We start from the raw sequence: 71276 nt of genomic DNA, 5'->3' as shown, positions 1-71276 counted from the left end.
TTTTAGACCTCCTTTCAAATCCCCCCTCCCATTCCACCTACCCAAAAAGGGAAAATTTTTCACCGTATTTTTCACCTCCCAATGGCTGCCCAAAAAAGCAGAACCGCTCACACATGGTACCGCGTGGCGAAAGTCGCCCAGTAAGTTTTTAGCATGCAGGTCGCTTCCTTTGTGCCTGTGTGGTGTGTGGAAGTGGGTCGATGGGGGTGGTGGCAGGAAAAAGAAAAGTTAGCTCAATTTCATTTCCTCGGGCGGAAGCCACAGGACTTGGTTCATTTCCCGGGGGCGTCGGGTTGTTTCGGAATGCGGGCACCGCAGAGTTTACGCCAGCGCGTCGGAAAATGCCACCCTGCGTGCCACAGCGTCCCACGCGCGTACCCAGCAGGTGAGGAAAAGCGAGAGGAATTTTTCCACCCACCGCACGAAGGGCACTTTGATCTTGATCCGTACGCACAACTTGCCACGGTTGGCGTTGGTCGGCAAACGCGAGCAAACGCACCGGCCAGTGTGCGCGCATGAGCAGCCTGCGTACATTTTCCGAATGAATGTAATTACACGTGTCGAGGTGGCAGAAGCATCGATTGCACGCACGCATGCACGCACGTGGCCACGGGTCGGGTGTACGGTTCGGATGACAATCTCGTTTGGCCGCCGGGCGAATGCTTCCGGATGATGCGGTGGTCGTGATTTGGAATTATCCTTGGCACTCAGGGCCGGGCTCAGGTGACGCTCGGGTTGGGATTCTTTGGCATTATCGCGGCCATGTGCATGATCAAGCGACTCTATAATGAAGTCTCGGGGAGGCGCTTCTGATGGGATTTCTAACTGGCTGAACAATGGTGCGACACGGTGACTTATGTGATTAGGCCGACGACTGATTATGGTTGGGTTAGATGGGGTTAGAGAGGTGGCTAGAAATGATTTGAAGATGGTGATGGCCTCGATACGGGAAATGCGCTCTTTGGTTGAATAACAAGCGCATCCAAGGTGACTGGTTAATTAACATGGAGTAAATTACGGTGCATTTGGGAGATGCATTTGTGTCAGTTTCTTTGGAAAAATATACGTGATTTTTGCTCTCCTAATGCTATCGAATTCATGTATCTTTGCTATATAGTAAAGGGTTTTTATAAACAGAGTTTCAATCAAACGCTATTTTAAATTCTGAAGATCCTTCATTACATATTTCATCATCATTCACATGTTCAGATTACGAATTATAATGGCGTAATTACCATGGCTGCTTTGAAAAGAATCCGGCCACCTTTTGGTGAAATCTTTCCATTTCCATCGCCATGTACTGAACTTTAAAACTTGTCCTATTGTTCGGGCCAAAATTTTGTGTGCTTAAAACTCTTCAAATACTGATCCTAAACGCCATTCATGCATCACCATCTAGTACCCATCGTCAGCTGTCAATGCAATTCTCCATACCGAGCTGTCAACTATTTGTTTCGAGTGATTATTTTTCATGATTTCCCTACGCAACAAACCCCGGAAAAGGAGACGCACACAAGCCCGCTTTGCGTTGAGAAAAACAACCGAAAAAGTAATTAAAAAACTCCGTACCAAAGGCGTGTAATCAAGCCAAGACACTGTTTGCCTTTCAGCGCTTTAAATTCTGCCGCTTAATAAATGTGTTCTTCAACCCCCGCTCGGCTAACCTCCCTCGGCGCCTCCCAATTCGCGCCCCTCTTTGGCTGCCGTTCATGAATCTCTTATGCTAATCACATCTCGCGTATGAGAAGTCATGGGAAAGAGTTTGCCTCGGAAAACCGGCCCCACGAGGCTGTGATGTGTCAGCTACACGCGCCCCCGTGCAATCTCGGCTCATCCCCCCCGGTGGGGGTGGTTGTTTTCCGAGGGGGTGGATAATGGCGCACCACCCTAGTGCCCCTGTGGGCATACTCCCTCTCCTCTCCTGAAAAACAGTGGTACATCACGGAGCCACAGAGTTTCGTGTGTCCTTTTTCCGGGTGCGTGCGTGCGTGCGTGGGTGTGGTACTCGAAACTGGAGCAAAAGGGCTGGGAAAAATCACAGAAAACCTCCTCGTGGTAAAGGATGGTGGGCCACAAAGGTGGTAGCAGGAGGAAAACGGACGCGCGGCCGGCTTCCGGAGCTGTTCGAGGAGCTGTTTTGTTTTCGAGCGGCACAGCTTCACGGTTCAGTCTTATTGCTTCAAACGCGGCGGAACATCAAATAAATGTCACAGGTGAGTGGCATCTCGTGTTACGGCCGTAGCGAGCCGGATGCTCGATGGTTTTAAAAAGGAATTTTATTCACGAAAAGCGCCTGCCCTGGGGGAGGCACCGGTTTTTTTTTCGGGAATCGTTTGACAGCAAAGAGTTTGCTCACGTTTCGGGCGCCCGTGGAAGCGCTCTTCAAACGCCACGGAAACGGGTCGCATGACGAGTGAAGGAGAACGAGGGAATAGCGCTAAAGAAAATGAACGCCGAGGCACGTTTTCTTGGGATGTCGAAAGAAATCGGTGAGCATTCCAAGGGCCAGATAGGCTTGTGAAGGAGTGGCCGCTATCGAGCCGAAACGTGTCACGCGCTGTTCGCTCGGCCGGTTCCACGATCGGCACCATTATCTGACTAGGTGGGAAGGCCAAAAATAGAACCGTAAAAGCCCGACCAGAAGGGCTTCCGAATTTGTTGAAAATTATGTGCCAGATTTACGGCACAGCACGGGTTAAGGCGAACTCCGGGTTTCGGGAGATACGAATCATCAATAAATAAACACTGCATTGCCGATACGAAGAATTACTTCCTGGCTCTCGGTGAAATAAATTCGCCCGCTTCCGCGTACGAAACCTAATGAGATCGGCGATGAACCAGTCGTGGTTCCTGGGAAATTAGAACAAACAGGCTCGAAAACGCGCCGCTTTCAACATTGAATGGAAAATTTCACTGGAACTTTGATGGATAAAAATGATATCGGTTTGGTACGGTACTGTGACTTGCATAACAGCCTTTTTTTTTTTGCTGTTGATTTCTGCCGCTTTTCCATCAACTTCCCACTTTTTGCTGTGCTCACAATAGGCCACTCCAATCCCTTATTGAATTCCCAATGGGGCTTATTTTTACTCCGATTCGATTACGATTCCGTGCCGCTTTTTTCTTCTGCCTGTGTAAACATCCGATTGATGCAGGACTTAACAAGCGCTTACATAAAAGGATCATGAACAAGCTGAAAGCTTTTCATGAACGCAATCCATGTGTTTTTTTATATCTCCGAGTTTCATTGGCAACCCAAGTGCTTCACTGACCACCGACTTATGGTTCCGTGGTCGTGCGCTGTACAAAATCGCCCGATTGAATGGTATCTTCAGCACGGTGAGGATTATTAAATGGAGTTTTACTTTGCAAATTAAACTCCAAAACTCTCCAAAAGCTTTCCGGGGCTCGATTTAATGCCACTGATGAAGCAACACGACGGTGCTCAATGGTACGAAACTGGGTTTCGGTACAACGAGCCGGTTTCGCAATTAAAGCCATTCCGAGATGTGTCACCGCGTGTGTGTGCCGGCGGTGATAAATTGAAACCTTTATTTAGAACCATAACTCCACCCCGAAACGTTCGCTCGCTCACCTGCCATCACGAGCACCCGAACCGGACAACACACGTGCTGCAGCTGGCTGACAAATTAAATGTAGATTAAACGCACCTAACCCTTGCCGTGACTCGGTTCGCTACCCGAATGCTTCCCGGAGTCCGGTACGAGTCCTTCCTTCCCAATCGGTGGCCCCGACGATAACGAGGACGTGCTCGGTCCCGGTGCAGTTCCTGGTGCCACGGAAAGCGAAACGGACGGAGCGAAATTAAAAATACCCACCTTCCCCGGAACCGGGCCGGCCGGAAAGTTATAATCGGCTATAATCCCTTATCCGGAAGCCATAATTTCAAGCAGCATCCGGTAGCGAACCCGAGTGCTCCTTAAAAGCCCGGTACTCCCCATGTCGCGCTGCGGTGTACCGGCTACCCGTTCAAATGAACACCAAGTGGTACCGTCGCAGAATTCGTGCATGGTTGCGGTTTTTTTGCGAGCCTGGTAGGTTACTGCAAAATTATGACAGAATTCCGGCCCGACGATGGAGACGCCCGGTGGGTGGTACGAGAGTGTTTAATTTTCCCCCTGCCCGAAAACGGCACAAAACACTCACGACGTCGCCGCCGTTTCCGTGCGACGTCAACAAGCGTCCGTGGGTGGGTGGATGTTTGGGCCGAACTGTTAATACGGACTTCCCGTTTTTATGCACAAGGCCCGGTTGCATATTCCCGGCAAAGCATCTCGTGCGCTTTGTTACAGCATGCCAGCGGAGCGGTCTTTCCGAAAGCTGCAGAAGCTGGTTGGGTTCACGTGAAAATAGTCCTTCACGCGAGAGCGCATGGATGGAAAAGATCGTTCCCGAGACTGGGGACCAGTGCACCGAATAGGGGGGGTAGCGAGTAATTGTGCATAAGTTTGTATGAAATAATTTGCATGTGGCTTTTTGCAGGGTGGATGTGGAAGATGAGCTCTCTGGCGGGTTCTCTCCACGTTCCGGTTGCAGACAATCGGGTGAATGGAAAATACAACGACAGAGAGGAGAAAAAAAACTACGAAAACTCGACTCACTCACTGCAAGATTAACGGAGTGATTTTTGGGGAGGTAGTCTTTGCCGAGACGATCCGGACAAGCGATCCCCATCTGTGCCGAGCGTATGGCGCAACTGTGCCCCAGCGAAAGATGGACCGTGTTTTGTCGGGGGGTTCGGTTTGATGCAGCGGAACCGGAATAGCTGGAATTGCTGTCACAATATGTTTATAAGCGACAAAACAGCCCTCCTGGGTGGGGCCGTCTCCCAACAACGAAAGAAATCGTCTCCCAACGACCGTTTGATACACGACATGTCGCTTTGTCGGTTTTGGTCGCATGACTGCATGTGAGCTGCTCGTGTGGTAGTGAGTTTCCACGGTGAAGCATCCCGCCTGGTGGTGGTCTTGAAAGCATGTAACTAACGCACACTTGAAGTAGTTAGGAGATTTCATTAACTTACTTCCCGCGATGCCGAGCGCGTAGCTCAGGATCCGGCTTCCGGTTCCGCGCGAGTGTTCATAAATTACCGCCATTTGGGTGTGGGAAAAGAAAGAAAAAAAAACACTCACTTCATTCACGTTTTCCGAGCTTAAATCGTTAAAGTTTTCCCTGTCGCTTTGAGCATGAGAAACGGCACCGGAGGCATCTTCCACTATCTTGGCCGCCCGTAGGCAAAGAATGTCCGACCAGTGGGACCGCCCGCCGGTCGCCAGCACGCAGTACGTTATCATTTTAATAACGTGCGTTACATAATAAACAGGAATTTGCTAAACGAGGGGATAAGGCTTATCGGGTCTTTTGAGGATTCTCGGCCGCTCAGGAACGGCCACGAAGGCTCTCGAAGGCTTACAAGCGGAAGCGGATCGAGCGCTAACAACGAGCCACCTAAGCCCTTTTGGCTGGTTGTTTCGCTGGTTTTTCCCCCCCTACCAGATCTCCAGGGCGTTTTCCTTCCCCACTAGGCGCCGTTAATCGGAACCGGTGCGTAACGCGTTCGTTAAGGTTGGCCTGCGCAGCACAGTTTTCCACTACCGCATGACGCCGAAGACACAGGGTGGGCGTTTTTTTTGTGTAGAGCTTTTGCTAAACAAGGAACCCGAAGAAAAGCACCTTTCTTGACGAGCTTATGCTCGTCAGGTGTTTCCATGGGAACCGTTTTCCGACTGCACTGGTTCTGTGGGTTTGTGTGACGTTCGGTTGCTTCGATTCAAACAAGGCTCCGATTTGAACTGCTTCAACTGCAACCCTACAAGCGCGCTTCGTGTGTCAAACAATGGAATTATAATTCCAGTTCAAATCAAAGCAACCGTTAAATTACATTTTAACAGTCAGAGCTCGGCCCGGGCATCTTTTCACCTGCTTCTTCACCGCAGCCATATTGCCCCCATCGCCGGCGGGCTCGCTCTGCATGGGTGCTGGATTTGCGGAAATTCCGAGAATCCGGTGAACGCCTGTGAGTGTGAAATGGCCGACACGCCGCCGGCGAGAACTTTGCGCCTAGCGTCCCCCGACAAAACTTTGAAGTTGGGGAATTAGGACCGAAAATTGAATAAGCTTAATTTATTCATACACTACGAAATTATCTTTACGGCTCACCAGAAATGAACGTTTTGCGAAGTTAATTAACAATCTTTCACTCCCTGTGATCTCTGCCAGCTGCAGTGCCCGACCGGTGGTCCGTTCGGTGGACCGGGTCGAAAGCTCACCGTTGACGACGATTACCCGGCGGTCCCGGGACGGGCTCCCGGATAACTCCCGGGCAATGATTAACCTTTATTCGGTGTACGAGAACGGTGGCGAACGAAGCCATCCTGGCGCCTTAAGAGGCACGTTGCCGGGCACGAAGATGAACCCGGTTATCCCGGAAAAAGGGCCGCCCTAGATTCCGGAAATCCAAACAGCGATCGAGGCCCATAACGGTGAAGGCCCGGCGAAAGTCATGAATAATATCCGCTCCAGCCACTGACTGGCCTCAACACCCGTACGGTTTGGCTCGTCCTTGGTGGGTGGAAGATTTTACAAGCCGGTCTCGAGCGGCTCCATGCCACACCGTGCGGCCGGAAGATTCCACCACTAAGGTGCTCACCTTTTCTTGAAGCGAGGCGTCTTGGAAACGAGTTACGCGAACTTATCTCGTTCCCGTACGCGTCCCAACGCGAGTTTTCCAGTGGCTGGCAAAGGCGTTTGGCTCCACCCGGTGGGGAGTTTATTTGGAATAGTAATTTCATTAGTGAATTGAATCACATAATCTCATTGCAGCCGGGTACCTTGCGCCGTGCCGAGCGTGCGGCTTATTGATGCGTGGTTTGTGGTTGCGTTTCGTTCGCGGCATCGTACGCTGTCTGCGGTGCTGCGTGGTGATGGTGATGAAAAACCCTTCGTCCTGCGTGTCGTGGCAGCATCCTGTTTGTTGGTATTTTGTTGATTTTTCCTCGCCTTCTTCTCGACCGGCTTCGTTCTCGTGTGCGAGCAAACCAACTCACCGCCGGTGACGCGTTCTTTCATTCGGATTCAAATTATTACTTTACAACTAAGCACGTTAATGAATATCCTTGCGCCATCCGCGTTGCCACGACAATGGCCATTGAGCGGGAGGTGCTGCAAATGAGATCCGACGGGTGCGGCCGGCGGCCGCCCGAGAAAGCCGCTTTTCGCCGGTTTCCGAAGGGGTTTTCGTGTGCGTCTCGAAGCATTATCGTCACTCCGGGGGCAGAGTGATGGTGGTTTCATGGCGTTCGAACGGGAAATTAATTAAATTTACTACACACCCGGCAACCCGGGTGGGGGGGTGTGAGGATGGAAACGCGCGGAGGAGTCGTTCGCGCTGTCGAGATCGGTATTGCGTTTGAGGAATTCTAGCCATTAAATGCCACGTTTTCATCCCCGAGCCATTGTTTATTTGCGCACGGCTACGAGATGTGGGAGGTTTTCGATGCGATTTGTTTCATTTTTTCATCCCCCACCAAAATTGATGGATGGAAATTTGGCTTGCGTTCTTTTTTTTCCCAACTCCCCAACGCGTGGCTTTAAACTTCAACGTACGATCGGGCGCGTATGTGGCTTTAGACGTCCCAGTAATTAGCCCCCCGAAGCTGAATATTGTTCCAATTTTCCTTTTTTTTTGAAACAACTTTTTCTGGGAAATTCTCAACCCCGGCCGAGGGGCAACTTTTTTGGGCATGAAATTTTCACCACCAGAAAAAAAGGGCAGCTCGCCCATCCCCCGGGCCAAAGGGCGAAAAGGGCGGTGCAAAAGTTTCGCCTAATTAATGATGCCCACCTCACGCCAACGGGAAGCGAACCAGGGGTTGGGGATGAATTTGAACGGATTCATCCTTCTCCCACCCGGGGTCGAATGGCGGCGTGCCGGAAGTGGGTCGGTTTCGTTCTTCTTTTTGGCTTCTTTCTCTCTCTCTCACTGCCACTTCCCAATATGTGCTTCACGTCGAAAGAAAGGGCTCCGAAACACTCGATATCGTTTGTCAAGCGTCTAGGAAGGGGTTTTACTTTCCCAGCCGGTATCCCGCTGGGCGAAATAAATGAAAATCTTCAAAATTGCTACCGAAAAACCCCTTTCTCAGTACGGAGCACGGTGCGATAGGCCGAAGCCCTTCAACAGCGGGCGGTCTAAAGTGAAGCAAAGAGAGAGAGAGAGCGAGTGAAAGAGAAAGTGGGAAAAAAAATCCGGAAAAAGCGAAAGCAAACACAACCGTGCCGCGTATTACCGCCCGGGGGCATTATTTGGCTCATTAATTAATTACGATTCCTTACATGATTACCCGAAGGCGACGGCCGGAGGGCTTCATGGAACGGTTTTCTTGTGCGTTTTTTTTTTGGTCGTTGCTGCTCTCGCCTTCTCGGCCCTTTTCCTTGGAAATCGACTTTCCGCGAAGGCTCACCGACCATTGTTTTGAGAAAAATTTCGGCTCCACGCATTCCTGCCGGTTTGTTTTTGCTTTGCTATTTTTCATCCACGCGGTCGGGGATTGGTTTTCAGACGAACAAATATTGTTGCTTCTTGCCGTTTACCTTTGCTTCTTTTGTCTTTCTTTCTCTCCATTCAGATCACCTCCGCAGCCGGTTCCGGTCGATTGAAACACAACGTGGCAGGACGAGTGAAGGCCACCGAAATGGGCGAAAGCATGAGGTCTTCCGCCTGCTGCTGGACGTTGCTCCCCATTCTGCTGCTTGTGAGCTGCTGCGGTAAGTGCCCTAGCTTAAGATCAGCCGCCCGGCATCGATAAGCGATCTTCTGCCGGCGTAAATAAATCGTTTTCGATGAAAGCGACGACAAACGGAGGAAACCCCTCGTGGCGTGGCAAAAATAGCATCAACACAATTGTGACTGACGTGCAATTAATTATACATTTCGGTCAGGGGAGTTTTTTTTTTTGGGGACAAGGACGATGGCCTGTGTTGAAACGCTCTGATGGATCGTTTCTGTGCTACGTTGTTTTACAGTGTCCCATAAAATGGCATGTTGCTGAAAATTGTGATATTTCTCTCGCTCTCGGTGCTACATTATTAGCTCTCACCGGGTCCATTACCTAGGGGGTGGGTTTCGTGTTATCAAAACTCAATTCGCTTAGTGTTCGATCGATCGAAATCGATCAGCCGTACGATTGCCGCTTGCTTGCCAGCCAAATTTTCCAGCTCAATTTTCCCTCTCAACGACCCGGACCGATGGTCCATTATCGGCTCAATTGCTGCAGGTAGCCCGAATCGAAACCGACCCCAGGGGGGTGGAGGATTTTTGGACCTGTCACAACACCACCACGCTCTAGCTGGACGGGACGTTTGCCATTGGGCCAACGAAAAGTTGCCAAAAACTCACCCCAAGGGTGGTTTAGGTCTGCTGCCAACAGCTCCCGGAACTGCTTCGGATCGGTTCGAACGGCACGAGAGAAAAAACACACACACCTACACCACTATCGGTTCGTTCGGTGTCTCCTTCTTGATCCCGCTCACTGGTGAGCCGGGGACGAAAAACAGCAAAAGAAAGCAAAGGAAAAGGCACAAAACAACTAGCGATAGCATCGCCTTCCGTCCATCGCGGGCCCCCCCATTGGGGAGAGGTTGAGACATAAAATTAAATCGAATATGTTCACAGTCGTAAGGGGAAAGTGTCCGATTTGGATAAATAAAATTGTGAAATCACCCGAGCCCCGGTCTCTCGGTGGCCCAATTGATCGCTTCCCCTGGGCAGCCCATGGACGAAGATGCTTCTAAGAGGTTTCTAATGTTTTTTTTTCCCGCCCCACTTCTGGGGAATCGATTTTCCATCCACGGTGGAAAAGCGCCTTAAACGATGACACAGTACAAAACCCGGCCCGTAGCAGTGTTTGTAATGATCTGCTGCTTCCGAAACCATGGAACGCCAGGCATGGCATTGTTTTTAGTGGCCTTTTGGACACACTTTCCAGCACTGCGATCGAACATCTGCCACCGTGTCTGTCGCATTATGATAAAACAGTGTACAGCGAGCTAACGGGTGTCGAGTCGATGGCGAATTTTGGGTTGGTGAATTCCACCGGCATTAACAGCACCGGTGTGCGAATGACGCCCGCGTAAGAAGCGATGTTCCGCAAGGGGGTGCGAATAGTACATCATCATTAGGGAGGCACTCGGCTACCCTGCCCAGCCTCCCACCCAAAAAAAGGACAAAAAAGGACGCGTTCGTTACACGGAACCACTCGCCATGGAAGCGATCCGCTTAAAGTGAAGAATAAAGAATTGATAGCCACCGGGCGCCACCGCCACCGTATCCGTTCCGTTGCACAAATAATAATCGTAAAAATTTATTAACTATATATGTTCAGGCTCAAGGCTTACCCCCGGGCGCCGAGTGCCTTTGCCCGTCTTTTTTTCTCGCGCTTCTCCCAAACACGAACAAACGAACGGAACGAACGAAGCCCTGCATCGACGAGGGCGAGGACCGTTCCAGCTGCGAGCAGAAACGTGTTGGCATTTATGTCCTCGGCTCTTAGGAAGTCCTCGCCTTTTCTCGAGATGGTCTTCCTTCTCCCCACCTCCCCCTCCCTTTTGTCTCCTCTGCCCCACCGCATGACGCCTTTTTCCGTAACCTTTCCCTTAACGAACGAAATGGCACCGCTAGGCTACGCTTTCAGGTGACCCCCGACGGGGCCGGGGCTCGAATGGCATGTCTAACGAGCGGCACCTATTTTCTTTGCCACGGGACCGAGGGCGGGAAAACTGATATTTATGGGCAGGTGAAAAATGAGCCCGTCTCTCGGGTGGCGAGGGCCGGTGCCGCGACGCCGCTAATAAAAGTGATGGGCGTGCTGGGCGTAAGAATGCGCACCACCGGAATGGCACCCCTCTTAGTCGGCTTTTCTCTATTTTTCCGGGCTGCTATTTTTTGTTGTTTTCCCTTTTTTTCCTCGATTCGTCCTTTTCGTGCCCTCCTACGACGTGGGCCTCCTATGGCAGGCGGGATTTCAATTAGCCTTATCTGTTGTCACTAATTGAAGGGATTGATTTGTGGCCGGGAAATTGATTTTCTTTTCGGAAAACGTGGCTGTTCCTTTTTCCCCATTGGCGGGGCGAAGTGGATCCTTTTTAGGGTTGGGTAGGGGAAAAAAATATGCTATTCGCCCTTGGACATTCGGGCACCCTAATGGCGTACCGTTGTGTAAGGCTAAACGAGTGTAATTTAAATGGAAATTCGACGACATTTGTGGACGCGGCGGTTAGATGTGCAAAAATCTTTAGAGTAAGCACACTTTAATGGCATGTGTGCGAGGTGCGTACTGGTGGTTTCTGATCTACATCAATCACCATCAAACACCGTCTGTCTTGTTTTTTTCATTCTTCTGGCCGTATTTTTTTTTCCTTCACCACTTGCAACTCAACACTGGCGCCATTTTCGCCTTAGCTTGTTTTTCCCAATCGAGAGAAATGGAGCCATAGAAGTGGGAGAAATAAAAGAAAGGTCCATCGCTTTTCTTCTGTGCAACCCTTTTAAGTCATCCGTAGCGCGGTGCTAGCGTGACAAGGAGGCCTCCTGCCTCGTGCTTTGCGTTGCGTCCCATCACGCGTCCATGCTGAGCCGTACGGCTGCATAAAATGGCGCTGGAAATGGTACACCGACCGATACGGGTGCGGAAATCACTTTCCCCGCATAGCATAAATAAACGTCAGATTGTGAAGTTGATAGTTCTGCGTGAAAACCGGGCGTTGGGTGGACATTTTTCTTCCCCCTGCCTGCGATCCTTCGCCTTTTCGGTCGTTTATATCATCACCATCACCATCGCCATCGCCATCATCATCATCATCATCGTGGTGATCGCAGCAGTCATTGGTCGACGTGTCGCACGGTGGTGTTTTTATTAGAACTACTTCAAGGAGGATAAGTTTGCTCGTTCGCTTTGCACCGCCGTTTGACAAGCTGAGACATTTTTCGGCACAAACGGCGCTTCCACGGCGTGCGAAATGAGGCGACACAAGACGCTCGCTCGGAGATGGAGCAAAAGAAAAAGGCGGGGGAGAAAAAAAAACGAAGAAAAACCAACCCTCTTGGTCCTGGAAACTCGCCACGCCGCGTTCAATAAAGCCGGCCGGCTGGTGTGACCTTCGTGTCTATGCCGGGCCGTAGTGTGAAAAATAACACCAGCGAACAATTTATCAATTTCAATTTAAATGGAGCCAAATTTATCACGAACAAAAGCGCCCCATAAACCACATTTGGTGGGCAATGATTTTGAAACGCGCCCCCGACCAATTGCCATCGTGGGGAGGGTTTTCGCGGTGAAAAGGGTTCTCGTGGTGGTGGTGGTAGGGTGGTGTCCTTTCGGTGCCCTTTGCCACCCCACCCCTCCTCCCACCGCTCGCACACCCCCCCGGAGGCCATATTTTTGACGACCCTATCCGAGACGGCTAATGGGTGAGGTTGTTAGATGGGCTATGGCGTTTTTTTTTTTCGCTCTCTCACTTTTTCTTAAACACAACCGAGAGAGAGAGAGAGAGAGCTAGAGATCGGGGGAAAAAAGACGCCATCAGCCTTAATAGGAAGCTCTTTATGCCGTGCGAAAGACCCCTCCAAAGGATGTTCATTACATAATGTAGTGCCCGGTTTTTGTGTGTAGTAAAATAGTTCATCAAACTAACTGCGGCGCGAATGTACAAAACGATGGTGGTGGTGGTGATAGGAGGGTTGGGTTGGCTGCACTCAGGACGTATCGACCGCCCCCGGACGACGGTTATCGCCGCTGTCTATCGTCGATCAGCTGAAGGTGCGATAGAACGCCTTCCGATAGCGCTCACACGCTCTCCCGCCGAAGGTACTGAATATGTACACCCACAAACAGAGCGAGAAACGTGGGTTTTTTTCTCTCTGTGTCTCTTACTCCCCACCGTCACCACGCGAACCCCGGTCGAACGAAAATGAATATGAAACAATGTATAAATACGCCATTTCATTATCATGATAAAAGCTTTTTCCATTATTTGTGGTGATGTCCTTCAAACGGATCCGAATGAATGCACCCTGAATCAGTGGGGGAAACCCGGAAAAGGGGGGGGGGGAAACCCGGCAGGGGAAGGATATTTTGCTTCCGTCCCGCGTGCGTCCTCGCGATGGGGACAACAACAGGCATGTCCGGAGGGTGGCCCATTTCCGAAACGAAAGGGAAAACGAAGAGCTAAATGAAAACAGCGCCGTGAAATTTACGGCCAAACGTAACAACACGAGTGACTGGGTGGGTGGAGAGTGGGTGGAAGCACGGTGGAAAAGGAGTGGCGGACAACAAGAACCAGGACAACTGGCTGGAGGATTTGTCCGCGCTGTGTATCCTTTTTTTTTTCGTTCGAGCGAGAATAAAACGAGCCCTTCATCGTACTTTGGGTGGCTTCGATGGAGTGAATAAAAGAGAGAGAGAGAGAGGGAGATGGAAAGAGATAAAGAAAGACGGTGGTGGTGGTTCGAAAAAAAGCTGGTAACGAAACCGATAAGGAAAATGGTGGGTTCCCCTTTGACGGTTGATTGTTTGCCTTCCTCTTGACGCGCCACGTTGGAGCAAAGAAGACAGAAAAAGTGAGAGAAAAACCAACCGCCAGTATGCGAGAGAGAGAGAGAGAGCGAAAAAAAAACACATTTGTTGATCGTAAAAGCGCTCCGTTACAAATCAGGCTGGTTCCACCGGGTGGCGTGGGTGGCAAACGGCATGGATATTTGCCGAGGAAAAGCACTAATGGCCAACCATTTGGCCGCGTGGGCTCCCCCCCGTTAAGCTCTCGGCTACGGAAAAAAAACCCCGCGACACCACGCGAGGGTGACAAACCACTCGGGACCACTGCCGGCCACCAGCCTATTAGTGCTGAGACGCTCAGTCGTTGCGTTTTCCCGACTGACCGGACGCGTACCTTCCTCCCACGCCCGGAAGGACACGCCGAAAATGCGGGTGGCAATGTCTTGAGATTTATCGGTGGTGCTGGCGCACTATCTTACGGGGAAATGGGGGGGGGGGAGTGGGTGGGGTGTTGTGGGCCCCGTTGTTTACTGCGTGCTCGTGACCAACTAACGGCTGCCCGGTGAACCGCTTTGGTCACAGAGAATGTGTCGTTGTTTTGGGCCCGAATCGGACGATCCATAAACAAGGCGATAGGGCGGGTGTTGTGGGGGTGGGGGACGGAGGGGGAGGGCGTACGCTGCACACGACATCCGGTGGTTCGCGCCAGGAACTGAAACGGAACACGATTGTCCTGCCGCTCGTCGCTTCCACCACCCAGAGACGCCCTCTGGTGGGCGGAAACAAAAGAAAACAGCACGCCATAGATAGAAAGTTGACGTATCGTAATTGGCATGTTTTGCTGACGGGAGTAGTTTTCCCTCTCCCCCCCCCTCCTTTCTCTGGTCGGTTCCGGAAGGCGAGCTTTTGAGTGGGAAATTGAATTTCCCGCTACCGCACAGGCGCCAGGGTCCCACAACGGGTGTGGGATGGCACTCGCTGCTGGCCCTGGGAAAATGCACCCCGAAATCCCTTAAGTGCAGCGTCTCCCGGTTGTTGTGGTAGCGAAATTTCCGTCCGGATGGATGGAAAGATTGATGCCGCGGGTGGTGTACGGAGGGAATTTGTGTTTTCATAAATTTCATCGTCCTTTCGGTGGAATGGAAGTGGAAATTTGTACGAAGCGTATACACTGAAGAGGATGGCGCTTCAGAGATGCAGTTACAATCTCATCGTTTTTTTTTGTCATTCGCGTAGTCTGGTGTATATTTTACTGTATCTTATCATACTTCCACAATCCACAATCAGCTATGGTTATTAGGTTTTTCTTCTTTACCTCGTGCCCATTTTTGATACCCGTTTGGACCATTGAAAGGGAGTTATCTAAATTGATAGCTAGAGCATATAAAATCTTAGTTGATCTGTCACTGAGGAGGTAATTCAGCTTCATCATATCAAATTTGAAGCAATATTCCGCTTTGAAGCTAATCGCACTTCACGTAATCAAACCATATTACATTCGGATTTATTTGTACATTTTCCGTGGATAAATGAGCTTTAATTTTGATAGCACGTGTAGTTGCAGAAAAACGGTGCTTGACTTTTAGGAAAACGATCCTGGAAATAAGCCGAACGGCTCCAACGTTTTAAAGATGAATGACCGTCAATCAACCGATCGAATGCATTTTCACATCGCTTCCGTCTTTCCATCAATCATGTCTCAAATCTCCACCCTCGTCAGAAACCCGAGCTGGCCGCGAGGCTCATGATTATTCTTCCTCCGCTCAAAGGATTCACCCGTAAGCTGAAGGTGCTTTATAATCATGTGGCATTTACCCACACACCGGCCGTTAATTTTCGCGCCTACGATGCGTCATCTCACGAACCGGATCCGGATGGTCCAATGGACGTAAACCCAGGCACCAGATTGAACCCAGCGCGACCGCTCAATTTGCAATTATAATCATTATGCAAACCCTCCTTTTCGTGGCGAGCCATTGCTCTATACCTGCCGATTGCCAATCGTTTCCCAATCAAAGGTGGGTGGGGGTGCTGTAAGTGGAAATTGATTTCCCGGTAAAATCCCGGGTCACCCGTACGGTGGCCCATTCGTACGCTTTCGATTCGGGGATAATTGAGTTGTTCGTGCGCCATGTTCGTCACGGTTCCGCGATCTGCCGCGTTGGTTCCGGGATTCCACCCGCTCCTTTTATTAGCTGCACTGCTTGCCAAGGATGGGCGTAATTCACCTTCCACACCCCATTTTCGATGGGGAAGAGGATCGGCTCGATTGTTTGCGACTGAAGTCAATCGACGTCACCGGGATCAAAGCGAACGCCGGCAATAAGCGGCACCGTTTCAACGCTGTTGACAACAATGGCCCACGCCCAAGCTACAAGTGGCCGAAGAAGCGAACGAATTGGGCGGTGGGTGAACATCGATCGATGGTTCCCGTTAACTCCCCCTATCGTCCTTCGTAACGCCGCAGGACGAGCCTTAAACCGCGAAACCGGGGAAACAGCCATCTGTTCGATCGACAAAGCGCGGGGTTTTTGAGTATTCAATTACGGCTCCCAAACTCCCTCCCGAATGCGGCCAAATGGGCACGGAACGCGGAACCAACCACCCGTTCGTCCTCCCTCCCAGTGACATCCTTCACGGGCGACGCGCCATCAAAAAGGAAGTCATCATCGGCGCGGAAAGAACGATAGCGTGCCGGCGCATAATCGCGAAATCAACGAAGTACTTTGCCGAGCGAATTAAACACTTGACTTCACTCCGGCCACCCCGACACAGGACTTCGGGTGTGTGAGTGAGAGAGAGAGAGAGCGAAAAGGAAGAGGAGAAAAAGAAAAGAAAAGAAACACACGAAGGAATCCCTTCGAAAAGGTCACATTGGGTCGAAACTTTTGTGCGCCGCGTGAACGATCCTCGAGGGCTCGACTGGCTGGGGGAGGGGGGGGGGGGAGGGAAAAAGGCCATGACTTGGCAACAAAAATTATGAATTATGATCGTGGGAAATGAAGGAGAACAAACTGCCTGCCCGGTGGGTGATAGGGTGGGAGACCGCTTGAAGGAAAATCCACCCACAATTCCCGTCTCCTTTTCTTTCACACTCTCGCTCCAGATGGCCCTCAGATTTGCGAAAGCGAACGTTGTGTTTGTTTGCGTGTGTTTTTTTTTCTTCGTGGCGACCGGCATCGCGATGGGAAAACCGCCCCCCTTCCTTAACGCTAATGTTGAAAAGTTCAGCAAAGTGTAATAAGAGCGATAAGATAACGGGTGATCGGACAAGGGCGCTGGCGTGCGGTGGGTTTCGCACTTGTTGAGCGTCTTGTTGGGTTGCGCTTATTTACCGCGCAAGTGAAGCCACATTACGACTTAAGGTCTTCTCTCTCTCTCTCGGTGGGTGGAAGGACTCGTGATAAAAACTCGTATTGGTGGGAGGATGGGAGATGAACGGCTTAGCCCCGAGAAATGGCCACTTTCGCATGAAGTTAGATTGTTTTAAGATGCGTGCGGGAAAAAGCTCAACCAACCATCGATTTATGACGCCGCTAAGGCTCGATGAATTGATGAGAGATGGATTTTTCTTTTGGCGTTGTGCTCTTTTTTTTTTGAGTGATGCCGTAATCCAACGCGCGTAAGGATACGCATTTTGATTCCTCGAACTTTGCTCGGAATCGCTTTAAAGCTTCACCATCCAGCCATCCATCCATTCGCTCCCTCACTCGATCGTCCACGAGGGTCCACGAGCCACGAATAAAGTTGTTTTGAATTAAATTAAATCACTTGTACCGGTTGAGCAGGAGAAACAATCATAACCAGATCCTCCGGCGCTAAGACGCTTTCTGCGGGCGCCCGACGACGAGGACGAGCACCGAAACAACGGGTCCATCCGAAATTAGATTTCCTTCCGCGAGCTCGTGAGCGGAGGATGCGGCAGCGAAAAGACAGCAAAATGAAACAAAAAAAAATATATATAAATGAAAAGAATGGCAACAAAAATGGTACACCCTCTCGAAGGCACACCGCCCTCAAGAGCGATTGTCGTGAAAATGAGCAAACATAAGACGAGTTTGGGGTGGTGTAAAGTGAAAAGAGAAAAGCCCGCCCACGCTTCCGACTCGCCAACCCCACACCAAAAACGGGAAAGCCGTGCTAAGTACAATGAAATCCATATTTCGCCATTCCACCGGCACCGGAAGGAAAATTGGGAAAAGAAACCCATGTTCGCCGCACGGAAACCGAGGGGTGCGATCTGCTTCTTTTTTTTGTTCCCATTTTCTACGGTGATCCCGCCCCCGCAACCCTCGTTTTGCGTGGAATTTCACCGTGCGCAGACAAGCGTACGTAATTCTATTGCCTGGATTGTGTTTCGTGCCATGGGCGTCTTTTTTTTTGTTGCTCTCTCTTTCTCTCTCTTCAGCTTCCATTCCCGCTCATTTTAATTTTCGGCCTACCGGTGGTGGCCTGTGAACCTTCAAGGTAAGGCGTCTGAATATCGTGAAAAACAATGGCGCCCGGGCGTCCCCGTCGTGTCCCGGTGAAATTGAAATGTAGCAACAGTCACCGTCGCTCCCGGGTGTGCCCAGAAGGTTCAGGTCGCTGAGGAGGACACCGGGCGAGTGTGTTCGCGATGTGAAATGAAATTTTTAAGCGAATTCTTTTTTCACAACCGTGTGCACGCCGAAGACGGACGGGCGGTGGGTGAAAGCTAAAAAGTCCATAAAAGCGCACGGTTTCCCTCAAAACGGCCAGACCCGGTTGGCTGGAGGCTTTCTCGGGGTGGGGGCGAAAGTGAGCGAGAAAAATGCGATTTGTTTGGATTGAAGACATCCGTTAATCTAGGAAATACTTCCTGGAAAAGTCTGGTACGAGCTGGCACGCGCCAGAGCCTACTTCGCCAGCACCTGAACCTGACCTTTGAAGGAGGTGAAAATGGGCGACCATCGTGTTCGTATTTACCGCCCTTAAGTGTAACTGGCGCTCGTGAATACATTTTACAACGCGCTAATTTATAGTCTATTAGGATGATTAAAAAATAATCAACACCCCATCGATCGAAACCCATCTCCCCCCAGAGGATCGCTCCCTGATAAAGGAGGCCGCTAATAAAGCTGGTCGAATCGAATTAAGCTTGTCTTCTGTGTTTTTTTTGTGTGCGTCGTAACGCGATAAAGTAATTGGGCGGATTCGCGCACCTGCCGTGGGTGTTGAGGGGTGTTTTTTTTTCTTGTGTTTAGTGCTCTATAAAAACAGCCCTCTTGGCTGGGTTTTCTTCTCCAGAGCTTCCAATAATCAAGCTAATGCCGCCGGTGGTGCGTTTGGGAAGTCTGCACACGCGTTACCGAACACGCACTCGCACTCGCGTAATGAGCCATGCTGGGGGAGGAAAAAAAAATATGGCACTTTTCAATCAACCACACGTCATACCACGACGCCCGACTGGATTGACATCGCGCGCGGTGAACTCGTAAAAAGTGCATTAAGATCGGCTTGCACCCTACGCAAGCCGGTTGCGGTTTCACGCGTAGTAAATAAAGTTTCGATGGGTTTCGGTGGGTCGTAAACGTGCAGGGCTCCCCTTTTTTTGAGGGCTCTAGTGTGAGGCTTTTACGTTGACGTTCAAAAGGTAGCCGCGTGGGTGCTCGAAACGGAACAAGTCAATCAGAAACACCGAACGAAGAGCAGCTTCCGGGAATCTCGCGGGCACGAATATATTAACCGTAACGTTTTGGCCTCTCCGGTCGCCGTGTGCGCGAGAGTCAACAAGGGAATACGCGAAATCTATCGCAAATATTTGACGTTGGGTTTTGGTTTTGGTGGGGCGCGTTTCACCGAGCGAGACCGGGCACCGAGTTTTGCGATCCGAGGGTTTTGTGGGGCTCGATCCGAGGATGAAATGTCAACGGTAACGGTACCGCCCGGTGACATGAAATTCGGCGTAAAAGTCACTGTACTTGTCGGAAAGTAAAGCAGACCCCAACCACCCAACACCACGTCCTGTGGGAGGGACGCTTTCGAGAGGGTGGCAGAGAATGTGTGGGTGAAGATGGAAAAGCAAAAGTAAAGCGATCGTTGTTAAAACTTGTCTATCTCGGGAAAGGGGATGGTGTAAATGCACGCGGGATAAAAAAAAATAACTTCTCTCCACGGGCAGAGAGGAGCCAAAAAAACGTAATCATATTCGCCGCTCGTTGGTGAGGGGGTGGAATGGGGTTGAAAAGCCACCCCCCCCCCCTCCCACCCGGCAGCCTCCTGCCAGCTTTCCCTTCGCTTCAAGGACTTTGAGGGCCGTTCCACTTTCCGGTCGTTGGGTGACTTGTTTATCGATAAGTAGATTTTTCCGTCATGTTTTGTTAGCCGCCCGATGTGACAGTGTGTGGGTGTTTCGAATCTCTTTTTTATGGTCTCCTGCCATCCGACCGCGTTCCAGCAGGTTGGTTCTGCATTCCCGCGGGATTTTCCAGAGGCGCTAGAGGCGCAGCGTGGCGTGAATTTTGCCGAAAGAGCAGCAAATCATGTTAGCGACAAAATAGATAATACTAATAAGAGTGTTTACATGGCGGGGGATTGTTTTTTTTTGCTCTGTTTCTATTTTTTGTCACCCGCACCAGGCTTCAGGTTGATAGAATACTCCCGCACAGCTCTTCATGGCGGCGTGTTTCAGGGCCGAGTTTTTTCGATCTCTTTCACGCGCCGCCGTTGTGGTGTGTTATTTTGTTTGCATATTTCCTTAAATGATTTACCCACACACGCCGCTCCAGCTTTACACGTGTACCAGGGAGGTGTTGCATGATTTCGCAAACATTACCGTCCCCCCACTGGCTTTAATGTTATGCAAAGTGCGCCTCAAACCGTGAGCCGACTCATGCGGGCTTTGGCGCAAAAATGCAAAATTCAAGAGCACCCACGAGAACGCGCACCGTTAGGGTTAGCGTCACGCTTGCACCCACCCACAAGCAAAGGGTGGGTCCAAAACAGGAGGGGGCTGCCTGCTGCCGGGATACCATTAGCGCCTGGACGCGCGTCGGACCGAAAGCCAACGGTACCACGGGTTCGCTTTTCTCTGCTCGAGAGCGCATATTAATGGTTGACTTCCCGCTTGACTTCCGGCTGGTCGCTTGCTGGTGTTTTCACTCGGTACGGCCCCCGTGTTCTAGCGTATGAATGTGTGTGTGTGTGTGAGGAGGGCTTCTTGGAGGGCACAAAGGTCCAACGAGGGCCACCCTCTTATTGCCACCCAGCGTAGGGGCCTTTTTATTAGGTTTCAGTTTAATTAAAATTCATGCCACCCTGTGCCTGCTGTGCTGCACACGGATTGTTCACGGTGTGTTATATGAGGAAAGCACCGTGGATAACCTCTGAAGCGTTGCCCCACAAGGTACAAGGATATTAGTTTCGCACAACGGCGTGTTTTTTTTTTTCATTCTTTTTTTGCCACAAACGACATGATGGATTTTCGTCCGCAAAATTGACGGCAAAATGAAGCAAATCACTTTCCCCCTAGATCATCATCCCCGTGGGGAGCGTGGGATTGACATTTTTTTCCGGCGAAATCGGACCACCAAGGCAGCACCTTTACAGCACCGTCATGCGTGAGTTGGCTGATTTTTAATTTGCTTTCGCGGAAAAATAATACACGAAATTGGCACGGGAAGTGAATTTATTCCGGCCCGGAAGTTGATTTGTGCGGCGATTTTTTGTGCTTTTTTTTTTGCTCCCTGAACGCTCCTGGTGAACGTTAATTAGGTTTACCGGGCCGAACCATCAGCGGAAAATGGAAATTCCACCGTGCGCGGGTGGAATTTTTAATACAATTATTGCCCCGAAAAATTACTCCCGCGTATTGTTGTGCGCGAGTTTTTGAAGCGTTCTGGGGGTTGCCATCTCCATTTTGAATCCCCCCCCGGAAGTGGCGTTTCAGACAGCCGTCTTTAACGTTGGGGGGGGGGGGGGGGAGGGCGGGAGGGAAGACGCAACTCAGTTCCCGCCCGCCCATTTGTTCGTTTTACCACCACATTTGCGTCATCGGCGCACTATCTATCTATCAAAATGGCCACTAAAAGACGCCTCAAAACACCCACCAGCGATGATGATGACGATTGTTTGGGGTTTGGGTGAGAGAGAGAGAGAGAGAGAGAGAGAGAGAGAGAGAGAGAGAGAAAGGAAGACTAATGGGCGCCAATTCGGGAGTCCGCTTTCGTCACTCACCCTCCTTCCCCTCACCGGAAATGGCAAGCGTCTCGGGACACACCCCCTCTCGCGTGTGCACACTCCCCCACCAACCACCCCCAGTGAAATGAGCGGCACTTGGCGCGCGCCCCGGGGCGATAAATTCAATCATTAATTCTAATCCACCGCCTCCCGGAAAGCGCTCTCGGGGGAATCATTTCCCGACCAAGAGGAAGTAGGGGGGTGAACCTGCTAATTTCGTAGACCCGGGAGCAATTTATTGGTCTAATATTTACGCACTTCCCCCCAGCGAGCCATAGCCACACGCACACACCCACTCACCCACACGGCTGGCGCGTCGGATGAGAAACGGGTCTACGGGGAGGTGGAGGGAGTGATAAAGATTTTTCGCTCCCACCAACCCCCCCCCCCAACCCTCCCACGAGCCTCTTTGCGCGGTTACGCCAGCTGCGCTTTCGCTCACCGGAAGTGGAATTTCGTGCGAATTGGTATTCACCGATGCGTGGCGCACCACGGACGGAACAATACGCATCAATAAACTTGGCCTGATGCGTGGGCGGGCCAATGGCAAAATTGGCGACCGAGGCTCGATCGTGAGCAGTTTGGGTGGCGTGGGTGGAAGGTAGCTGTTGATGCTAGGCTTAGCTGGGTTGGATTAAAGCCGGACCGGTTGAATCGTTCCGCGGGCACGTTTCGCGGGTGCTTTCTACTGCCAAGAAAGGCTTAGGTTGGCGTTGGTTTGGTGAGCAGTGAAAGGGTTGGGGTTTTGGTATTACAAACCCAAACACACACACACACATAGACAAGGTCACGTGCTCCGAGGGTTCTAATGTCATTAATGAGGCGAAGAAACGAATGTCCACCGTGTGTTTGGAACCGAAACGTGCCGCATTCTTATAGCGCCCTAAACCGCCCATTTTGGTTGGTTGCATTTTTAAGCACAATCGTGAAACACAATTTCCATGTATGTGCATTTATTCACAGTGACCATTTTTTTGTTTTGTGTTCCTTCCCCGTGTGCACGCCAAAGGCTCTTTCGACCCGGGCCAAGACAAGTACTCGCGGGCAGCAAAATCGGTGCCACCACGCGCTCTGGTCCGAACGCGCGGGCGCACAAATGCATTCCCACCTCCCCGCCCCCGCCCCCCCCCCGCCCCCAAAACCCCGTTTTGGACGCTGATAGCGTGTGCCATAAATAATAATTTGCCATGTTTGAGAGTTTTCCTGCACGCCACCACCGAACGGGGCCGCGCGTTGTTGTGCGCTTCGATGCAGAAAGGTTTAATAAATATAAAGGTACATAAAAAACCACCCGGGGGAGGGGGGGGGAGGGAGGCGAAGAAGCGGTAAACGAGCTGTGCGCCTCCTTTCCGAAACCCACCGGATGCAGTCGCTAAGCTAGTTCCGGTTCTCGGACACGAGCGACTAGGCGCCTCCATCGCGCGCCACAGCCCTTTTCGAAATGGCCTTCTCTTGTGGGTATGTGTGGCTGTGTGGGTGTGTGTGTGTGTGCGGCCGCGTGCACCCGTTCACGGAATGAAATAAAGATAGCATTATAATTGAAAAGGAAATAAATTCAAACCGAAAAGCCCTGCTTGCACTTGGCTTGAAGGGTGCAACTGCAATCGCTGGGTGCATTCGAGTAGCCCGTGTAGCTCGAACCACCCGCGAGGATTGTGGGTGAATAATGAAGGAAGTTATCACTCCGGCACTCGGGGGAGGAGCTTTTGCGCGTAAATAATGGATCGAGTCGTTGAGAAAGGAAAATGGCGCACCGTGCATTATGAGTTCGAAAGGGTCGATGGTTGGCCCGCGTGTTAATTATTCCAAAAGGCCAGCCAGCTTCTAGCTCAAATCAAAGTTGTATAAGTTTATGATTGCCATCCCATATCGCGTTCTAATTATGAAGCCTTTCGATGGGAAGGAATTGCGGTCAAAAAAGAGGAAAAAAAATCATGCTCGAATGATCTTTCGAACCGAACGCTTCCACGCAAATCCGCTGAATCTCTCGGGTGTCGGATTTCATCACGTTCTATGCGCGTGTGACCCTGGGAGCGTTTTCTGTACCTCTCTTTCTCTCTCTCTCTCTCACTCTCTCTGTGTGTGACGGATTTATCCCCTTTCCAATCGAACGGTGGAACCCACCGGCATTGCTAATGACTGACATTCGAGCTGTCTGGCACCGTGCCCAGGGAAAAAGGCCTCATTTTTCCGATATTTATCGCCGCCCGAGCCGCCGGTACGATAAATAATTCCACACCATCGGCCGATTCGAGGGGTGGAGAAGGTTGCCACCAATGTCGCGTTGTTTTTCGGTTCCTTTCCCAAACCCATAATAACCGGTGGGGCCCAGTGTATCCGTTTTGTTCCGTGCCCTTGCCCACACTCCCACGGCGCTGCTCGCTGGTGGTGATTATTTTTTCGCCCTCCTTCCACCCGCTCGTTTTTATCAGGCGACATCTGAGCGCCAACCCGCGTAACTCGCGCCGTGAGGCGAAACCGGTTCGGTCGTAAATTTCGTCATTTATTAAAGCGATCGGAACCGACATCAAATGGGGATGAAATTGATGATTTTCACCCGAAGCGGAAGCGGAAACACATAAGCGGAAACCAACCCAACCTCCTCCTGTAACTAGCGTCATTTGTCCGTAGTTGTTTCTTTTTTGTTTTTTGTGCTCCCTTTTATCGTCTGCTATTTTCAAAGCACCGAAAACTTCCGTCCCAAGTCGTTGGTTGGGTGGCCAATCAGCTGCTGGTTACATAACCGTGGTCGTGGCCGGTCCATTATGACACTGTTGGCCATTGCCGGGTAAGGAAAACAAAAATAAAAACCCTCACACAAAAAGCACATCACCACCACCGATGACGACAACTGTGCGCCCCACAACGGTCAGGATTTGCTTTCGATGGAAAAATAATCAACCATTATATCCTGAAAATGGTGATTAATTCATGCACAAATTGAATCGAATCACGCAACTAATCAATTATATTTCCATCTTCACCTGGCTTCTGCCGCGCGCGCTTATTAGCACCCCCTAAAGGTGGTTCCGTGCGATCAATGGCTGCAGGACCTCCGAACAATGGTTGCCGGCAGGTTGGCCGCGTTGCACGCTACGAAAGGGCCGCAAGCAAAAATTGAACACATAAAAGGAAGCGTTCGTGTGCGAGAAGTACATTCGAATTTCGAACCAAACGTCGGCCCACACACTGTTGATGGTTTCAGCCTTTTCCCGAGGCCACATGTGACCCGGTTCCACGCTGCGAAACCTCCCACTCATCCGCCCACCATCCGGATGCGCGTTGCGTCAGAAAAGTTTCCGCAACACACGGCTCAACAGCTTTCCCGCTGTGGCGGACCTTTCGTGGCTATGCACGCACCGTTGTAGGGCACTGCATTTATGGGACCTCGGGGGCGCCAATCCACCCACCTGGAGGTAACACCTTTCTGACACCAGCGGGGCCCTGAAGCGCCACACGGCATTGCATGAGTGCATGGTGCATTGTTTGGGCCCCTTCGGCCATGGGGGGAAAATCGTGCAAAAGTTTTATTAAACAACCTGAAGGGTGCACGTGAAATGCAATTATAAAAAGTGTCATTTTCGTAACGCGCCAACGGATGGATGGAACGGGAGAGCCGGGTTCTGCGGGCACCGGTTGAATGAGGGCATGATTTGTGGAACATGCTTCCCGTTTTTTTTGTCTGTGAACAAATGCGAAAGGGTGTTGTTGTTTGAAGGGGCCACGAGGGTTAGAAATTAGATTGCCAGTTCCGCTCCAATCAGTATCCGTCAAATCAATTTTGGTTGTGCCGTTGAATGATTGAATGATTTGCAAAGTATTGCTGAACTTTTCGTTCTTATCATGAAAGTGAGAAAAAAAATGCCTTCATTTCGAAGAATCATACTCGTGTTGTTTATTAAATATTTAAACAGAATAAAAGCAATTCGATCCTTTCATCATTCCCATAAATTTCGAACTCGATTCTGCTCAATATTTGCTGTTACCAGAATATAGGAATAATGCCTTTTGCTTGTTAAAAAAAGGTGTATAATTATCGGGTACATGGTAAAATAATCGCCCTTCATATCCTGAAAATGACGCAAGAACGTTCACATAATTTGCATCGCAGTAACCGAACACGTTACTTAGCAACAACCGAACATGGTGTGTACTCAGAATAAACAGGTGGCTTTGCTTGCTATTTACTGAGTAAATATTGAGCTACGCTGCTTTATATAAAAATGATTTCGGATAGCGTGAAAAACTGATTCATATTGCTTTTCATGCTTTTAAGTATTTCTCTCACCGTCATCGCAACATCATGAGATTGCATTTACCGCTCACCTTCCATTTGCTAACCACGTTTCCTTCACCCGTATGCGTTCTCTTTGTCGTTTTCGGTGCTGAACGAAAAAAAAACAACACACACACACACGGGCGCGGACGTGCGCACATACAACAATGCTGTGCCACCGCGGTGGCTGGATTCCCCACCGGACCGATAATAGGATTAAGCCACAGCTTCCCGGAGCCATTTATTTCAACAATTGATACTGACGCACCAACCGTCGCACCGAAATTTATGACTCGAGGGCATCTCTACAAGGCTATCATCGGCGACTCGATCGAGCTGCCCTGCAAAGTAAAGGATCTGGGTAAGTATTGTGTATTGCCGTGGTGCCGTGCTGTAAGCCACCGTCCGAGCAAGCCCAGCGTGGTCCGGAATATGCACAAGTGCACCAGGGCACGCTGCTGCTCCTGCTGCTCCAATGGCGGCACGAACCGCAGAGTCTGTTTATCAGAGAACCGGTCGTTTTGGTCGTTTCAAACGGTGCGCACGGACGGGCGAGCGTGAAGTGTGGGCCCCGCCGGGGACAAGCACAGGCGCTAGCATCCGACCGGGTGGGCTGGATCTTGCCTGCATCTTGTGCCGGTTCTGGCTCCCTCTATCGAGATATGCAAACGAGCCAACCACCGGCAAAAGGACGTGCGCTTTTGGCTGGTCTTATTTTAACCCTTCGTTTCGTTGACCGGTAACGGTCGCAGCGAAGATGCGTTATCTGTCCGCTCTGGATGCACGATGCACGGAAGCGGAAGTAAATGTAAGAAAAAATACCTTCTCCACACACCCACGAAAACGACGGTTAAGTTTTGTGGAGAGTTTTCATTAGCCACACCTTGGTAAAGGAAGGGTTGTTTGCTATTAGTATCAAATTTATATTCAAACAGTGCGTTTTCCCGTTTCCGGTTCAACGGCACATCCACAGGCTGCCAGCAAGCTCGCTAGCCATTCAAGGGTAAACGACAAGACCGTTCCGGACGGTTCCGATCCATCAACCGACTAGCCCTGCTTACGGAAGGGCCGCGTTGCGTCGATAAGTGCTCAATAGCAGACGGCACTCAGGCCACTTCCCGGCTGGCCCGGACCGGGCCGTATTTGCATGTGCTTAATATTTGCGCTGTACTTTGTGTTTTTAATAATCTGCCTTCAATTGGCCCGCCCAGCCCGCCCTTTTACCACACCAGGATCGTTCCATGCCACGACACGGTGGCCAGACCTGTTCCGACCTCGCATGCTAATGGTCCTTCGTTTGCTGCCATTTTCGATGGCGCGTTCGAGCCTCGTTGTCATTATTGTTATTATACGCCCCACTTGGCTCCTGGGGCGGTTCCGCCTCCCCGGTACCTTACCGCCGGCCGTACGTGAGCCCATTCCTATTTCGTCATGCATAAAACTGTACTACCGTGGTGGCCTGGCCACGGTTAGGCTCGTTTCCCCCGAGGGCTGCTTTTGGCACGGCGGTTTCAGCAGCAGCAGCAGCAGCAGCAGCATATGGCCAACGACGCAACTAACCGTGACTGCCTGCGCCTGAACGCCACCCGCCCAGCGTGTTGCTCGTTCCGAGAGGCTCACACACACACTCTCTCTCTCTCTCTTTCTTCCGGTCACCTCTATGTTCCTGCAGGCTCCTACGTGCTGCTGTGGCGCCGGGGGACCGCGGTGCTTACGGCGGCTAAATTAATGGTGACACGTGATCCGAGATTCAAGCTGGTCGAGGGCTACAATCTGCAGATAGCGAACGTGAAAATCCAGGACGCCGGTGATTATATTTGTCAGATCGGCGATAACGAAGGCCGGGATCAGGTCCACACACTCGAGATACTCGGTAAGTTACTCGCCCAAGCCGGTGACTCCGCTGGCTTTGGCACTAAAATCGATTAGCGGAAGAAAATCAATCGTGTGTGTGATTGCGCGCGCGCGTGCGTGTGTGCGAGAGTGTTGAGGGCCCTTGGGGTGGGCGCCTCCATCGAAAACAATCCCCCGTCACGGTGCTACGCCATTTTCCAGTATCTCTCCCTTCACGACACGAGAGTCCTATCCCTCAGCATCTGTCAAAGCGTGGTATCGTTGACAGTTGTCCAGCGCACCCATTCCACCAAAAGGCGTGCACGGGCTGCTGTGTGTATGTTTACGTGTCAACCGTGAAAGCGATCCCGTAACGCCTGCTCGTTGTATATCTCATCTAGTTGGCCGCGTTTGACAGTCGAAGCACGCCGATCATCATCCCCCCCCCCTGCAAACACTAATCGAATAATGATATTTCCAGTGCCACCGACTATCCGGGTTGTGCCGCAGAACCGACAAATCACGGCCCGGAAGGGCAGCACCGTGACGTTGGAGTGCAAGGCGTCCGGCAACCCGGTCCCGGCCATCTACTGGCGCAAGAAGGTGAGCTCACAACAATTCACAACAGTTCTAGGGTGCCTTCGTTTCCTGCCACACCGGCGCTGTGGACACGTGTGTTTGACCAGCGGAGGCCTTTTGCAGCACCACTCCTGCCGGTGGACCGCTATCTGTGCGATAATGTGCGAGTGGAAGTCGTCCTGCCTGAGTAAATATTGTGCATTTCAGTTTATTATCGAGATCCGGCCGAAGTAGGGAAGTGGCAGTAAATTATGGTCCGACCGGGTGCGTGGCAACCGGGTTCCGGGAGATGGAGCAGGAGACCATGAAAAACTATCAGACCAACAGAGAGAACCACCGTCTTATCGGCCGGTGACGGTGGGCGTATTGATTCCGAGAAGCGCAACCCATTGTGAGATGGTTCCAGGACGCTCGAGCGATAGCATCGAAGCAGGCGTCGGTTAGAGACAGGCAGGCAAATGAGCCTTCCTCTCGGTCGGTCGGTCGTATCCGTCCGTTTAGGTTGAGCTTTAAGAGGCTAACCGTCTCGAGCAGGCACACTTTAAGTTCTGCAATCGATCTGTTTTCTCTCGTCGGCCACCACAAAACCGACAACCGGACCGTTTTGTGTGTTCCGTTAACCGATGCAATGTTTTTTTTTTCTCAACCTCTCACACAGGATGCGTTCACCGGGGCGTCCACACTGTCGGAAAGCCCCACGCTGGTGCTGGAACGTGTCGATCGGCATCACGCGGGTACTTACGAGTGTTCAGCGGACAACAACGTCCGGGAGCCGGTTCATGTCGACATCGAGGTCACCGTGCTGTGTAAGTAGCTTCATCTCCATCCGCGGAAAGTGGGTGGCGTACGCGCCCCGCTTTACTTTATGACCGCCCATATGTGTGTGTGTGCGTGTATGTGCCCGTCCATGGTCTCCCACCGTTTAATAAACCCACCGTGTTTTACGTCAATCAATCAGCTTGTATTGCATGTGCAATCGTTCACTTGTACAATTCGATGATGTTGTTCGCGCTCGAGATGGTACCGGTGACGAGCAGGAACAACCCGAAGCACCCCAGGGTGGCGTTTTTCACCAACCGCCACCGCAGCCAACCGAAGTCACCCGGCCACCGGTACACGGTGTCAACGATGAGCGGAATCCAGAGCGCTAGGATGGGATTCAGCACCGCCCCGAGCAGTCCCATGAACGTCCCGAGATGGGGGATACCGCAGGCGGCCGCAATATTAAGCGCCAGCATCGACAACCGCAGGGCGCTTTGGGCGAGCCCGGTACGGCCTTTCGGCACCCGGGGCTGCAGCTTCTTCCACGCGATTTCGGTGGGAACGTAAAAAATCAACCCAATGGAGAACAGCACCGCTACGGCGGATAGCACTTGGATGCACGAGACCAGTCTGCAGGGCGTTTTTTTTTCGGGAAGCATCAAACGATATGAAACGAAAACAAAAAAGGACGAAGGACGATAAGACAAGCGATCAAACGCAGGCAATGGTGACGCACGCACGCGTACGCGCCCTCGTGCTCTTACACGTTTTCCGCGGGGAAGTTGAGTATGATGGAACTGGCGACATCATCACCGTACCGGATGTAGCCCACAGCACCGAAGAAGCTGTACAGCACGGCCAGACACACGTAGTTTAGGTTGACGATGCCAGGACACCCGAGGTAATGCTGCGGGTGGCGCATCTGATTTTCGAGCGGGAATATGAGGCACGTCGCGTCCAGTGCGAAGTACACGATGCTGAAATTTGACAATCAAAACCAGACGAGACCGTGAGATTCGGATTCGAGAGAGAGAGAGAGAGATGGTGTAGGTTCGCGATAAACCCGCGAAGAAAGGACGTTTTTGTCTAACGTGCGTGTCAGATTACCCCATGTACGGTGCAACGGTCGTGGCGGTCGGGAAAAGGCGCCGGTTTTCCAGCACGAGCGGCTCCTGAAAGATGAAGATCAGCGAGATGACGATGTTCGCGAGGATGAGCAACCCGGCGATGGCCGAAAACGGCACCAGATACTTGATCTCGCGTATCTGCGTGATGAACAGGACCGGCACGCCAACGAGCAGGATGTACGACCGCTCGCTCCAATCCCACCCGGTGCGGTAGTTGACCACCTCGCGAAGTGTCGTCCCGACGAACACGATGAAAACGACGACCGTCGTCAGCATCAGGTACCAATCGATGATGTTCCTGCAGAGGGGCGAACGGGTGAGTGCCTCCCGGGAGAATGGTGGGACGAATCTACGGCAACACCCACTCACCGTAACGCGGTTCCAAGCGCGCGGACACTGGCCGGTCCACTGGCACATGCTTTCTCCACCGTCTCAGCGAACCCGAGCACCGGGATGCGTTCCTTCTTGCAGATCTTGTACGATGTGTTGACCTGCGGAAAATCGGGAGTTGAGTATGCTGCCGTTTGGACCGTGCATCGTGCGTGTGCCTACCCACCAAAATGTGTGCGCTGTGTGAGCAGAGCATCGCGAAGAAGAACGACCCGAGAACGCCGAATACGAGACCACCGTGCTTGAACGCGTACGGTACGGACAGGATGCCAATGCCAAGGGCCGACTTCATGACGTGCACGAACGTGCCCAACGTGCTGCCGAGAGAACGGAGGAAAGAGTGAAGGACTTCGATCGCGTTAAGGACTCGAAGGCGCGTGTTTTGTGCCACCAATTGGCGCCGCCAGTGACGCTGTTACTTACGACGTTGGATTTGCCACATCCCGGTGCCGGTAGGGGTCGTAATGGCTTGGTGCGATTTGGCTGTGAATGGCACGAAAGGGAGAACGGTTGCGATAAGGCGAAAGGACGAATCTACGGTGGAAATTTGCGCCACTCTTGAAAAGGCAAATGAGATGGCGCGTGCTTTAGGTCAGCGTGTCTTTTCCCGCGGGACCACCCGATGCGGATTGCCACTGCACCAGATGCAGCGAGAACTCGTCTTAAGAACATTAAAGTAATACGGCACGAATGCAACAAACTACCAGACAGACAGCCAGGCGTCTTTAAAAGCAAGGCCAGTTCGCAGAATTCATTCGATCATACACAGCAGCCACTTTGCGTGTACTTTGTAACCGCTCGCGAAGCGGATTAACCTCGAGAAGCGTTGAAAGGATTTCCCCGTCCCCATCAAGGGGCGTGTAGCCGGAATCGTTCGTAATCACATTACAAACCCACCGCCCCCATAGCCGTTCACGGAAGCACCAAATCCCGGTTACCTTTCGTCTGATTTCACTGGCAGCAACTCGACACCCTCTGGTGGGGGGTTTTTCTCCATATCCACGACCGGTCCATGCCCGTTTCGTGCCATTCACCGCACCACCGATAGATCGCAGGGGGTTTTTTTTTAATTTAAATTTTTGCTCACTGAATCGCGGAACTGAAGCAATCGACACTTTGCGGAGAAGAACCGTTCACACGCCGTTCGGAAACTGGGAAGAACCACCAGAGAATGGTCAAACACGTCGCCCCCCAACCGATGGACAATCAGATTTAGTTCAATTGGTGTTGTTCGCACACTCACGCGCCACCACGGAGGGCGTCGTGTGTCACCCTTTTCGGGCGCCTGGAGGACTAATTGATTTGACGCACTCCGGTGTCGGAATGTCGCATCAAACAACGGACAACACCGCTTCGCGTGGCGCTTTCGTCACGCATCTAATTGTCAGCGTGTGACGCGCGTTTATGCGGCCGTGAAGCGGTGTCCTCTTGACGGATGGATGGATGGCTAACGTTGGGCTGGTGTTGCTGCTGCTGCTGCTGCTGCTGCTGCTGCTGCTGCTGCTGCTGCTGCTATCCGACTTGCCAGCCGTTCCGTGACTGACCGGGCACCCTGGGACGACGAGGCCGTGCCCAGGCTAGACGATGCCGATTCTCCGATGACAGATTGGCACACTCACTTGGAGATGGAACCGCGAACAGGTTTCACAGCCACGGTGTGCTTTCGTGAGCGAATCCAAACAATACGCAAAAAAAAAGCTTAAGGGCGAATGGACGAGGTGGTGGGTCTCCTATGCGTGCGCGCCCGTTTTTGTCTTATGCAATGAAAACAATAACATTCATCATGCAGCGAGCGATCTTTCCGAGCCGTTGCCGCTGGCCAGAGGCATCAGCAACTAGGCAACCGACATTGCGGAATTTAAAATCACTTCCACTTGTTTTTTCGCGCCGGCGGTCCACATGGTGCGAACACGCGAAAGCTGGCAATTAACCGCGCACTGTGGGATGATGGGACACGGGGGCCAGTTTTTGGGGCCAAGGTTTTCGCAACCCGAAGAGATCGTTACTTTCATTACCACGCGTAATTACTGGCGCGCGCGCGCGTACTGCTCTCGAGAGCGGCCAGTTAACTGCGGTTGGCGATGAATTAAAGATGGAGCGGCCAAGAATGTTGTGTGGCACCATCACAAGGTGGGCAATCGATGGCCGTTTCGGTGCTGGCAGATAGGCGCGTTCATATCTCTCGGGAGCCGTCGGACCGACACGGGGACTGGCTCGCATTATGGAACGCCGCATTTAAAGGGCCGCGGTGTTGACAAGGTGCCGGCATGTTCGAGGGCAGGTTGTTGTTATCGGCGAGCCGATTCCATCGTATCGGGGAATGTGGCGCTCATTATGCTGTTGGATTGCGTGCGTGAACAAAAAAATAGAAACACTGATAAGTTGGCGGTTTGCTGTCCGGGAAAAAGGGTCGTGCAATCGTTTTGTGAATCGATCGATTGGTTCAACAATAATTGTTGGCATCAACAGGCGTAGGGTTATGCTTTATTTTCCGAGCGTGAACGCGATCACACTGCATTTAGGGAGGTACACGTATGCTCGAAAGCTCACAGATGTATGCTTTGATGTTTATGCTTTGCTAATTGTTAATATGTTTATGGTTTGCTACAAAATTACATTCGCGCGGTGAAGTTTAGTTATACGCTTTTAAGTTTATTTTAAGTAGTATTGCGCAGTAAATACAAACGATTTATATGTTTTCTTTTGTGTTATTAAACTACGAACAAATAAACAACAATAGTTTTTGTTTTTTTTTTCATTCAAACACACTCGTTTTTATTTCTCATTTATTTATAAGAAGATTAAACAAACAAAAACACCACCCGATCGCGTTTTCACCTCCGTTGCCACGTGCTGTGGTGAGTTCGCCAGTGGTGAATTCGCGACGAACGAGCCACCCTGTATCTCAAATTTGGACCCAAATTTGCACCTAGCAAAATGCGCAAGTAACAGGAGCGCATGCATCCTAGGAGGCTGTCGCCTGGTCGATCGTGCGAGCGGTCCCATCACCGGCGCGGTAGAGCGAGACGTACGATCACTACTACACCCACGCTCGTAGCTCCGCCCACCAGCGGTACTCAACCCCCGGGACTCAGTCAGCGGTACTCAACCGCCTAGCACCGGTACCAGCCGGGTGTAACCTCCTTCAGTCATGCGACCCTATTAAAAATCGGCACTTTTTGGCTCGACTCGGACGACGCCGCGCGGACGGTTTTTATGCGTTTTCGGGAAGCGTTGCGTCGACGCGCTATCGGCGTTCAAATCGCCCGTTGCGCATGTTTCTCATATCGTTCGACGCGGAATTAAATAAGTAGACCAGATTTGTGTTTGATAAGTTTGTGAATTTATTTTGCAAATAAAAAAAAGCTGTAGATATGCCGGTACAACATCGTTTCTATAATTTTATTTCCGTGCGCTCGCGCGCTTACCGGAATCATTATTCGAGCTGCGCAGCAAACACACACGGCATATTCCACGGCAAATTGCAATCATCGTCGTTCGTGGAAATGGTCGCAATGATAAATTTCCCATATTGTTCGCTCCCGGTAACCGGGTGCTCGTGTGCTCGATTGAATGCGCCACCCGCCCGGGAAAAAAAGGAAAAAGGCTCCACGCGATTTGTTCGCAAGACACAACCGGAACCGACCGGAAGTGGGACTGGCGGATTTTACGGGGAAAAAAAGCCACCCCCCCAAGCCAACCATGCCAATAATATTTGACTCGCTGTCTCGTGTTTGTGTGAGCGCTTGCCAGGGAAAACGAGGGACATCGAATCGAGGAAATCGGTGTGCCCGTGGGCGAGCTGTTTACCTTCATTCAAATTCGCCAATGCATTCGCCGCATTCCTCAATTTGTTGCATACAATTTTCCGAATGCCCCCTTGCGATGCGATTGCAGAAAGACCTCACCCGAAACGCGTCGTACCCGGGGTGGAGCCCGCTAACGAACGTCGTTCCGCCTCCCGAAAATCTTGCTACGTGCTGCCACAAGCGGGTTGGGGTGCGCTCCGAAAAGAAAATGGAGCTGGGAATGCAATAGAAAAGAATAGGGAAAACCTCCACCCCATCGCTGGCCCGTGGGTAACGAGCCCGATCGTTACCGGGCGCTTCAGGCGCGGAAAATCGCACGGATGTTTAAAGGCGGAAGAATGGGATCACGAAAATTGCATAAACACTTAGCTGCATGTTTTTTCTTTTTTTGGGTGGGTTTTAGATCTCACGTTCCCCCACCTCCCCGCCAGAAACGGAGTGAAAAGCTTCCTATTTGGAGGGCGAGTGTTTTTCTTTCGTGCTTTCTTTCATTTCGTTTTCGTTCACCCTTCTTTTTTATTATTATTGTTTACCGTGGGGAGGCGGGAATAAATATGCATTCATGCCCAAGTGCTCGAGTGGCAGCGTTCTTCGGTTTTGGGTAGGGTTTTTCCACACCCCCCCCCCCCCTCCAACAGGCGGGAAAACCACCCCTCGTTCGACGAACGCTAATGGTGGTGCGCTTTATGGGGAAGGTTTGTTTGAATGTTTGAATGCCGAACGATCGGTGGAACGAAGGTGGAAAAGCCTCAATAACTCCAGCAGCAGCAGCAGCAGCAGTAGCTTCTCGATTCCCGACCGTGTGCACCTGATACGGGGCTGATTGCATCTTCCAAACAACCACCCTCTGCCAAAAATTCCACCTAATTGATGCGCTCTCTCTCTCTCTGTCCGCAGGGAGCTGTTGTGTGTAATTGAATCGCTATCGGTAGCGCCTTTTTTCACCCGTTTTTACGTGTTTTTTTTTTCACTTGCCAATTTTTCTCACCCCTCTCTCCGTCTCTTCTCCACCACCACCCACAGCACCACCCGACATTACGGTCGAGAAGACGTGGGTTCACGCCAGCGAAGGCTTCGACATCGATCTCGTGTGCATCGTGCACGGTGACGTCAACTCCGAGGTAAGAGTGTGTGCACTCATTAAAACTTTACACCTTTACAGCAAACCACCCCCGGTCCCCCGGAATTTTGTTGCCCACTAATTGTGCGCGCTTTTCGGACGCGTTTCTGTGCCCGCCAAGCGACACGAGGGAAAACTTTCTCCCGGGCCTGTGCACGCGAACCCAGCGATGCGTTTTGTGCCATCAAGTCAAAATACCCCGGAACGCCGGAACGGTTCGGCTGCGTCGCATCGGCAAATCAACCTCGCTGACGGGAGAAGTTTTGCTTGCTGGCAAGGCAAGGCAAGAGCCAGATCACGTTACGGCCGTTTAAAACCCATCCAACTCTCCCGGAAAAGCACACGCTATTTGTGCAACAATTTTGTCCCGTCGTCGATCGGTCCGTTCCGTTCAAGACAAGTCTGTTTCACCGGAGAAAACCCCCCGCCCCCTTGGGTGGTGCATTTCGGGGTGTTTTCTCAAGGGAAGGGTAGGACAACTTTCCCAAACCCCACCACCAGAAAGGCGTCTCGTCGTATCGCGTCGTCTTCAAACTTTGCGCTTCTCCGCTGCGATGTAAATCAACGTCGAAAGTTGGGCCGTCCCCAAAACGCACCGAAAAGTGGAATGCTAACGATTTATTTGCACTGTAACGGAAACGTTAATTGTGCACGAGTTTTCGCGCCAAACGGCAAGTGGGGGGGGGGGTGGTACTACCCTTTTTGGGAAAGTTTGATGCCCGTTAAAACGGGTGCTGCAATGGAGTGCTGGATTTTTCCAACCAACTCTGTGCCGTGTTTCCACTGCACACACACAAAATAAGATCAACTTTCAAGCGCTTTTCTCAACCAACGTAATGGGCGATCACAGGCAAAGAAATGGGTAGAAAAGAAATTCCACCCCCCGCGCCAATTCGTGGCGCAAATTTAAATACGCCCGCAATTGGGAATTGAATTCACAAACGAGCCTTCGCTCGCGCCCCGAAATGAGCGCAATTTCTCAATTATAAAGCAATTCAGAGGGGGGAAGGAAAAGCGAACGAAATGGAATTTTCTTACGCCATTCAAATGGCACCCCTGCCGGGTGGCCTTATCTAGATAATTACTAGTTATATCTGAAACCATCACCACACCACACCCAACCCCGCTAGTGGGTTCATTTCCCGCGCAATAACTTAATTCTTCGTTAGTTTCCTCGCAGCTACGCAAAACGGGTTCCAAAATCGATTCACGCAAGCACGCGAGCGCTAATAAAGGACGAAAGGGGGTAAAGTTGGAAAAAAAATGACTCCTTTCGTGAAGGCTGACTCTCTCTCTCTTGGGGGTAAAAAAAAAGGAAAAAGCACCCACAAAAAAAGAAAAACGCCCAGAAAATGTGCTCTTCAAAATAGATCAGTCTTCCTTCGAGCCAACGGTGTGGCGACGGGTTTCGTTTTTAATTGTCTTTTAATCCGAGCGCTTTGGGGAAGGAAACAAGGACGAAAAGGACACTAAAGCAGTTTGGGTGGAGCACTCCCTTTCGAACCACAAAACTAGCTTCAACGCACATGACGACAGGTTTCCTCGTGGGTGGTGGAAAACCAGCTGCCTTTTGCTCGGGGTGCATCTGTGCGCGAGTGCACTAAGAAATCCCGGCGTCTGGAATGCAGTTTCAATGGGAGTAGAGAGAGCAAAAAAAAACAGGACGACCACTCTGCTAGTTGGTGCGCGCGCGTGTTAGATAGTATTAGGTTCGTTTTAAAATAATGCGCCGTGTTGAAACAATGGTCCGCTCGGTGGGAAAAGCTTGATGAAAAGCTATCGGGGACAAAAAAAAACAAGAGCGAGAGAGAGAGAGAGAGAGAGCGAGATATTGAAGTGAAAGGCAACAAAAGCACGAATAGGTGCAGTGTGAAAACTCAAGCAGCGAAAAAAAAAATCCCTTATCCCCACGGCGCACGGATCAAAACGAGCTCTTGAAAGTCCGGAAGTCTCCCGGCTGCAGGAAATACCTCGGCATCCCAAGCGTCCGGGAAGGGAGCCGTATTAGTTGTGAAACTTTCATAGATTAATTAAAACTTTAGCGTGGTAGTTCCTTTTTCCTTTCTCTCTCTCTCTCGGCTTTTTTTTTGTGTGGAGTCTCTCACCAGCACGGAATGGATCCGACCGCACTCGGCATTATGATGACAATGTCCCCACACCAGTGCCTTATTCCGGGACCGCGATAAGGAATAGACAGTAGAGGAGATAATTTCTCGCCGTCTCTCTCCCACCCACTCATCCGCTACTCGCTTCATCACAAAATTTAAAATTAAAAGTGAAAAACGGCACCCAAGTAGCGCGAACGGAATTAATAACCAGTAATGAATACGTTATCCCCACCACGGGCAACGGTCCTGAGGATCCAAGTCGACCGCGCGTGCTTTCCCCGTTGCCAAGGGGAAACCTACGTCAATGTGCCTGCTATGATGGATGGCTTTTTCCCACCGCTTCGGGGCGCTTATTCCGATACGATTTATATACCCATTTACCCATATGTGTTCTGATCTCCTGAATTCATTCGCTTTTCCACCAGATGCTCTGGTACCAGAACTCGTTCCTGCTCGACCCAACGGACCGCCGGTCGATGTACTCCCGCGGTGACAAGTACACGCTCAACATCCGCAACTTCCAGCAGTCGGATTTCGGAAACTACAGGTAAGTAGAGTTTACTGTTTTTGGCCAATTTGATTTCCACTCCGCAAGCGTAATGTGCCATAACTTATGCTGCCGACGATTATGCCGCTGGAAATGCGAAACTCCTGGGGGGGTCTCGTGTGGAGCAGCCCAACCGTGAAAAGCCGTGAAACAATTAACCGAATGACTTCATCTTTCATCTGCTACCACCGTGCTCGATAAGACATCAAACGCAAACGCGTGGCGGTCGGTTTTTGGGGGAAAGTTTTTGGGGCCAAGCGCGCGCGCGCCCGGGAGTTGCCTTCTGGAACCGGTTTTCCCCTTGCTTGAGTCGGGCTTTTCACATCCACCCACGCAACCAGAGATGGACTAATTTTCCAACCCCCCCACACACCCACACGCAAACAGCACCCCAGAACCGCAACCGACGTTTCGGGCCGGTGGATCAAGCCATCCTTCTTCCTTCGGTCAAATAATCAAAGTTTTAAGCTTTTATGTCCTCCGACGCGTACTCTCTCTCTCTCGTTCAATCTCCTTCCACAAAACCACCGGCCGTAAATGACTTTTCGACCCGCGTCAGGCCGTACGCTCATCTCACGGGGGGCCGGCCCGTTTAAAAATTCAAATCTAAATCATTTTAATCATCATCCCTCAACGGGCCGGGCCGGGTGGGGCGAAAACCACCCCTACCGGCTCTTTACTGCGGCCCAGCATTCAGAGGGTTTTAGCTTGCGGCGTCCGGTTGATGGTGTGTGCCTGTTTTCTTTTTGCAACTTGAACCATTTTCCGCACACTTGCACCGGGGGGTCGAGTTTTGCCGCCATCGTCGCTGCCGCCGGTGGAAGAGATGGATGATTTTCCGGATTCGGGGGAGCGGTAGAAGTTTTCCCGCTGGCAAGCTTTCCATCCATCCTGTCTGTCTGTCCGTCATTTGTCCCGGGAGTTGTTGGAGCGCGCCGGCTCGCCCACCGAAGACCCTGAAAAGATGTACGATTATTTTAATCAGACTGAAATGGCTTTCATGTGGTGCAAATGGGTGCGCCTTTCTGCTCCCGAAAACAGGGGGAGGGTTTTGCAAATGGACATAAATATCCTTCCCGGGGTTGCTGCTGCTCTTAACGTAACGAATTCGCTTAACCTAAGAGGCGTGTATCGGTGCTGCCGAGATTGGTGGACGCGCTTGGGGCACGTTTTATGGGAACCGATTACATTATTTCATTTTCAAGCTGCCACACCAGCGAGCCTGCTGCAAAAAGGCACACCTATTCTTTATTTTTTTCTCACTCGTTTTTGGGTATCCTTTTTTTTCTTCTCCCAACTCCATCGACCCACGAAGAAGTCGTGCATGCCCCTGTGCGCGTGTTTTCTCGATCGGAAATCGCCACACGCACCACACGTACGCCGGTGAAGGCGCCCATCCCTGCTCCTTGTTGTGCGATCAATGCTAAGCCATCCGGTACATTAACAAACAATTTTCCCAAACCCGCCTTTCCCAAAAAAAGCCCTCTCCCCGGCTACCCAAATGGGGGGGGGGACCTTATCGACAGGACACTAAGCCTGCCAGAAAATGAAAACCCAATTTCCGTGCGCGTACGCCTGACCTCCGGAGTGGCCGTTTTTGTCGGGAAATGAGAGAGAGAGAGAGCAAGAGATCCTCTCGGGGGTCCTGGGATCGTTTCGACTGCTCGATGAAGACGCGTGTTCGTCTTTCGAAAGCCGAAACTAATTTCCTAGCCACCCCGTGTGTTGGACCGCCTGTTCGTGACGTTCCACTTCCCTCCTGTATGTGTGAGTGAAAATGGTCCACTGTGGGTTGAAGGGTCGAGGGATGTGAAATGTTGCACCCCGTGCCAAGGTGACGCGAGAGCAAACCCCTAATTGGAACCGGAGCGAAAGAACTGCCAAAGCAATTGGGTATCACGTCGGGGGGGTGGGCTCTCTTATAATAGGATTAATTAGGTCCCGCAAAATTGGTTTCGTGACAAATTCATACTTCATGCTGCTTCTGCTGCTGCTGCTGCTGCTATTCGGTCGGCTCTCTGTCGAAGCTGAGTTCGAAAGGATTATCGACTCCGAAGCGAGTGTTCCCGGGGATGGAGTACCGTATCGTACCACCGAAAACGACGCAAACGGCGCAACTCATCCCGAAAGCGATGAAAATTTGATTTATCTGTTTCCGTCCACACGCGCGAGCTCGTGCCCGCCGCGTGGCTGTGTAGCACTGAACGGCAGGGTTATAAACGAGAAGCGTTTTTTTTTTATTTGCCGTTTTTAGTAGCATTTTTTAGCAGCGCTTTTTCGTCCTACCACCCGTGGGTGGTGCGGAAAATTGTGCCTCCCAAAGAGACACGACAAAAATGCGAACGAATTTGCGTACGGTCGTTAACGGAGGAGGAAGAAAAAAGTTTTTCTCAAGAAAATGGCCATGACACCGGAATGGGGTGGTGAAATCGATGCGACTGAGGGTGGGGTGTGTGTGTGTGCACGTGCCACCCAAATCCCTTACCCACGAGGGTGGATGAGCCGTACGGAGTTATACACCCCACGACAGACAGTTACACACCCAAGCCAGGGCTGCTCGTAGATAATAAATCTCGTCTTAATTTTATGATTTACGGGCACGAAAATTGCAGGAAGTCTTTCCACCGCACCCGTCTTTTTCGTCCTTGCAGTCCGATCCGCCCTTCCGAAAGGGTGCCATTCCCCGTTTTGGCTTGTGTTAATGACGCTTTCGGGCTTTTGAGGGATGGCGACGGCTCGCGTCGTTTCTTAAAGACCCCCTTTTTTCGACGAGCCGTACCGAAAAGTTTCACGCCCACTCGCTGCAATGATCGTTTCCCTTTCTGCTTTCCAACCCGCTAGCTGCGTCGCGGATAACGCGCTCGGTCGCACGAAGAAGTACATCGAGGTGTCAGGGCGACCAGGACCGGCTGCGTTCCAGTCGCCGGCTTACAGCAACTATCTGGACCGGTACAATCTCACCTACACGGTCGAGTCCATTCCGCCGCTCGACGAGATCAAGCTGCTGTACCGGAAGCTGATGGTAAGTCACCCTTCTCGCTTTCCACGCCGGGTGGTTCCGGTGCTTTCCTCATCCTGTTCCTTCCGGTAAAGAAGTCAGGCGTGCGTTTTGGTTTGATTTCGAACGATGGACGACGAAAAGACGTCAACGTTAATGGAGCGAATTTATGCGATGGAATGTCTTTTTTTTTGCTGCAATGGTGCAAGCCAGCTTTAGGAAATGCTTTAATGGAGGGTTCATATTTTTCGCTCCTCTCTGAGTGTGATCTATAGAAATCGTTGTTTGTAGTTCATTTTGAACGCTTTCTAAAATCTGTTTCAAGCATCAAAACCAAAGTCAAGAGCCAAGAGAAGTTTTGCTTGAAAAATCATAAAAAGAGTGTATAATTCTCTGATTGCATTTTCGTAAACTTCGTGTCCCACTATTAAGAGAGACCATATACTTTTCACGCCATATCAGCAAGAGAAAGAAGAGCGACTTAAATTGATGCTTTACAAATTACCAATTGAAGCTTAAATTGACGTTTCGATGAGACTCGAAATGCGCGCTCGCATCCCTCGTGAAAAGGATGCGCGCCTCTCACTAGCAAACGATACGGAGCCAGTCACCTTCCATTTTCAAGCATTAAATTCCATTTTTCCACCCGTAATCCTTTTCAATGCACCATCTGAATTGCTGAAAAGGAAAAGCGCACAGTACAATGGAGACGCCCGGTGCAGTTTTGCACCCTCAAATCGGCTTACTTGATTGATTTTTCCGCCCAACACACGACAAAGCGGACAGCCTTCCGTTGCACCACAAAGTGGTGGTACAATTGTGCTTTAATTTTTAACGAGCTCCATTAGCGGGCGTATCACCACGGGCGGGAGAAAAACTGAATGTTACTGGATGCTGTAACCGTCATTCACTTGTCACAGGCCGCTCTGCTCACACCGAGAGCAACTGACGTAAAGTGCCGTATGCCACAGCCTGCTGAGATTAACTGTCAAAAAAAGGGTGGCGTTTCTTCAACAAAATGGACGACCGTGCAGGACAATGGCGAGAATAATTGTTGTAAAAATGTAATTGAATTTGCTGGCACACAAAATAAAACCAAGACAATGGTGACGATTTTAAGCCGCAAGAATAAATCCTCGTCCCAGAGTGCTTATTTAGCGTGCGGCGCGCGTTGATCATAAATATTAACTTATCTGGGGCTATCTTGCGCCCACCTGCCCACCAGCATATTATGTCCAGCGTTATGCTGACCTAACGAACCGGTCCTTCCTCCACCTCCCTCCTCTTCTCCAACACCACCCACCCACCGGTGGGGGGAAAACACACACAAAAAAAAGCGCATGAAAATTAATTTCCCTGCTTCCATTATCACATCTTGCTGGCCCGTCCACCGGCCGTATTTTTTTTCTCTCTCTTCTCTCTCTCTCTCATTCCCATTTGGCGCTTTCAATTTTCACTCCATCTCGCGCCACGGCCGCCGCACACTCGCAATCATTTATCACTCGCTCGTCATACACCCGCGCGCGTGGACAATGTGCCGGGACCGGGACTCATCAACGCAAATCTCGGAAAACACGCCCGGCAAACCGCAACGATGATGACGATGATGATGGTGTGATGCGTACGTGGGTGGGTGTTACTGCACGCGCACAAACAATGCACGTACAACACCGAAAACCGACCGACGGTCCGCAAACACTGCAAAAACCGACCGCCGCCGATGAACTGCAGATGAACGAAACGTATCAGCATCCGGGCAGCTGGGAGGACACCATTTTAGTGCCAACATTAACCAGATCCGATCCTACCCATTTTATTATGTCGCATGTGATAAGGGGCCTCTCGCCGAACTCCGTCTACGAGGTAATGATTCAGGCGCGGAACGTGCACGGCTGGAATGAGGTAAGTGTTTCCGGTTGTCGTTGTTGTTGTTGTTTCTTTTCTTCCCCTTTTGCTGCTGTTGGCAATGCAAAACGCTCCAGCCACTATATGGGACTTCCTGTCACCGGTTGTTGGCGTTTTTCTTTCCCTCTCTCTCTTTTTTTCTCCGTTGCCGTTGTTGCACAGCCTTGGGAAAATCCACCGTCGTTCCGGCATTTACGACGATGCCTTGAAAGCCGCTCTGTCGCCGGTCTTCCGGTTTCCTTTTTTTTGAATGAATTGTTTCATTACACGGTTCCATCTCGAGCGAGAGCAGCCGAGGATCGGGCTTCAGAAAAGGAAAATCCCGTCCATTGGGATTCGTCCCGTCCAGGGACAAAAGCGCCCGCCCGGAAACCCGCGTCGACGGGTTGAAGAAAAGCTACCGCAAGGCTTTCTATCACCGGTGTGGCCACGTTCATTTCCATCACCGTGTGTGTGTGTGTGTGTGCGTACATTTGTTTGTAGGTTTTTGGAGACTCTTTAGAAGAACTATCCCTTGCTGGGAGAACCCCTTGATGGGGGCAAAAGAAGACCACCAGCAGACGGTTTCCGGTGACATAAATTCGTGCCGGCGGGACACTTTTCTCAACGCTCGTCGCTTCTCAATGGCTTCACGAGCGAGCCTCGCATTAAATAAGCTTCACCGAGGAAAGCGGATTGGGGACCCACACTCATCCCGTTTGATGCATTTTGGCAAATTAGTTTGACCATCAAATCAGTCACTTTCGCCGGCGGTTCGGTTTGCGGTACACATATATTACGCGCTCGCCTTTCGGACGCTGCAATCATGAAAAGTCAGCAGCTAATTCTCACCCCCGGGAGGTATAAATTACGCAGCCAAGCGTTGGTGGATGAGCTTGCAGGAATTCATCCCCCTTCCAAGACCACTCGTGTGAATGTGTGTGAAAGAGTTTAGCTGGCCGTTTTTATTTGTTTATTTATTTTTGGCCAGATTTGTGCGCACCATGATTTACGGGGGCATGATTTTCACATTCACACTCTCGCTGCTCTCTGTTGTGACGGGCGATAAATCTTGCCCTTTTCGCGATCCCTATTTTATTGTCCCTCCGTCCCCCCCCCCCCCCCAGTGGTCACTACTTGTTTGGAAAAGGACGAACACTCGCTGCTGACCGCAACAGGTGGATTAGTGCCCTGCGAAAGCCGCACGCAAGAAATGGATGACCTACACGGTGGGGTGTATTTTTTACCGGGTGAAGCGAGATCATATTAAAATTCATCAAAATTATCCAAACTAATTGGAAATTATTGCCAGCAGATTACGAAACATGGTCGTTTGGATCATGCTGTTTCCTTTTCTTTTCTGCTCGTCCGTTCGTTCGCTTTTGTTGGCTCATTTTTTGATCCATCCACCAAATTCAAAACGGTTCTGTGGACACGGATCCTTGTGCTCCTTGTGCCGAGTAGAGCCGAAAGGAAAACAGCCGCCACAAGAAACCCGAAAGTTAATTCGGTCCGTGCACCCATTGGTTCCGCGGTTGCCTTCCCCGGGCTTATGCCACCCGTAATGCTTATTATCATAATAAACATCCCACCCAGCCCCCATCGCAGCACGCCCTACAGATTGATAGCAAACGAAACCTGGGACGAATGAGAGACGCTGAAAACGAAGACGACACCCGCAGGGTGGTGTGTCAAAGTTCGAAACAGACCGTCGTCCGGCCGAAGCGTCGTCCGTGGGCTTAAGAAGTTAAGAAGCTCGCCAACAAGTTTCCCGAGCATGGAGTTGGTGGAACCATGGCTTGGCAAACGTCCTTTACGTGGAAGTTTCATTAATTTTGTGCTGCGAAGAAAAATTCAAATTCTTGTCCACTTCCGCCATCGGTTCGATGGTGACACCGAGCCGGAATATCAAGCAGCTGGAGAGCAAAGAGAAAAAAAAAACCACCCCTCGGCTAAACACAAACTATACATTTCCGGCTAAAAATATAGCAGCGCCAAAAAGCGACCCGACGCGCAAAATTGGAATTCGAGACGTATAATGAACAGCTCGGATAATGGGGCGCAAAGCACGATGGTTAGTGGGCCAGCGGGTAGTTTTACTTCTTTTTTTTCACCCTCTTCTATTGCTTCTTTTCGATATCCTTTTCGCGTGTGCCTAATGGATTAATGCGTCATGAGCCACCGCGGGTTGGATGATGGATTCAATCACAACGATTGGAAAAGAGCGCCCACCATCACCGCTTTGATCCTTCGCTGGCGCAAGCTTTAAACTAGGACCGTGATACGTTACCCATTACCCGGAATCGTTTTATCGCGTAGCCTGCGGCCCGATTTTCCCATCCACGGAAAATGGACGCCCGCTCGTTTTGGGCCGCTTAGCGAACTAGGCCTCGCAGCAAATGGTGATGATGGCCTCCGCGACCGGGACCGCTCTCCGACAATGGACTTAATTTCGGGTGATCATTAATTTCAACTTGTTCCATCATCACAATAGATTAAATCGTATTGTGTGCACTGCGAAACAACTATTAAACCGATTATCATTAGACCGAGACACCGGCAGGGTGCCCTTCGGTTCGAGATCCTTGCGAGATCCGGGTCGTGGTGGGCCAGCTTCCTTTGGGTTCGGTGGCGCGCTGGGATGGAAATAGTATCCTCTTGAATTAATTATTTCTTGCTCGTCTCGCTCAACCCTGCCGACTGGGCACGAACACAGGGGGGGCTTTTGGGTATTAATCCAAACCCGCACCGACACGCGTTGGGAGCCTTGGGTAGAATGGCTGCTCGAGCGCGAGCGTGAAATATCTATTATAAACGATATGTATATTGGATTGATTAATTCGATTTCGCCCCCGGTCGGTGTGGGCGTGATCCGGTTCGCGCTTAATCGAATCCTTTGGCGCCACACGCTGCCGTCATCGCGAGGTCATCATTTTGTGACTCATTAGTCATTTGATTACGGCCGTAGACGGCTTCAACAAGCGAACACGTCAGCCCGGGAGCCACAGAAGACTGTTATTTCGCTTCTGAGAAAGCCAGACAGGACACTCGTCTTCTGGTGTATTATTCCGTATGTTTAATACCTGTTTGATTGTATGTTATTTCTCTCCTTTTTTTTCACCTCAAAGATCAGTGACATTCATCAGTTCTACACGCGAAACTTCGAGGTAACCCCGAACGAGCTGGAATTCGTGATGAGCTCCACCTCGAACAGTGGCCGTCGTCAACCGTACCCGCCGGTCGTGAACCTGCTCATCTGCCTTACGCTGGCACTCGTAAGTTTGTCCATCATCACGCGCTGTTAAGCTGGCCGGCGATCTGCACCATCAGCAGCAGAAGGAGCAGCAGCAGCACCAGCAATTGCCATCCCAAATTCCAACCGTCACTAAAACCCACTGCACCGATCGTTTCTGCCCGAGGCGCGATTGAAGAAAAAAAAAACAAGGATCGCGATCGGATCGGGTTTTTGTACGATAATTTCCCAACATCGCTGCTGTAGGACGTAAGGTAGTTGAGTACTATATATATCAAATATGCAAGAGAATCGACGCGAACGACCGAGCGGATTGTCCAAGATGAGAAAGGGGATGGTCGCTTGGGAGTTTATCATAAGCAGAAGCAAAAAAAAAAAGAAGAAAAACTAACTCGTGATATAGTCGATAGTGTCGGAAGTGTGTATGTATGTGTGTGTGTGCGTTTAAGAGGGGGAAGTTTTCCACCGACACGTGCGGTTGGTTCATTCCTCTCCGATAAGGGCTGATAAAGGGGGCTTGTGCGCGCGATTAGTATTTAGCGCGTAAGCATTAGTTCCAACTCGACACGAAGTGAAGCGCTGTATACAGCAAATAAGCAACGTGTTTTATGAGCTAGCTCATTAGTACGAGGACTTATCGCGTAGGAAAATGCGGTGATGATAGGATAAAAGAAGCAGCACGAGGGAGAAAGTGGATGAATATACTTATATACTAATGAGCTAGCGTAAATGGGGGTAGTGCAGACCGAAATCAAGTACAGTTCCAGTGAGTATTCAACGTATCCTTAGGAAATGTCTCTGTGTGTGCGTGAGAAAGAGAAGCCACACACGCCGGTATCAAGAACCCCAATTGTCTATTTGACGGAAATAAAGCACAACTCCGAAGTGGAAGAAGATCGACAACCTGCATACCCACGAAGAAGAAGAAGAAGAAGAAGCGAAAATTCATCGCAGGTGACGTTTTAAATCCTTTGCCCGCCATGAGTAGGCCATGAAGCTGGCGCGTAAACAGAATCGATGTTTGCGTAGCTGTATATAGAAAGAGAAAAGGAGAGCGAGAGAGAGAGAGAGAGAAAAAGAAAGAACAACAATCAACTCCAAATCCTTTCATCCACGTTCGGGAGGAAGCATCCCTGGACTGGTTGAAGGAAGTATCGATAGACACTCACACACACACACACCGCCCCCCCCGGGGAAAGGACTCGTGAAAGACGCTGGTCTAGCGCGTGGTCGCACCCAAAGACCATCGCAAACCGAAATCACATCCATTAGTGATCGTCCCATTAGGCGCAAAACCCTAAGCGCACAGGTTGATAAACCCACCCAACCTGAGAAGCGAAGAAGTTCCGTCCGCCACGGGGAAGAAGTTCCGGGTCTCTCGGTTCCTAATGGACTTTGATGGATGGTTCGGCCGTACGGTCGTAGTGACCAAAAACGGTGGCAAGGACACGCCGGGCGGATGGGTGTAGGTAAATTTTTAATTCATCATCACAAATCCCTGTTCCCGGAAGCTTTTATTACCGACGGTGGTGTGGTAACCCTTTTTGCGCACGTGAACAGGACAAAGAGACAGTGGGACAGAGAGAGAGAGAGATCATGCTGCCCGAAGATAGAAGAAGTTAGCCCGGGAAGCCTTTCTCAAAGTTATCAAAGTTCAATACATCTGCCCGAGTGGGCGAACCCGCTGCGGTTAGGTGTGCGGGATCTCCCCGAAGAAAACTCGGGAAACTTCGGGCCCCAAAAACCGGATGATGGATTTTCCCGCCCACCTGCCGTGTGGAAGTTTTCGTTCTGGTCAAAAATAGCACCCCAAGCGGTCTCGGCCGTCGAGGAGTCCGGATGTGGTTCAGGCGTCCTTGTAAAAGGAGGCCCATTGGCAGAGTGTTAATGCCTCGCGCGAAAGCGTTTCGACCGCCAAGGATGTGGCCCCAATAGGCGTGTGGGTGTGTGTGTGTGTGTAGCGGGCGGTTCGTCAAATCTTAAAATCCCATCCACCCGTACGGACGGAACCGGAAACAGCTTCACTGACCGACGGCACCAAACCGGCACCACGGGAGACACAAGTTTTACTTCTCGAGTGAATGATGAATCTTTGATTAAAAACACTAAAGTGCCTTATCTTACGGATAGAGATCGAGAATGTTTCTTCTGCCGCCCGGGGTGCCCGGCTGGCGTGCTACGGCAGGAAGGTGTTTGGGAAAAGGGAAGCAACAAAAAAAAAGCGAATCGGCAGGTCTCTCGTTTTCTGTTTTTTTTTTTATGATTGCGGAGAGCACAAAAATCATTTTAAAAGCTTAGCGTCCTGGCCAGTGGACGGGTAGAACAATGCCACCACAGCTCGTAACATTTCACCGGCTTATCCATGCTTTATCGGTTCGTTCGTAACGCTTCGAAGGAAAACGTTTGCTTGACATGACGTGTGCCGATCATCCTGTCCTCGTGCGTCCACATGTTAGGTAGTACGTTTAGCTGCACTGATCTGATGCAAAAAGCAGAAGCTCACCCCACAACCCAAGTAGACACGTGTGTGTCCCTGAAGCGCTTGTTCCTTTGAGAAAGAGGCTCGATTGCAGGTGGAGCTTGAATGCCCATCCCCGCGTATATGTATATAGCCGCATGCAGCAGTATAGGAGTAGCGAAAATTCTCCTCCCCGTAGCAACCTGGAACCGGTGTAACAGCAGCATCAGATGTTTTGTCCAACTCCTGCGCTACTCGTGCACGTCTTGTAATACAATTAAGTAGCCATGATCGCATCAACACACGCCCCCACCATCGGGTGGTGGGTTGTACATACTTTTTTCCGTGAATAAATAAAAACAAAAAAAGAACGAATGAACGAGCAGAAACTATCGATCGGGTGGATGTTTTAGAAACCGACACGACATCCCCCACCCGGTGGGTGCGTATTAAGATTTCCAGCAGAGCAGGAGAACGTAAATCAAATCGAATCATAATTAATAGGCGGGTCGAAAAAGAGCAAAAATAAAAGGACACCTCGAAGAAGGAGGAAAACAAAAACACACACACATAGACACATGCATATTCACACCGATAAAGTGAGCGGAAGAAGCTCCCGCGCTAGCTGCGTAAACGTAAACCTTGTGTAAAATGTAACAGGCATTAGAAATAAAAGGAAATACTAACTATTAGTTTTGATGTACGGAAACGCGAACGCCCTATGGAGAAGGTTGAAATATCACGTGGTGTTTGTTTGTGGGGTTTTTTCTTTTCCCAGACGTCTCTAAAAGGTAAGTAAATCGGGCGTTTCTATTTGATTAACACTCCTTTTAAAACGCCTCTACGTTGAGCATAAATTCTTCAAATAATCCATTTTCCCCTGCCAAACCAAGATCGATCTAGTAGGCTCGTTTTTCCCCTTTGCGTTTTTCTGAAGCGTTTTTTGTGAAGCGTTTTTTGCCTGCTCCACGTGGTTGCGAGTCCTTTTCAGGACGGTTTTGTGAGCGTACCATCCACGCAGCCGCAAAATAATTACTACATCAAAGCTCGCAAAATACTGCCCCCGCCCAACGTACGTGGGTGGATTTCCAACCGAGCTGAATGGCTTCGCCCGATTCATGACTACGCTAGGAGTGATGTCCGATAATGACACACACAAAAAAAAAAAACCGGACCATAAAGGGGTACTCACTTTTTTTCCCCCCACGGGGTGTGCACGGGGGTTTTCGTCGCAATTTTCATTTTGTTTCTCCCCCCCCCCCCCCTCCCGCCCCTCACCGCAACCACCCGCAAGCTCCGATTACCGGCCGACCCCGGGAAAGGGGTGCTTTCAAAAACTTCCTAATGACATTCATTTCGTGTGTTCGGAGGCAGGCCCATAAAATGGGATGTATCTATTAAATCCTGCCCGGGCAACGGGACGTACGGGCCGGGCCAACCGAGCGCCATCGGCGACGATGATGGGTAATTTTGCACTCACCCTCCGGTTTTCCGCCGGCACGTCCTTCCGCGAAAAACTGTGCCGTGAGAGCGAATCCAAACACACACACACTCTCATACACTCGGAACGACCTTCCACCGGAAGTTGATTAGCCCCTTTTTCGCAAACCGGTCAACCGCGGAGAGCGAGGTCCTGTGGCAGCAGGGAAACGAACCAGGACACATCCAGGCAGCAGGAGCAGCAGCAGCAAAAAAAAAACGAGTACACCACCCAGCCAAACGATGCAGATTATCCTGCAGCCTATAATTTATGGTTTGCAAATTACGTCCCGTGTAATTAAAGCTCGACGGGGCTCTCGGGGGCCGCCCATCGGTGCCTGGCATCGGTGTGGAGAAAAATAAACCACCCTCCGCCAAAAACACCTCGGGCTGATTAGATTCGCCTCGCTCACGTTGGGAAGGGCACTAGGAACGAGAGGGATGATGAGTGGGAAGAGCATCGGTTTTCCTCCGGTTCACGTTTCAGCTCGACGGGGAAAATGGCCGGATGCACCTTCCGCGGTACACGGTGGTCCATTTTTGGCAACACTCAAGCCCTCGCATCGGTCTTGCCAGCGTGTGGGAGAGTGAAAGAGAGAGTGAGAGCGAGGGCCGAAATTGATGGGGACTCGAAAACACCACCACCACCCAACGCTGCAATGATTGCGTTTCGGTTTTTATTCACATAATAAAATCCACTCCCCCCGTGGGGGGGGGAGGCCAAGAACTGGCCGCGTGGCGTAAGATTACCGAGCGATAAAACGAATTTTATGTGCGCTAATAACTGTAAATAAATACCACCCGTGGGACCCGGAAGCGACTTCCCAAACCATGGATGGGAGAGGCTGATGTGGGTGGAGAATTTAACATAAAATTGCATTAAAAAAATCCATCCTCCCACGCGGCTTGACGAGATTCCGGGGGGGGGGGCGGTGTAACGCCCCTTTGGCTCAGCCTTTTTGCCAGCCGGTCTCGTAGCGTTCAATAATTAGATAAATTATGCCAATAAAAATGCATAATTGATTGCCCCTCTCGCTCTTTCCGATCTCCTCCCCCCCCCCACTCCCTCCCCCAGCCAGCTCAGCTCAACGAGCAGGTTTGTAACACCCAATCGCAACAATTTAAGCGTGCAGCGGATATCCGTAACCGAAAACACGGGTTTTTACACCCAACAAACACCCACGCACACACGCACGCGGGTGGGCACAAAAAGGGCCCCCCTTCCCCTCCCCACTGCTGCCCGAAAAACCCGAACGCCAAAAAGATGATTGCTTTTCGGTTAATCAGAAATAATTTCAATTGATGTAACGGGAATAATTAAAGAACGAGCCTGACCGGTTACCCACCCACACCCACGCACAATATGGCCCGCACGCGTGGGGATCGGAAATCGGGCACCGGTGTAAATATTTGATGCACGCATTTCAATCCGCCCCGGGAGGCCGGGCATTACCCCCGCTGTCCGCGGTTGATGATGTCCGGAGCGTGAGCGCCCTTTTTTGGCCACGGGAAAATGGAAATGAATTAACAATAATTGCCGGGGGGTGAAGTGGGTGGGGGGCGAGAGCGAGAGCTTGTTTTGTTGCAGGTGCTTTTTTTTTTGCTTCACCACCCAATCAATCGGCAATCGGTTAATGCATAATCGATGATGTTTTTCAGTTCAGCAGGCCGCATCAACGCCCGATCAAAGCTTGTTAGTGGGCCCCCACCACCCACTTCGCAAGGGTGGGCAAAAGCTTGTGGTTGCGTTTGTTCGCGTATTTAATTATGAAACGAAAAATGCCCCCCCAGATTCGATTCGTGCCACTTTTATTTTGTTTGTTCGTTCACACTCACCTTCTTCTCGGTTAGCCAGAGCATAAGCGCGGTCAAATAAAAGCCACTTCGGGAATCCCTTTCGGAATGCGTTTGTAAATCCTTTCGGTGAAAGGATGTGGTCTTTTTTTTCCGCGAGGCGTAATCTCGCGCGTTAATGAATACAAATATATCTACCACCAGCAAAAGGGGCGCCTTTTCGAATCGGTTGCTCCTGCAAACCGATTGAGCGTTTCATTTGACAGCTCATCGAATGGTTCCGAATTTGGAAAGCCTTTTTTCCCCGGGAACCAGAAGCATCCTTGTGACGCTTTATCAACCAGCAAGGAGCCACCCAGTCCTGGCATCAGCTGGCGTGGCGTGGGTGGTCCATGGAAAAAAATGAACCTTCCTCGGGAGAACACCGGAAGAAGGTCGGCTTATCGCATTCGAGAGTCACGGGAATGCACGCAAGCCCCCGAAGCCACACTCCGGGGTGACACTCCTTCTTCGTAGGGAGACACTCCCCCCCAAAAAAAAAAACCTTCGCCACGGAAGCAGGTCACAAAAATGATTGTTTTATGAAATTTTACGATGTTTATCTTCCCAGCCATCCCGAGCCCGGGCCAACAGCTGCCGGTCGGACACGCTTGAACCTTTTACCGATGGAAAAGTCACCCGAAAAAACCCACCCACGTGGGGGTCGGGTCCTTTTTCGGGCCGCCACGCTTCAGCGGAAACTCAATTTTTGCCCAACCCACCGCAACAGCAGCGCAACAGCGGAAAGGCCATAAAACAACAACCGAACGTCCCTAGGTTCGGGGGCTCAAGATGGACTCGCTTATCGGGCAAACTGGGAGGCAGCTGGGTCGGGAAAGCATACGGAACCGACCGACGAAGGAACCGACCGAAAGGTCCTTTTCCTTAGCAGGACTGAGTGTCTTTTTTTTTTCTTTATTTAGCCTCCTGCCCTTCCGGCTTGCAATCCCGTCGTCTTACGGCTTTCCCGGGGAGAGGGTCGCCTTCGGCTTTAAGCCCGCGCGGAAGGGTTCACCCACCTCGGTATTGTCGAAAAATTTACCGTCCATAAATCATATGTCCCTTCCCTTCCGGTTCTGCTTGGTTTTATGAAGTCGTAGCATGACAGCGCCAAAGTTTGCTGGCCACCTTTATCTTCATCCCAAATCGTGGCAGGCCATGGAGCCACCTCAATCATGGCCGTCACCACCGGGGGATAACAGCAGAAAAAGAAACGGAAGCACAAAAGAGGGAATAATTTCCCGACCCATTGCTCCGATTGCTGGTGGTGGTGAGCTCAGCTAGCGATACCGAGGCATGGGTCGCCTGCAAAGCTTCATGGTAATTGATTTTGAGTGCATTTTAATTTGCATTCCTCCAGGGCACGAACGATTTCCCGAACGCGGTGGTTGATGGAGTGATGTAACGGTCGTTTTGAACACAAAAAAAAACAACAACATAGCCTACTTGTGTTGTTGAACTGGTGCTGGCACAATATTAATAAACGTCAGTTCCTCGAACAGGATGAAGGCTTAATTTAAGCGGTTCGTTTGAAAGCTTCCGTTGGTATCGGTGGCTGCTTTCGTGGGAAGCATTTCGCGATTTCCCGTTGAAAACCACCAATTATACCCCTTAAAAACTGCCTTTCTGTGTCACGAGGTTTTTCGTGCCAGTTTTAACTCTCCCCACCGTCAAACCGAATTAATCTGCCATCCATTTGCGACCGTCCGACAGACACGCGGACAGACAGCTCGCACTCGTCACGCTCCGTCCGTCAATCGCGAGACTTGGCACGCCTAAGCCACGGGCATAATAAAATCATGAGTTGATTAATTTATTCCAGGTACGCGTCCTGAAACGTCCCATCACCGATGCGCTGAAGCGCTTGCCCGAATTAACCGGCACCCGCGCGTTCGCTTCCGTTTCCCGGTTGGCGTACGCTTTTGCATAAACCAGCGCGAGAGCGAAACAAAACAAAAAAACGGAAAGAAAAAAAAGGCATAAATGCAGCTACAAACAAAAAATCCCACACACGCGTCTTTCAGCTTCTCTCGCATCCATGGCGAACGTGGGGCTGTGGCATGGTACGTGTCACGCGAGCGAGCGCTTTTATCGAGGCCTCATGCGCGTGCATAATTCACGCCGACTCGCCGGTGTATCAAATATTTAAGTTCAATCATACACCAACTACTTCCGGATTTGCACTTCCCGGGGAGCGTAAGTGCTGCGATATGTTCGCAATGGGCAAATAATTCATGACAACCGTTTTGTTGGCGGCTGATCCGCGGCGGCACAAAACGAAACAAACAAAACGCGTCCTGTGCCGCCTTCCGGTAACTGTAAGCGAAACGTACGGACTTCCGCCTCGCGGGAGTGGGGAATTCGATTTGTTTATCTAAGCATAATGCGAATCGGTGCCGTCGGTTTTGTTTCACAACACCAAATCGTGAAATTAAAGCTTCCCAAAAAAAAAACAAGGATATGAAAGCTTTCGGGAAAAGCCCCGTCCACCTGGGGGAGTTTGGAGCCGGAGTTTTGTTTTCCCACCGTTTCGGTTTCAAATATTGAAATAAAAACGACAAAGTTTGATTGATTTCTGCCTCGACGGATGTCACGAGCAATCGGGAATCCCTGGAAGGAATTCGAGAGCCCGTGTGTTGAGTGGGTTTTCCCGACGGTGAATGACCTTTATTGGGAGCAATAATGGATCGGTCGGACGAAGCTTGCAACGCCATTCAACTTCGATTCTATGCCAACGGGGGCTTTCTGTGAAGGTTCAAGTTCATTTCCCAGAGTGAGAGAGAGAGAGAGAGAGAGAGAGATCAACGCCGTGTTCCATTCTGAAATGCCACTGTTTCAAGCTTCATCGCGCGCGGCTGACTAAGCGAGATGTCGATTCTTTAAATCTAATTTCAACCCCCACGGTAAGACAAACTTTCCCGGATGAAAACTCACCGTTGCAAGCCAAGCACCACTTCGTCTGCTCGTGACGTCAGTTTGACCTTTCTGGTCGAACCGTTCAATGCAGAGTTAACGAGCGCCTGTACGTTCGCTTCGCGAGTAAGAGGGGCTCTTTTCGATTGAATTTAGTGGGTTTTAACTCGATTCAGCGAAATTCATTCCCAATTCCGCATGAACTCGGCAGCTCGAGCAGGCGCGTTAAACGAGCGCCTGCCAAGGACCTCCTCTCTCTCTAGTGACCAATACGTCCGTCGTGTGTGCGGTCGCAAATCGTCTGCCGATGGTTTTCGCTTCCCCGGGGGGCATGGACGAAGCGCTTCCTTCCTGTCCCGGAACGTGCCAAAACCCATCACGTCCGCCACCGGAACCGAGCAATAAATGTCACTACAAATACACACGGACACCAATACCGGGCCCGGGCGGAAGCAACGCACTGAAGCAACTTTCGCCCCTGAAGCGGAAGGACCCGACGATTAAGGACCCACGCGCTGCCGTCGCCGCCGATGGCAAATAAAATCGTTTTCTGATATATGACGCCATTATTCATTTTTATGAGCTCACCGAGCTGAGGTCCTTCCCCTCACCCCAACGTATCCTGGCCGGCCGGAAGCGTCCTGCCAACGCATGCCGTCGTTCGTGTGCTGATGCTGAGCGCAGCATCTTGAGAGAGCACAGAGGCGAAGGACTCCGGTAAAGGTGCATCCTCCCGATGGTTCGGAACCGGAACGAGTGCGCGTGGTACGTGATTCGGTGCACGCCAACGCAAATTGAGTGGCGTTGGATTACCTGCACCGCATACACCGCTCATATCAGGCTCGTGCGGGGCGCATATATATATTTACATTCCGGGCAGGTGTGCTGGTGCGAAAACGGGGCCATTGCACTCGAAGAACCACGCGCTCTTATACGCGAGATGTTTCGCACTTCAATTTCGCGACGGTTTGTTTTCGCTTTCCTTCATTTTTTTGTACACACATTTGCCACTCGAGCTGTTAGCGTAAGGCAGAGCAATCTTTTTACAGTCGAGATGAGATATTGGAGCGTTTGAAAATGGATTGTGAACTAAAAACCGGTTGAAAAGCTCCCTGAATCCCAGAGCGCCCGAATGTAGGCAACACAGTACTCATGCTGGTTTGTTAAATTTAAATTCATTAAATTTCACAACCTGCTTCGGATAAAAGACCGGTGGGAGAGCAAAACAAAAATAAAACTGGCAAATACCATGGAAACGAGACCATAAAAACGGGATACAACAATTTTTGGCACAAAATATGCCGCAAGCCATCCTGGTTTTGTTCTTCTTTTATATTATGCCTCCATTATGTTTTTTAACTAGAGAGGGAAAGAGGGAGAGAGAGATAGAGCGAAAAAAAAGCAGTATAATCATTTTCTTTTATTGCAAAATATTATTCCCGGCATCATTTGTAATTCCTGCATGAATGCCGAACGAAACAATAGCGCTGATCACCCAACCAGCGTGTCCATCGCAGCGAACTGCACGAGAGAGCACCGATTCCCTCCCAAAGGATATATAAACCCCGGGCTAAAGCCGGAGCATCCTCGGAAGCCGCACCACTCCACGGACCATTAAACCAGGCGTGTGTCCACCAGTCCGTCCGGAGTTCGTCCAGCATCCGACAGCCCTTTTGATGAGCTTGACAACAACTCGATAAACGACTTTCAGCGGTTTCGCTCTCGTCTACCACCCGAAAAAACCGGACAACATCGCTCCCAGAAAACCCCATCCTAACAAGGCTAGTAAAATGAAACGAAACCCATCGCACTTCCCTACGATGGCCTCTCTGTGTGTGGGTGTGTGTGTGTTTTTGTTTCCCCATTGCAACTCCGCTTCACCGGCTGTGGAATAAGTGCTCGGGTTTAAGATCTCCCACCAGCACTCGGCAAAGGGCGTAGTATGTTTTATGATAATTTACAAACTCACTCGCGCTCGACTGGCCGGCCCTCGAGCGGGGACGAGAGTCTCGGTTTCCGCGGGAACGAGGGTGGCCATCCATAAACGCTCGGATGAGTTTTCTTTTCGCGCAGCAGCACCAGAAAGCGTGCGCCCGCCGGGCAATGGCTCAACTCTTCGCGGCCCGGGGTCCCGGGGAGTTTCGCAGCGAATTATTACGGCATTAAAGTCAACCAACTCATCGACGTTTTTATTTTATGCCTCCGAATGGCGAAGGGCGTAAAACCGGGTCCTCTCAGTATCATCCAAACGGGCGCAAGGGCGAAAAAAAAATAACAAAATGGAGACCTAACAACAGCGAAACGACGACGACGCACCATCATCATGTCGTGCGGAATTGTCGGCTCGGTTCGCGTTGACGTGCGGGTCCCATAAAGGGCTTTTAATGGCATCAGATACATCGTGTTTCTCGATGTCTTCCTAACCCACGCCCGGCACTCGCGCGGAATAACACGCAAAAATGGCAGGTTAAGGAATGGATTGAAGCCCAGCCCGCGGGGCGTCAACTGGGTGGGTTTTTTTTATTTTATTTTTTTTTTGGGAAGAGATGAAATGAAAACGTTTCTTTTCCACCAACCCACCCCCACTCGTGAACGCGTGGGATACCATTTTCCGCGTGCGATTCCGCTGGGCTTCGTGGTAGAGCCGGCCGGCTTTTGTGGTTTTCTCTTAACTGAAAAATAATTCGCTCGACCGGAACCGGCTCCTTTGGCGGCGTAGGATATCGAGCCACGGATAAAAGCACGCACGCACGCACGACAATGGCGCGGAAAGCGTGCCGAAGGCCTTATGGGGGGTGGAGTAGCCCCAAGGTTTTAATAAGAATGATTAATATTTGATCAGCAGGCATCTGTCACGCAGCGTTACGGTTTCGATTGTGTGTTGTTGTTGTTGCGTATCGTAGTTTATGGCACCGGGTCCGGTGTTTTTTTTTTTTTGGCCAACGGACGGTGGCGGGTCTTCGATGTAGAACGTGCGAAATGCCCTTTTAGAGCCAGTTCGGACGCGCTCTAACTGTGAAAACGTACCAACGGGTGCAGTTACAAAAAAAACACACACCCTCGAACACGAACATAAAACAGCTGTGAAGTTTCGGGGGCCATTACTTTGGCAACCCAAAACGCTAACTGCAGCGTTTTTTTTTCTTTGCTCCATCATCACACCACAAAAATGCTCTATAGTTTTAATAAAAAAAGCTCCATTGTTTGAAAAATCATAAAAAGTGACATTCTGCGGAGTGCAATAAAAGCGCGTTTGCATCCGGCGCCACGTTGGCAGTGCAGGTAAACTTAAAAAAAAAACTTCCCCGTCAAGGAGCTGTGAAGGGAGCATAAAAATATGAAAAGAAAAACCTCCCTTTTGCCGGCTTTCCAGTGAAGCGAAAATGGCAATCTTTACGCTAAACTTTGCGAGCTTTTACAAACTTCGCCCTTCTTTGGCTGGAACGCCGAGGAAATCATCGCCACGAACCGGTGCTTCTCGGGCTGCCAAGGGTCAGGGCAACCAAGAGTCAGTTCGATTTTACATGCACCACCGGGGATGAGGGAGGTGAACAAAAAAACATGCAAACCTCCACCCCCATTCTCTGGCGCACCATCAAAAACAATAAAGCGCACCGGAGTTACTCGCAAGGAACTCGTGTTTCTTCCCACGACAAACTTCTGTCGACAAATGTTTCTTCCTCCCTCCGTGCATCCGGTGCACTTTTGTGCCTTTTCCTCCCGGGAAAAGCATGGCGTTTGAAAAGCGGACGATTGAAGAATCCAACCCACGATCATAACCAAACGGTGTGCTTCACGTGTTCGTAGAAGCTTTGGCCACGTGCACGCGCACGCGCGCGTGTATGCATCGAACGAGCTACTTTAAACGGGACAATCCGCACTTACTGTCCGTCTGTTCGTCTACTTCCAAACTCCCAACCTGCACCGGAAGCCACCTACCGGGTGGTGCCCTAGTGCGCTCGGTGTGCATTATGCACCGTGCGCCCGGGTGTGCATTGTGACATAAATCAAAAATGCAAATGACTTCAGCGCCGGTGAGGGTTCGCTACTCAAATCATGAGAATGATGATTACGATGGCCAACCGCGCTTGCGAAAGCCGGTGGTGACGGGGTGCAAGGACGCTTCGTCCCCACGAGGGAATTGCAGGGGAAACACACGAATTCAACCCGTCGAAGATGGGCAGGATAAGCGCCCGGCGTTGTTGTCGGGCGGATGAGGGAACAAAAAGCAGAACCATCTTTTTAAAAAATGCGCCCCCTCGGAAGCGCCCACAAACCCGGTGACTGGTAACAAGCGGCCGAGTCCCTTATGCCCCTTTGGGGGGGGGGGGGGTGAGTTTTCCCATCCGGACGACCGTTCCTTCCGTGTAAGCGGAATCCAAATTGGCGCAACAAAACACAATCATAATCGCTCATGCTGGCGCTTCGGAACCGATGCACCGATGCTTTTCCGTGCATCCATCCCTTTTTTTTAATGTTTCTTTTCCTTCGTTTTCTCGCTGCATGTCCCTCAGCTATCCCACGGTACGTCAAAGTGAAGCACCATCTGCCAAGCTGCTAAACAGCCAGATGGGACCAAAAACGATAGGGTTTTGCGACTTTAAAACGGTCTTAAATTCACCCGTACCGTCCATCCCGCTTTCTCTCTCTCTGTTGACCCCGGAAGCGTACGGTCCGAAATATGTCCGACCCAGACCAGTCGGCCCAAAAACCCGGCCCCGGAGTGCCTGTCCGTCTTCACCAACTCACACACACACACGAATGGACGAACGGCCAGAGCGTGATGGAGCAGCAAAAGTTATAAACATGCCTGACATAATCATAAATAATGAGTGTAGCATTATGCTTGGGAGTGATATTTATTCTCCGCAAAGGCATCGATACACCATGGTGGCCGAGGTTGAAGGGTTGAGCGGGTTGAGAGGTGACCGCAGGACGAGATACGGTCAGGACAATCCGCAAACCCCCGGCAGCAGCGTGGACTTTCGGGGGCGTGTGGCCCCTTTTCAAATACAATAAACTAGCAGCTGCAGCGACCGGAGTGACACGTTGGCAGGACGTTAAACAAGGCCCGGATGGGACGATGGTTCCCGTGGGAGAGCGTGCGAGATGCCGGGGTTAAATATGAAACATCATCGTTCCGGCGGTGCAATGGTTGGCGCTCCTTGTTACAACACCCCCGGGGTACACGATTACCTAATCGCAGCTGGCAGAAGGACCCCCTTTTGTAGCCAGTCTTCTTACTTCCCTCCCGAGGGAATTGATTTCCGTCTGTCCAAGGGGGGGGGGAGGGAGGAGGGGGATGAGAAGGGAGGCTAAATAAAGGGTGAAAGGGACGAGCTGACTTTTCCACCTTGTGCACCCCCACCCACCCAGCAAATCCCTGAGAATGAGTTATGGCTCTCGGTGGAAGAAAACTGTGTCACATTCGCAACACAAGACGCCTCCTTCCATTGGTGGTGTTTTTCGGATTTACTTGTTTTTTTTTTGTTGCGTGTGTGCGTGGGTGTGTGTTTCCGGTTGTGTTTGAGGAATTATGCGAGCCAAGGGAACGATTAATGTGTGATGCGGTCGGCAAAAAGGATTACAGATTTAAGGTCGCCCGCTGGGGGGGGGAGGACGAGACGATTTGTTACACCGACCGAAATCATCATTTACACAACTACATTAATTGCGAATATCGTAAAGTGCCGCTGCGGATGGATTAAAGAGCAAGCGGGCGAGCGTGATTGAAGAACTCTCGAAAAAGCTCACCGACCGGATGGAAAAGCTGGCCATGGATTAGGTGATCGCTTGATTTGACGTTTCAAATGTCAGTTTGCTCGTGATTTGTGTGGACAATTTGTTTGAAAACAAACTTGGGTTGCGCGATTTAACACAGAAAAAGGCACACCAGAAATAAATCACCACTTACGCTGCCCGGATACCCCAATAATCCTGGCGCCGTTGGGAACCCGGTGGTTTAGAAATCAAATTACAATCAAACGCGCTTCATAATCAAACGATAAACACGCACCATAAACCAGAAACCAGAGTGGATGCGCTCCACAGCCGGGTCTTGCGGTGAATATTTATGATAAATCGCTCCGAATGCGATACTAATCTAGTTGATCCACTCAGTACATGGATTAAACGCGTTACAGATCATAAATCTTTCCGCTCCGGCGGGGTTTTACGGCTTGTGAGACCTGGGGGAGGGTGGGTTTGCATATTTTTCCCCACTCCGTTGGCTCACGATTTCCCACATCACGAAATTCCTGCCGAGGCGGGCATTCCCCAAGGGTCGAACCGGTTAAGATTTGGGCGAAGGAATTTCCCTTCGCAAGCCCCCGTCTCCTGTGTTCGTATCTTTCGTTTTATTCCGAAACGGATGTGCCTCGGCACCACCACTCGTGGGTCCGTGTGCTCTCGGCTCGTCCTTGCTTTCGCCAGTTTTTCACGAAACCCCTTTCGGCAACATCCATCCCCACCTCCCGCCCAGCGACTGGGGCAGCGCCTAATCCCTTTAGCAGCCAGAAATCTCTTAATTCCGCACCAGAGCCCAGCCGAAACCAGAAGCCCGTTCGTTTCCGTCATGCATAAATTATGGATAATAATTAAACTTAATTATACGGCAGCATTAAAACAATTTTCGAAACTATAAAACATCAACGAATAAATTTCCACCGGTGCGCCCGGGACACAAACCCCTAGATGGTAGGGGGAGGAAAAACTATTCCGTCGCCGTCGAGCGTCATCTTCCACGCCAAACGTCGTCGTCCACAAAACCCCCCCAGGAAGGAGTGTGGGTTTGCGAAATCGGCAAGGGACGATCGTCTTGCAGCGCAGCGAGAGCATCCCTTGGAGCACCTTCACCCGCAACGAAGACGGATGTTGCCGGCTTAGGTGAGATCCGGTTCTCGATGGCCCCCCCCAAAAGGTACGAGGACCTCCGAGGGTGCCACCGAACCATATGGCGCTGGGGGGTTTTTGGGTAGGAAAGGCTGGGTGGTGTGGTGTGAAAATTTGGGCCCCAATTGTCGGATGCACACCCGCTCTCTTAACGGCTCTTTGTGGGGGTTGAGTAGGAAACGCTGGGGGAAGCGGGGAACGGGGCTCATGAACCGGTGAAGCATTCTTGGGAATTTAGCCTCGATTGCAAAACTTTCTCGCAAGCACCAAATTACGGGCACCGATACCCACGAGCCACGGTCGGGGGAATTAATTTACGATGGCTTCGAACGGATATGATGGAGTTTATTGCAAAAGTTGCAGCTACCACCCACTCACCATTGCAGGGAACGCAGGGTGGGAAAAACAGCCACACACACACACACGCACGCGAAGACAACTACGCCACCAGAAAGCCATTTCGCACTCTTTCTCTCACTCTCTCTCGCTCTCTCTTTTGCTTCCGAGTGCATCGACGCATAAATATATGCAAACTAATAAACTTGTCTTCCGGTGGGTTGCAAACCGGGCGCAAAACTTCGCACCACCCGCTGGTGTCAATAGTGCCTCGGGAAAGAAGGGCCACCCCCGGGTTTGGGAGGGGAAAGTTTTCCCACCCACACAACCATCCACAGCGGACAAAACGGTACAACCGCGAGCGCCGATTGCGGTCGGCCCTTCGGATGCAGTTGCAATTCCAACCCGCAACCTTCTGTTGATGGGCGCCCCTTTTTCGCACACCCCCCCCCCCCTCCTCACCCCCTTTTGTCCCCTCCGGTCACAGGATTTAGCGGCCATCTCGAGGCGGATGTGTGCACATGTGCTTTTAGTGCCTTCCCGCAATGGGCTGCGAGACACGCGCGCGTGAAGGACGCCGCAAGATATATTAGCGCGCTGGGGAAGATTTATCGAATTGCTCTCCCGCGCCCCCACCCGTGGGTGGGAGGAAAGGGGGGGGGGGAAGAGGCGCAAGATGTTTCACTTTGCCCCGGGAAAAGGGGCTGTTGTAGCTTTTCGGTCGTCGTGTAATGTCGGCTGCCGTGTTCCTGTCATTGTCTCGCATTAATTTTACGCCCGCTCGCCGTACGTTTTTGGCGTAAGGGAGGGAGGGGGCAAGTGAAAAGTGTACCCGTGAGTGATCGGGTGAAAAATGGGAAACACGTAAAAAAAAAACCGCCCACACACACACACACACACACACACACAAGCGGCCACTGACGAGACAGCTATTATCTGTGGCAACCTCGGGCATCTTAGTGGCGCTAGCTTAGGGTACTTAAACAAGGGGTTCGTGGTGTGGTTGGGGAGGACAGGGGGGGGGGGCTACCGTAAATTTAAAATGTGGAAGAAAAATTGGAGCGAAAAATTTGCACCATTTGTTTTTGAAAGCAAGTACATAAATGTAGTTCTGAGCAAGTGACGGCGCTCACGGAAACACGAGAATTTGTGTCATGCGCTAAGCAGCTTCAAGGCCTACTCGATTGGAGCACTCTCGATTAGATCCAGCCTGCTTATCTAACTGCTATAGTCATCTAATGCAAATGTGAAATATGTTTCAATTTTTAGGAAACATATAAAAAAACTACCACTAAATATATATGGGGTTTACAACCAAAATAAGCCCGTTTAAAAATCACTCCAAAAGCATTGTTGATTTGCCTAGCTTTATGAAGTTTATCTAAAAACCACAATTTATTCATGATGTTTTGTCAGCGCTTAGGCCTACTCGGAATTCTGCTTGTCTGTTGCTAAGGCAACATTGAAACGATCATGTAAAATATCCCAATAAACAGCTAATGCGAATGAAAAATATGAACAAAGCACAGTGAAACTGTTATCAAATAACGAGCTTCAAATGAATACGCTTGTAGTGTTTCTGCATTGTAAAATACTATCGTTTCAATATCGTTTTTCATCACTATCTATATTTGAAAATAATACGAAAAGCATCATCATTTCAACTAATATTGCTGTGATTTCATGTGGCACAGCATCATTTCTACAACAACCATTGTAATGGGGCGGTGTAAAAAAAAAAGGAGCCATATTTTTCTTTCCCCTTATCCAACGCGCGATGTGTTGATTTATTGGGAATGTTTTACGAATTGGATTGATACGGTGAATCAATTTCGCTCGTGTTTCCGCATTTGGCGTAAAAGGGTCCACCATGATTGTGCGCGTTTCAGCAGCACTCCAACGTGCAGTGGATAAACGACAGCAGACGAACCAGCCAGCCCGTGAGTGAGCACAATGTAACAACAACAATAACAAGTGCTCGAAAAAAAAAATGAACCAATCGACACACCAATAAGCTGCAGCGGGCCGCCAGATAAAGCTAATGGTGTAACATATACCGCACAATAAAGCACAACCACACCACGATCACCCTCCGGGTCCGGTGTGTGTATGATGGAGCCAACCGGCAACGGTGGGGCTGGGGGGGGGGGGGGGGATGGACGGGAAATGCTTCCGCTTTTTCAACCTTTTTTTTCTTCCTCCCAGTCACGCAACCTCGAATCCTGCCAGCCGAAGGAGCACAAGAAAAATAAACTGGAAAGGACACGAATCGCCTCAATCCCGGCTGGAGCGATTGGACGGGGGGTTTCAACTGGACGGAGCAGAGTGAGAGGAGACAGGCAGACAGAAGTAGGTGGGCACCATGGCACCGAATTTCACCCACCCACCCCGGTGGGCAGATGAAGAAAAATGTCGACGATTATTAATCACAAAATGTATTTTCATCCGCGTGTTAGCATGTGGCACTTTATTTCCACTCCACCCGAAAAGCGGGCCGGGAAAAAGCCGAGCTTGTCTTGCGCTGCAAAAGCTAGATCCATCTTAGATTTAACCCCCCTCATCACCCCGCCGTTAACCACACACCACCACCCACCAACGGTAAGGATTTTCCCGCGCCATCGAACCGCACCCCAATGGCGGGAGTGTTCATTCATTATTCTCTCTGTCAGACATGTTCCGGAGGTTTTTCCTTCCATTTTTTTGTTGTTGCCGTTGTTGTTGTTGTTGCTGGTTTTTCTCTTTTCCCTTTCTTGCTTGCATGCCAACCCAAAAACCACCCAAGACCTCGGCACAGCAGCAGCACGCGCCACACACACAGGACCACGGACGAAGCGAACGGAGCGTGAAATTCCGGGGCCACGCGCGCGGTGCCCCCAGGGTGGTGCACATTTTTCGCGCTTTTCATCACCGCCACACGGCGCGTGAGTTAAACGCTTTGACTCTCCACGCGAGCGCGCGTGGAAGGAAAGGCGAAACAACGGCGACGGGTACGCTGGTGCGCGAGCACAATTTTGATTTATTTCGCCACGGTGACAAATTTCGGTCGGTGCGATGCGGTGAAATGGAAATGGGGACCCGAACGTCTTCGTGTGCGATAGAGGGATAGCATGTTTACGGGCGCACACGAGGCGCGCGCTCAAGTATACTAGAAAATTTACGACAAATTGTTAACGCTTTGCTATTTTCATTAATGCGAGTATTATCCCGCGCGATGGGTTCGCTGTCTTGCCGGCGCTCGGCAGGCGAGACGCCTTTGACGGACCGTTTCGAGGAAAATGCTAACCTATGCAGTTTTTTAGGTAGTGGTGGTGGTGGTGGAGGTGGCGGGAAAATATCCTCCCCCCCCCTCCCCTTGCCGGCGGCTGGTTTTGGGGATGAAAAATTACACCACCCATGAGCTTCGGCATTGATGGATGGATTAATACGTGTGCGGGTGTGGTGGCGTTTTTTTGTGGTGGTGCTAGTGCGGCTTACATTCTACGAGGAGGAGGGAAAAGGACTCACCCAGCGTGGGTGGGAAAATCGGCGGAAAACATTCATCATTTCTCCGGCGCTGCCGGTTCCGCTTGTGCCGATATATTGATACAGTTTATTGAGTGCAATAGAACGAACGAGAGACTGCAAAGAACTGACGACTGGTTCTTGCGGAAACGGAACGAAACCAGCCCGATTCCGGGGTAGAAGGAATAGAGTCTAACTATTGCAAATATTGAACCTGCTTCGGAGGGTTCGCACACGAACGAGATTGCTAGAAGAATAAATACACGCATGCACGAGGTTGTACTGTACTCGATCTTCTAACCGAGGCATGTAAACCACATGTAGCCCTGATTGGAACGGGACTAGGTATGTTTGCTCCTTAAACGATTTTTTATTGTACAAGGAAACATAAAAAACACATCTTTTATTCGGTATAGTCTTTGCCGAAGCAAGCAGACATTTTATAATGGTTAAAGGACGTGCTTTAAGTCTATCGCTTTAAATTCAGCAACATGAAACGACAGCAAAATTAAAAGTTGACATTTGTAACAGCACATCTAGTAGGCCACGTCTACGTATCGTTCCTCGCCCACGAGACGCAAGACGATCAGCTTTATCAGCACAAAAAGCGAACGAAAACGACCGTTGGAAGACGAATACGTGTAGATTAGCGCGATTCGTTGAGCAACATCTCGAGCAGCGTGGATGTAATTAATGAGCTGATTTTCTCGTTCCTCCTTGAGTTATCTTAGAGTAATGGCGTGATTGAAATGGTTTCAGCAAATGGCTCGTTTTGTGCTGATTGTGTATATTAAAAGCACTGACTTTCATTCGTTCTAAGCTAGTTTTGCACTTGGCAGTTTATGTCAAATAACGGCGTGGCACTTTCTGCAGTCGACATTAGGGTTATTGGAAAATATAAATCATTTCGTGCCCCAACTGCCACTAGCGCGATTTTTTTTCTCGCTCTCTCTCTCTCTCTCTCTCTCTCTCTCTCTCTCTCTCTCTCTCTTTCACTCGCTCATTCAAATGCACTTTTCACCGGTGGGCGAAAAACAAGTAACAAAAGTATTCCCATTGCTCGTTAGGTAGCGCAGATAATGCTTTTCAATCAATTAGGCGTGCAGTTGGAGCGAGATTTTGCGCTCGTCCCCGGGCCAAAGCCCAACCAGGACGCTCATATTTCACGCCATGCTAAGAATAATTGTTTTCCATCATCCCGGTACGCTCGCGCGGAGGAATTTTATCTTAAAAAATTTTCTTTCCTTTCCAACAATCGCCCCCAAACCGCCAACGCCACACCGGTCGGCCGGTCGCATCATCGCACGATAAATTAATTCCTCTTCGAACGCTGGCCCCCAGCAAAAGCCCGTGCGGCAAGTTCATTCACAGGACGCGCTACGCGGGCGAAGAAAAAAGGAACCACACCGCACACGGAGACGCGAGCGTTTTTTTTCCCGATAACTTTCCCTTTTCTCTCCCAGGACCCACGCCGAACGCACCGAACGCCACCGGTTTTCTCGACCGGGTGGACGCGCGCGAGCGCGGAGTAATTTCACGGTGACGTAATTTATGATTCGCATAACTTACATTTCCGGCCGAGTAAAACACACACACACATACACTTCTCCACAAAGCGGCAAAAAAAGCGAGAGGCAGAAGGCAAGAAAACGAGAAGAGCGAAGGAAAAAAAACACTCCCCCGCAAAACCGTACCAAAGGAAGTGGAAAGGATTTTTTGCCCCCCCCCCCCCCCCCCTCTCGCTGGTTTTCCTCGGACCGATTTTCCGGGTAGCGAAAGTTGTGTTGCTTCCCGGACCGTCGGGTTTGCCTTTCTTATTTGCAGCCACATTCACCTGGGTTCCATCAATTAAAAATTGAACAAAGCATTACCATGGCAACGGGGACGGGGATGAGCAGGAATTTTTCCATCCCTATCGCGCTAACTAAAATAGGCATTGAGTGTGCGAGAGAGAGAGAGAGAGAGAGAGAGAGAGAATCGCGCTCGGAAACAGATGAAACAGCACAAGAAAGCGAGAATGCAGAGCAAAAGGGGGAGAAAAAAATGGAGAAAATCGTGGCGCAAAAAAAAAGGAACTAGAAAACTTACGTACGCACGACAATGGGCTTGGAGAAATTGGTCCAAGCGGACGCGCGGGAAGCGAGGTTTGCAAAGAATGGAGACGCACGGTGACAGAGAGAAACTTGCGCCCGGAAACCGGAAACGAAAACTTCAATATTGTAAAAGCGATCACTAGACTTCGGTATCGTTGCGTTAGTTTGAAAGTTGTTTTTTTTTACGCTTTCTCTCTCTCTCTCTCTCCCCCCGAGATAGAGGCCGCTTCAATCCGAGCGCACACCACCCATTCAATTCACCTAACTCCCACTCTCTTCCACCCATGCTGGGGGTGGTTGCTGCCGCCAGTGTCGATAAAGCTCACGCAAAAGGAGACTCCGGCCCCTCCGGAGTTCGTTCGTTTGGGAAAAGTTGGCTTTTTTCCCTGCTCCTGCTACTGCTGCTGCTGCTGCTGCTTCCGTCAGTACCGCCGATCTCGGCACCGACTTCCCAGCGGCCATTTAAACCGTTTTCCCGCTCCCCGGCGAAAAGGGGTTTTCCGTCAAAAGCACGACGGAACGGCTGTTCGCGCGGGGCAGGAAACCTGCCTGAATGGAGCCCGCTAGACAAAAGGGGCGAGTGCCTTGGCTTCGTATGCGTATGTTTGAGACGTAAAAGTTAGTCCACCCGGTACCTGGGTTCAGGCCGGGAGAGAGAGAGAGAGAGAGAGAGAGAGAGAGAGAGAGAGAGAGAGTAAAAAAATCCCACCCCTATTCCAGGAGCACGGGTTTTCCCCAACAGCAATTGTGCAGCCGTTTTCCCGGTTGGTTTGGGATGGAAGGAGAGCAAAAAAAGAAGAAGAAAAAAAAAGACAACTACGGAAATGCACATGTACCGATAGGGGTATGTTGCCCGTAGGAAGGCTTTCGGAGGCAAAATCTCTTTACAAGCCAAAACCGGCCACAACCGGGACCATACTGGGGGAGGTGGGGGGGGAGATGGGAGGGAACTGGCACCGACCACGGGAGCAGGAATGCTCTCTACTCTTCCCGTGGTTGCGAAGGAAAAGCGATTGAGGCAAGGCAAATGGAAGAGAAAAAAAAAGCCCAAAGAAAAACGAAATATAAAGAACTGGCGTGCCTTTTCCACACTACCGCCCCCCCCCCAAAACGAAACTCTCCTTCCGCGTTCGAACTTCGACAAAGCGTGCAAGAGATAAGTAAAAAAAACAACCAGAAGAAAGACGGCAAATGTGAAGCCGAGAGAGAGAGAGCGACAGCAAGCAAGAGGAAAAGTCGTGGAAAAAAAGGGGTGAAATGGAAAAAAAGGATCCAAAAGCTGACCGAAAATCGCTCACACTGGCGGCTCTTCATTGGCCGGTGTATGTGTGCCGTGCGTGTGTGTGTGTGTGCCGTCGAGCGAACCGGACGAACTTCATAACTTTGATAGCCGACCAGAGGGGGTTAGAAAGGGACCGGTTGGAAGGAAAATGATGCGAGCGAAATTCTTCTTACCGGCAGCGCATAAAGGCACATCCCACCACCACCCAACCACCCACCCACCCACCAACCCATCCCCACGATCGCATTCATAGGCAAAGAAGGATTCCCCCCTCCCCGCTAAGTTCCTGGGGGTGGTGAAAAAAAAGATCGGGAGGACGAAAAATACCCGAAACCCCTGCGAAACCCGGTGCCGGATTCCGCTGGTTGGCGCAAAAATATCGTCCCCATATTTGGAAGTCCGGGCGCGCAAGGACCTGCATTTGGCACTCCGTTATGAAGCTGCCCTTCGGCTGGTCACTGGGGCGGAAGGGGAAGGGTGGCAAGGAGGGGGAAGGAAGCAAAAACTTTTTCAAATAAATTTGAGGAAAATTGTTTTTGGCATAAGCCCTTCAAACCTGGCAACAGGACTATAGATTTTGGGGCAACGCAAGTAGAAGCAGAACGGAAGATGTTAGGCACCGGAGAGGGGGGGGAGGGGTGGTAGGGAGTGGGAAGGAAAGGATGAAAAACAAATGACACCAAAAAAAAATGCGGAAACCCCGGTAAGAAACCCCTTTCCAGGCCAGCTTTTGTGGGGATGCACATGACGAGCTGCGAATGGGGTTGGCGAAAAAAAAACTTTCCTTCCACCGTCTGGACTTTACGGGAGGAAGTTGGAGTGAGGTGGGGGTAAGTGTGTAAGAGCGTGCAAAAAAAATTAACACCCCGGAAGAAGAATGATGGAAAAAAAGAAGAAAAAAAAACGCCAGGCGTTTATAGTACGCAAGGAAACACACAAGGAAAACCCACCATACAAACGAATGATCGATGAAGGAATGAATCGACCGAGCAGCCAAACCGGAAGCTAAGGAAGTGAAAAAGCAGCAACAAAAAAAAATACAGCAAGAAGACAACGAAGCAAGGACAGTTCGCACACGCAACCAAACGGAATAATGAACGAATAATCGTCGCGAATCAAAACTCTCGCCTGTAGACTGATAAGCGGGAAGTCGGCAAAGGGGTGAAAATTCACCGCCCGTCCAGTAAATTAATCCGCAGACGGAACAAGACGAGACGGAAGACCTGGAGCGGATGCCAGACGGGCTAGCTTGGAAAAGTTCGACCACCGACTGTCTTGGGCAGCAATTATTTTAAAACAATTCCCCGCCAAAAACGCGCTCAAACATAATTAAAAGCGCCACCGACAACGACGATGAGGGTGTGTGTGGGTGAGACGGTGATTTTTCTACGACCGGGGGGGGGGTTTGATAATGGATTCTTTGCCTAGCCTGAAATTAGTGTCCGTGTCTCGCGTGCTCGCTCTCGCTCTCTTTCTCTCTCTACGCCCAAAACTTTGCGGTCCAAAAAGTACCTCAAAAAAAAGCACCACAGAACGGAATGTGACGCGATTTCCAACGGATGAGCTTTCGATGAAACCGGTGGATAGGTAGAGTGGGGGTGAGATGGAAAACTAATCACCCACCGGCCCTCCTCCCGAAGGATTCATCCAGCTCCTAGTTAATAAAGCATCCCCAAGCGCCCGGAAGCGCACGCAGACATCGAGAGGAGAATAGAAATAATTAATTGCATTTCGACTGCACGGTTTTATTGCCGTTTCCGGTGCATGAGAAAAAGGACGAGAAAAAAAACCCTCCTCGAAATAGGAAAAAAAAAATCTCCCGTTCGGGGTTTTCTTCCTTACGAGACGGGGGTGAAAATTTTCTCATTTCGTCGGCAAATTTATTGCAAAAACTTGTGTATAATCCTTGACCCGGGCCCCTTTCCATTCGCTGCTGTTCTCGCATTTGCATCCCACGAAGCCTGTCACATTTTCCTATTCATCTCCGGCGGGCCTCAAAGCCACACATACACCCACATACACACACACACACAA

General features: G+C 50.7%; 2 protein-coding genes across 2 annotated transcripts; one reads left to right on the top strand and one right to left on the bottom strand.

Moving 5' to 3' along the window:
* The first annotated feature begins 25846 nt into the window (after positions 1–25846).
* Positions 25847–46885, top strand: LOC128727679 (opioid-binding protein/cell adhesion molecule). Its single transcript, XM_053821619.1, has 10 exons — positions 25847–25880; positions 26261–26407; positions 27719–27919; positions 28361–28482; positions 29117–29264; positions 35570–35667; positions 38200–38321; positions 41163–41343; positions 43051–43221; positions 46332–46885. The coding sequence occupies exons 1-10, from the start codon at positions 25847–25849 to the stop codon at positions 46506–46508; spliced, it is 1401 nt and encodes a 466-aa protein (XP_053677594.1). The 3' UTR covers positions 46509–46885.
* On the bottom strand, positions 29408–31734 carry LOC128721789 (proton-coupled amino acid transporter-like protein pathetic). Its single transcript, XM_053815582.1, has 7 exons — positions 31676–31734; positions 31161–31220; positions 30904–31054; positions 30717–30838; positions 30328–30645; positions 29985–30197; positions 29408–29850 (listed from the first exon to the last, which is right to left on the bottom strand). Exons 1-7 carry the CDS (start codon positions 31732–31734, stop codon positions 29439–29441), a joined length of 1335 nt encoding a protein of 444 aa, XP_053671557.1. The 3' UTR covers positions 29408–29438.
* Positions 46886–71276: the final 24391 nt, after the last annotated feature.

Source organism: Anopheles nili, chromosome 2, assembly GCF_943737925.1.
Source record: "Anopheles nili chromosome 2, idAnoNiliSN_F5_01, whole genome shotgun sequence".
In the NCBI taxonomy this organism is placed as follows: domain Eukaryota; kingdom Metazoa; phylum Arthropoda; class Insecta; order Diptera; family Culicidae; genus Anopheles; species Anopheles nili.
This window is presented reverse-complemented; position numbering and strand designations above follow the sequence as displayed.

Bases quoted from the DNA above. Each gene is read 5' to 3' on its own strand.
- LOC128727679 (XM_053821619.1), top strand. From the start codon at position 25,847: ATGACGCAAGAACGTTCACATAATTTGCATCGCA. The intron at 25,881-26,260 runs GTAACCGAACAC...GACCGATAATAG, and splicing joins TTCACATAATTTGCATCGCA to GATTAAGCCACAGCTTCCCG. The intron at 27,920-28,360 runs GTAAGTTACTCG...TGATATTTCCAG, and splicing joins CCACACACTCGAGATACTCG to TGCCACCGACTATCCGGGTT.
- LOC128721789 (XM_053815582.1), bottom strand. From the start codon at position 31,734: ATGGAGAAAAACCCCCCACCAGAGGGTGTCGAGTTGCTGCCAGTGAAA. The intron at 31,055-31,160 runs GTAAGTAACAGC...TTCTCTCGGCAG, and splicing joins GATGTGGCAAATCCAACGTC to CACGTTGGGCACGTTCGTGC. The intron at 30,839-30,903 runs GTGGGTAGGCAC...GATTTTCCGCAG, and splicing joins CACACAGCGCACACATTTTG to GTCAACACATCGTACAAGAT.